Genomic DNA, 72,089 nt, shown 5'->3' with positions numbered 1-72,089 from the left:
CCTTATCGTTATCTAGTAGATGAGGACGGATTGCGTTTTAAATGACATGAATGAGTCGGAGTTAGATGGACGACGTAGCACAAGTTTCGTTTGCCATGTTAGCATTTTTCTCTTTGATTTTTTTGCAAGTGTTGTATCAACATTTTTCATCTGTTATATGATGATAATGATTCTTTTCTTAGGAATTTTAAAGGTGAAAGAGTTACTTTGAGAGTCTTAGTGATGGAATCATTAAGTCATAATCCGTTGAATAATTGTATCATCGATTGTTTACTTGTGTTGGTGTGATGAAGCTTATTATGAGTTCGTTGGATTTTTGTCACTTCTAATGTTGTTGTTAAGTTGTCCATTGGACTTGCTTCGATTGGACCCGTACCAATTTTTCCCTATGCGAATGAGAATCCATTGATTTTTGTCAACTTTTGTCGTTCCTTTCTCCCATTTCCTGTTTATTCATTTCCAATACTTTATACATATACATGAAATTTTTTCAAGTACTCATGGTATATTCTCATCTCACATGAATGGTGAATCCTACTAATTAAATTCATAATAAAGCCTATTATTCATACGAGATGTGTGAATATCACATCACTGTATTTTAGAAGTACCAAATATTTACTCTCCGTCCATTCCATTCAACAATGACATCTCAAGGCCTTGGCCTTAGGTCCCTGCATGTCCCAAATAATTTTTTTTTTAAAGGTTTCAACTTTCAAGGCCCTCTACTAAACAGACAAAAGGTCCCAAAACTATACCCAAGCAAATCCCAAAATGTAGAATCATAGCTAACTTAGATATATACATATGTATATATATATATGTGTGTGTGTGTGTGTGTGTGTGTGTGTGTGTGTGTGTGTGTGTTCTTTCCAAATCTTTAATAAGGTCCCCAAATTTTTGAGCCAATATTTAATACAAATGAAACCCTAAATTGATTTTTTAAAAATTTTGTTATGAGTCTAGCATCAGCTATGCTATGCCATATGCTAAAATAACACACAAAATCCTACTTTTGCTACTTTACTATAGTATTTGAAAATACACCCTACATCAAATGTTCCATTTTAACATTATAACATATTAAAATAATATAAGCAACTAATAAAAAATTCATTTAATTTCTCTAAAAACATCTATCTCTCTTATCTTTAACATGTCCCATAGCTCATCCAACAACACCAACAACCCACCACATTCACTTCTCAAAATCCATTCCTAAAAACAAACAAACACAAAAAACCCATAACTCGTCAATCAAGAGAGAGAGATCCAATGGCGTGGCATGGCGAGGTGGAAGCGTGGTAAGGCCGAGAATGTGAGTGAGAGAGGAAGATAATGAGAAAGGCTGAGAGTGAGAGTGAGAGAAGCACAAGAGAGAGATGGAAATATGTGAGAGGAGAGAGAAAGGAAAAAAAAAGAGTAAAAAGTTTTAGCATTTCTAAAATACAGTTCTACTAATAGAATTGTATAGTTCATCCATACTAAATTTTTTAGCATTTGGAATATTTGATGTGGGAGGTTTTTTTGGTGTTTGATGTGCTAAATGCATAGTTTTAAAAATTGGATTGGATCGTCCAGTTCAACCACGAACCGGGCACAAATTTAGTCCGGTAAAAACCCCTAAAATCGAGAGCAAAAGCAGTTCTTTAATCATACTAGATTTTAAAATCATGGGTAAATGCTAAAAATGAAGCATACATAATGCTAATGCTCATGGTTATCAAAATCGTGATTTGGATCGTAGGATCGCACAATTTTACGATCCCACCTCACCATAATGTTTAGAATCACACAAGGATCGTAAAAATTGTAGGATCGCATGTAGGATCATATACGATTGTAGGATTGTATGGGATCCTACCAAAACATAAAAATCAGTTTTTTTTTTTTTTTTTTTAAGTTCATCATTATAAGTTGTAATTTGTAACCTCAAGACTAAGACATTATACTTTATAAATGTATCAGCTGAGTGGTGGGACTCATATGGAGATGACTTTCTTGAATTGAAAATTTTTGCTATAAGAATATTGAGCTTAACATATAGCTCTTCAGGTTGTGGAAGTAATTGGAGTGCATTTGGAATAGTAAGACCAAATGACTTTGGTATATTATCCCTTAGTTGAGAATTCTCTTTTAAAGTTAGTACAACTTTAAGTACACTCAGAAAGGAGAAAATTGTTTAAACAAAAGAAAAAAAAGAAAAAAGAACGAGTTGGTATTTGTTATGTAAAACTTGAAGATAAAAGAGAAAATACCTAAACTATCAAGTGCAAAAGAAGAAATTGGTTCGAAAAACTTGTCTTCGGATGATGAGTCGTTAGCAAAGGGTGTCGACTAGAAGATGATGGTACAAATTTTGATGAAGATAATGAAGTAACAAATCTAATGCCTTCCTTTATAGATTAAAAAAAAAAAAAAATTAAAGTTACATGTGTATAGTGTGAATGAGTGATCACTATTATATCATTTGGTTATCAATGTTAGGTGATGATGAGGGTTCAAGAGCTGCTGTTGAAGGAAAAAATGTGCTAGTATTTTGCTACTTGGTTGGTTTCTAATTAAACATTCACTGAACTTTTTAAATACATTGCATTAAAACTTAAATTTATTTGTTTCATTAGTGTAAACGTAGTGATGTAGGACATGCAAATTACATCATATGATCAAAATCTTTATTTTTTATGGAAGATTCATAATTTACATGATTATTCAATATACAAAGTCACTATCAATGTGTTTTTTTGCTTCAAATATGAAAATAGGTAGGATTTTACGATCCACAATCCAGTCCTATGATCTACGATCTCACCTACCTCCTGCCATCCTATATAGGATCCCGATTTTGACGACCTTGCTAATGCTCTTATGATATGTCGAATAAGCATTAAAGATTGCCTGACAACTAGTAAAATAGATATTAACAAAAGCTAAATACAAAAAGTATATTAACAAATTTTATCTCATTAGGCCAGAAGAACAGTTGTTTGTATTGTTATTTTGATAGATAAAAAGAACAATTTTTGAATAAAATAAATATACAAACTTAAATTAACAAATATTTAAAAATTAAAAATTCGTTAAAAATTATCGTCTTAGACCCCAAAATATATTGAGTTGTCCATGTCATTCAATTCTTTTCCATTATAAGACATATAATATTTGTCTTTTTTTTTTTTTTTTTTTGAAAGCTTTATTAATTTGTGGACTTGTTATAGCCTTTATACTTTTATATGTGCGTTTGAATCATCTATGGAACAAAAATGTGAATCCTTAGCTGAATTCCAAAATAAAAATACTTTTTTTTTTTTTTTTTGTATTGAATGATAATTGAATTTAACTATATAATTCATTAGTTAATGCAAACACATAATTGAATTTAATTGGAGGAACCTAAGTCACATCATTTAAGAAATTATACTTAAATTGTGTATTTTAAAAATATAGGCATTAAAATTAAATATTTTAAAATCTAAGCATGATTTTGAAATTAGTCAATTATCTAATAATAATAGGAAAAAGTTTTTATTTTATTTTATGAAATAAGACAAAATTTGGCTACAAACTTGGTTGACTACGACTTCCAATAAAAAAATTAAAATAGCTACATATTTTGAAAATGTAACAATTGGATTGCATGTTCTTTATTTTCTTAACACGTATGTCAAATTTCATGCTAGTTGGATCTTATTTACTATTCAATCCACAAACCTATTTTTTATGCATACTTTTAGAGTATAAAAACTTAAAATTTAAATATTTGATTGATGGTATAGTTATAAATTTTCATCTTTTTAAAATTTTGCAAGTATGGAGGATATAAAAAGAAAATGCAATCCAACGGTGAATTTGTCTAAAGGACCATGCTTAAATGTCTAAGGAGGTGCAGCTGGAGTCCTTGGATCGTCTACCATGATTGGAAGCTTCAAATAAGGAAAGAAATCAAAGAGGCAGAATCTGAAAAGGAAAAATCGGATTTGAGCACTGATCAGTATTTTGGGCGTATCTCTCTCTTCAAAAATCCAATTGACACAAGGCCAGATGGATTGGAACCGTGACTTAAATATCTACAACTTTCCAGTTTTGAGTTTTTCGAAATTCTCAATTTTTGAAGGCCGAAATTAACTTACAAGTTACCGCTGTAAACCTGGACGGAAATTAAAAATAGTAAATGTTTTATTTTCTTTGGACATTTAGACATTAGGGTTTTGAGGGAGGCTGGGCAGAACGAATTTTGGAGAGCAAACCTTGTATTTTTCTTTCTCTAATGGCAGTCTAAACTCTTTGCTAGGGCTAAGGGTTATGTTTCTTTTATACGGTATGAATATTCAATGTGATTCTTTCTAGGATTTTATCTACAACATATTTGATTGTTCAATTAGATTTCTTTTGATGTATTAGTTCTTCCATGCTTTCAATAAGTTCAATCATGTTTTTCTTATTGTTTAGATGAATTTCTAATAGTTTCAAATAGAAATCAGGATTTAAAGTGAATGGGTTTTTCTGAAAACTTTTCTAACCACATTATCAATCGAAGTTATCATGCGTTCTTGAATTGTCTTAGTTTAACCGAATCATAAGTTTTTAATTGTATAAGAACAATCAATTATGAAATAGATATTTTCTTAGATCACAAAGAATTGCATATCGATATAGGGAAACACCCCGATGCTCTAGTATTTACATTATTGATTTAAATTAGTTTTTATTATTATTCTTGTTAACAATCACCAAGCAAAAATATTTTTCTTCTTCATCCAAATTGTTATTTAATTATATTGTCTTTGAATTTACCATGTTCCTTGTGGTTCGACCTCAGTACTCCGAGAATTATATTGCTATGATCTCCTGCACTTGGGAGTGAGCAAGCAATTTTGGCGCCGTTGCCGGGGAGCTGCTGTGGATTTAGAGGCAATTTTTTTTTTTTTTTTTGGGAGCAAAGCATAGCTAGTGGAAATTCTTCTATTGGTAACTTCGTTCCATTTTTTCCCTTATTTTGTTTTTATTTTTCTGTTTGTTTTTATTTTATTTTATTGTGCATTCATTGTTGCACGAGCATTTGGGTTAGAAACAAGAGAGGCAAATTAGAAAGAAGAGAGGCAGATTAGAAAGTTTTGGAACTTACTTTGGTAATCTTTTTGACACACCTTTGCCTTCACCTTCTTCATCAATCATGGGTGATGAAACATGAAATAATCATGAGGAGAATAGAAGAACTATGTATGAATTGTTGCATCCCACACAAAATTCTGTTCCTTCATGCATCATGTTTCCACCTAATGCACCACATGTAGAACTGAAACAAGGTCTATTAGCAATCCTTCCTGACTTTAAGGGACAAGAAAATGAAAATCCTTATGTCCATGTTAGAGCTTTTGAAGAGATAATTAGTAGTTTCTATGCACAAAATGTTATTGAGACTGCTAAGTTACGTTTCTTTCCTTTTTCTCTTAAGGATAAGGCAAGAAGTTGGCTTTACACCTTGAAACCTAGGTCTATAGGTAGTTGGGGGGAGATGGCCAAAGAGTTTTTTAAGAAACACTTTCCTCCCCACAAAGTCCAGCAAGTAAAAAGAAGGATAGCTAGTTTTGTCCAAGGAGAAAATGAGACCTTATACCAAGCTTGGGAAAGGTACAAAGATCTTTTCAATTTCTGCCCAACTCATGGGTATGAAAATTGGAGGTTGGTTAGCTATTTTTATGAAGGACTTACACCTAGGAATCGACAGTTTGTTCAACTCTCATGCAGAGGGGACTTTTTACAAAAAGAACCCGAAGATGCAATGGATTATCTTGATGAGATAGTTGAAAACTCTAACACATGGACTGGACCTAGCCCTATGGACTTCACTGATAGGACTAGAACTAACACTACCACTTCTAGTGGAAGTGTTTTCAAGTTGAGGGAAGATGATAACATGAGTGCAAAAATCAGCATGTTAACTAAAGAAATTGAGGCACTCAAAATGAAAGGAAATAGGAATGTTAGTGCTACCTTTAGAGAGGACCCAATGGAGGTTTGTAAAATTTGTCATGAGATAAACCATGCTACAAATGAATGTGCATCACTTTCATCATTCTTAAATGTGCCAGAAGAACAAGTACATGCATTTAATTCATATTGGCCAAATAATTCTTCATATTCTAATAATTATAACCCAAATATGCAAAACAATCCTTATTTGAGTTATAAGAGTGACAATGTGTTGAATCCTCCTACTCCAAGGAATTTTAATTCACCACATGCATCATCATCATCTAGACTTTCCTTGGAGGATGCACTTAGTACTTTCATTCAAAGGCAAAGTGAGCAAAATCAAAAGTTTGAATCCATGTTCACTAGGCTAGATGAAGAGGTGAGAGAGACCAAGAGTCATATAACAAGGCTTACAAATTCATTGAGTGGGACAGAGAGAGGGAAGTTTCCTTCCCAAACTCAACCCAATCCCATCAATCAAAATCTAAAAATTGGCTCTAAGGATAAACATGATGAAGTAAAAGCTATGACCACTTTGAGGAGTGGTAAAGAGATTGATAAAAGTGCCCCTTTAATAAAAAAGAAATCTAAGGAGACCATAGTTGAAAAAGAGAAGGATGAAATTGAGCCACTTGGGCTTGATGACATTGAACAATGCCCAATCCCTCCACCATTTCCCCAAGCCTTAAAATTACCTAGGAAATTGGACATTGCATCTGAGATATTAGAGCATTTGCATCAAGTCAAGATAAATTTGCCATTATTGCATGTTATCAAGCAAGTGCCTGCATATGCCAAGGTAATTAAGGACCTATGCACCATTAAGAGAAAGCATCATGTGAAAAAGACCGCATTCCTAACAGAACAGGTAAGTGCAGTTATCCAACATAAGACCCCACCAAAGTATAAGGATCCAGGTTGTCCTACGATCTCTTGTACTATTGGAGATTACATCATGGAGCATGCATTGCTAGATCTTGGGGCAAGTGTTAATTTGATCCCATTTAGTGTATATCAAAAACTTGGACTTGGTGAGTTAAGACCTACTTCAGTAACTTTACAGTTGGCTGACTGCTCTGTAAGGGAGCCGAGGGGGATGGTTGAGGATGTGTTGGTAAAAATTGAACACTTTTATTATCCAATTGATTTTATTGTTCTAGATTACCAACCTGTTTTACATCCTAGTACTCATACCCCTATTATTTTGGGTAGACCTTTCCTTACCACAGCTAATGCTTTAATTAATTGCAAGAATGGAAGGATGCAACTCACTTTTGGTTCCATGACTTTGGAGCTAAACATATTTCATGTGGCTAAACAACCACATGAGGATGAAGATTGTGCCTATTTGAACCTCATTGAAGCAGTGGTTCAAGAAATTGTTTTTCTGATCCTCTTGAAGCTTTTCTTAATAATTATGTTGATTCTTATGACTTAAAAAGTGATATTCATTTATCTGAAATTTGTTCTTTGTTGGATTCCTCACAGGTTTCGGAAGGACAACAGGTGATGGCAATTAATGAAGGATGGAGACCTCGCTTTGAGGAGCTACCAAAGAGTGACAAAAAGCCTATGCCTTCAAGTGAAGAGGCACCACAGCTAGAACTTAAGCCACTGCCCAATGGTCTTAAGTATGCATATTTGGGTCCAGGTGAAACTTTTCCTGTAGTCATTTCTTCTGCATTAAATGAGGAACAGGAAGGTAAATTGTTGAATGTTTTAAGAGACCACAAATCAGCCCTAGGATGGACCATAGCTGATATCAAGGGCATTAGCCCATTGATTTGCACACATAAAATTTACCTAGAGGATGATTGTAAGACTTCTAGAGAACCCCAACGTTGGCTTAACCCAACAATGAAAGATGTTGTTAAAAATGAGGTAATTAAATTGTTGGATGCAGGTATCATATACCCTATTTCTGATAGTAAGTGGGTAAGCCCAACGCAGGTGGTTCCTAAGAAGTCTGGAATGACTGTGGTCAAGAATGAAAACAATGACATGATCCCAACCCGATTAGTTACAGGTTGGAGAATGTGTGTAGACTATAGGAAGCTTAATGCTGTAACTAGGAAAGACCACTTCCCTTTACCTTTCATTGACCAAATATTGGAAAGGGTAGCTGGCCATATGTTCTATTGCTTCCTAGATGGCTATTCAGGCTATTACCAGATAGAGATTGCCTTAGAAGATCAGGGAAAGACCACTTTCACTTGCCCTTTTGGTACCTTCGCCTTTCAAAGAATGCCATTTGGGCTATGTAATGCACCAACCGCTTTTCGAAGATGCATGGTTAGTATTTTTAGTGACATGGTTGAAAATTTTTTGGAAGTGTTTATGGATGACTTGTCTGTCTTTGGTGACTCTTTTGATGACTGTCTTAATAACTTAAAATTGGTTTTAGCCCGTTGTGAAGAAAAAGGCTTAGTTCTTAATTGGGAAAAGTGTCATTTTATGGTCACTTTAGGAATTGTTCTTGGACATGTAGTGTCTTCTAGAGGCATAGAGGTGGACAAAGCTAAAATAGACTTAATTCTTAATCTACCAACCCCTAAGACAGTGAAAGATGTTAGATCCCTTTTAGGGCATGCTGGCTTCTATAGGAGATATATAAAGAATTTTAGTTCTATATCTAGACCTCTTTGTAATCTCCTACTTAAGGAGTCCAATTTTGAGTGGATGGAAGAGTGTGAAGTAGCCTTCAAAAAGCTAGTCCACATGCTTACGTCTACCCCTATAATGCAAGCCCCAGATTGGTCTCTACCATTTGAAATCATGTGTGATGCTAGTGATTATGCAATAGGGGCAGTCCTTGGACATAGAAAAGATAAAAAGCCTTATGTGATATACTATGCTAGTCGAACTCTAAATAGTGCACAAATGAACTACAGCACCACAGGAAAAGAGTTACTAGCTGTAGTATTTGCTCTAGATAAATTTCGCTCATATTTGATTGGTGCTCCCATTGTTGTTTTTACAGATCATGCCACCCTTAAATACCTTCTTTCTAAGAAGGATGCTAAGGCGCGATTAATACGTTGGATTTTACTCTTGCAGGAATTCAACATTGAGATTAAAGATAAGAAAGGAGTGGAGAATGTAGTGGCAGATCATTTATCCCGACTTACTTTTGATGAGGGTCTAAAAGAAATGCCTATTCAGGACTCATTCCTAGGTGAGCAACTTTATGCTATTACTGAGCTGCCATGGTATGCACATATAGTGAATTACCTAGTCATGAGTGTCATTCTTGAGCATTGGACTGCGCAAGATAGGCGAAAATTCTTTGTTGAGGTAAGAAACTTTTATTGGGATGATCCTATTTGTTTAAATATTGCCCTGATCAAATCTTGAGAAGATGCATTCCTAATAATGAGACCCATAATGTTATAAAATTTTGCCATTCAGAAGCTTGTGGTGGCCACTTTTCTGTGAGAAAAACTGTTGCAAAAATCTTGCAATGTGGATTTTATTGGCCTACTATGTTTAAGGACACTTACAACTTCTGTAAGAGGTGTATAGAGTGCCAAAAGTTAGGGTGTATTACACATAGGAACATGAAGCCGATGTCCCCTATCCTTGAGATAGACGTTTTTGATTGTTAGGGAATCGACTTCATGGGACCTTTTCCCCAATCTTTTGGTAATCTATATAATCTCTTGGCAATAGATTATGTATCTAGATGGGTTGAGGCCATAGCATGCAAGGTTAATGACCATAAAACGGTTTTGAAATTTTTGAGAGAACACATTCTCTCACGATTTGGAATGCCAAAGGCTATAATTAGTGATAATGGTAGCCATTTTTGCAACCGTTATTTTCAAGCATTGTTGAAAAAGTATGGAGTGGTGCACCGGTTGTCCACCCCGTACCACCCTCAAACTTGTGGGCAAGTTGAGCTTGCCAATAGGGAGATTAAGCAAATTTTAGAGAAAACGGTCAATCCAAACCGTAAAGATTGGTCTTTAAGGCTAGTTGATGCATTATGGGCTTACCAAACAGCCTATAAAGGACCCTTAGGAATGTCTCCCTATCGTCTTGTTTATGGGAAACCTTGTCATTTGCCCGTAGAGATGGAACATAAAGCTTATTGGGCTATTAAAGCCTTTAACTTTGATCTACAAGGGGCTGAAAAATTGAGGAAATTCCAATTGAATGAGCTAGAAGAGCTTAGGAATGAGGCTTATGTGAGCACTTGCAATTATAAAGAAAGGATGAAATTATTTCATGATAAAAGCATTGTGAGGAAAAATTTTGAGAAAAATCAGCAAGTCCTTCTCTATGATTCGAGGCTTCATAAATTTCCAGGTAAACTAAAAACTAGGTGGGATGGCCCTTTCATTGTAAGGGGAGTGTTTAACCATGGAGCTGTAGTAGTTGAGGACCCTAGGGATGGTAGGATTTTGAAAGTAAATGGACAAAGGTTAAAACCATTCTTAGGGGGAGTTATACCAGAGGAGGAGACTATGTCACTGGAGATCCTTGCCTATTGGGATGCCATGTGAACTCTGAAAGAGCCTTATGAAGTTGTACCATATTTGTTTTAATTTTCTTTTCTTTTTGTTTTTTTTTTCCTTTTGTTTTTGTTCTTTTTTGTTATTATTATTATTATTTTTTTTGTGAGCTAACACTTGCAGGTGTGAAAGAAATTTCAAAAAAAAAAAAAAAAATTTAAATGCTTAAGGTAACTTCTTCCCTTTATACTTGAATTTATTTTGGCTTTGATACATTGAGGACAATGCAATATTTTAGTTGGGGGGAGAGGTCTACACATTTTGCTGCACCTTGCATGATTTTTTTTTTTTTTTTGGTTGCAACTTTTCAATTCTGAAAAAAAAAAAAAAAAAAAAAAAAAAAAAAACCCTTGAGTTTGAATGCAGTAGAGTTATAAGCTTTTTTTTTATATCATGTGATGAAATGAATAATGCTGAGTTGGTTATACTATTTGCTATATTAAGACTCTTTCATGAAGAGCACAATTGGAAATTTTTTAGCACAATAGCCAGGTCAGCGGACGGTTGGATGTTGGATATGCATAAATCATGAACAAGCTAGATATAAGCTGAAACTCAACCCATATGGAGAGTTCTTGAGCCTTACTTTTCTTTGTGAGAGTATATCTTTGTTTGAACTCTTAAATTTCTCTCATATGCTTCAGTTTTTGTAAAAGATCTCTATATTTTTTGGTTGACTACTGGAAACATTATAGGGAGATATACCATGATCCTACTTATATTTGTCCTTAGGCATGCTGTTTTATGTGGAATTTTAGGAGATGAGAGCCTAAGACCACCAATTTTTTTGTCACCAGCTAAACAAATATTTAGCCTACCTTTATATCAGTGTAGTCAAAGGCGTTCCGAGCGCTCGCCTAGGCGCCCAGGCGAGGCGAGGCGCCAAAAGCGCCTCAAAGGCACTGAGGCGAGGCGCCTTTAGTGAGGCGCTTGCCTCTGGAGCCTAGGCGCTCGCCTATATGTATTTTGTTAGGCAAGAGGCGAGCACCTGAGTCAAATTTGTGTTTTTATGAGCTGTAATGGCATGTTTTGTAAATTTAAAGAGGTGTATGGTTGGTTTTAAACTATTGCCTCAGTGGGGATAAGCTGTCTCCCACTATATCAAATAAATTAATATAAAAAAAGCATAAAAAAAGATAAAACAAGAGATAAAACAAAGAACTTTCGGGAACACTTGACTTTAGCAAAACAGCAGTCATTCAGCAAAAATAAAAAAAGAGTAAAGCAATAGTCAACAAACATCAGAGCAAAGTGTTTCGTCTTCTTCTAGGTTTTGGAAGAGAGTGGGCCAGTGGTTGCCGGCAGTGAACCAACATCAGGTAATATTTTCCTATTCTTCTAGTTTTTTTTTTACACTTTTTCTTTCCCTGAGTTCTTTCTCACAGCGACACTGCTTTGGTAGTTTGTCGTTGTCCACACTTTCAAAGCATATAAAACTCTCCTCTTTATTTCTTTTCTATTTTTTCCCCCCTTTTCTCATCTCTGCTGGACTGTTTTTTTCTCCCGTTTCTCATCTCTGCTGGACTCTGTTTTTTTCCCCCTTTTCAGAGCATATAAAACTCTCTCCTCTCTGTTTTTCCTCTGTTTTTTCCCCCCGTTTCTCATCTCTGTTGGACTCTGTTTTTTTCCCCCTTTTCAGAGCATATAAAACTCTCTACTCTCTATTTTTTCTCTGTTTTTTTTTCCCGTTTCTCTTCTCTGTTGGACTCTGTTTTTTTCCCCCTTTTCAGAGCATATAAAAACTCTCTCCTTTCTGTTTTTTCTCTGTTTTTTCCCCCCTTTTCTCTTCTCTGTTGGACTCTGTTTTTTCCCCCCTTTTCAGAGCATATAAAACTCTCTCCTCTCTTTTTTTTTTCCCCCTTTTCTCTTCTCTGTTGGACTCTCCGTCTCCAGCAACTTTCTCCTCTCTGTCTCCAGCAACTTTCCCTTTTCTCGAACTCATTACTTCACTTAATTTTTAGAGCTTAAACCATAGTAAATGATACATAGCTTAATATAGAATCCTATTAAATGTATTGTATTGGGTTTTTTTTTTTTTTATATATGTAGAATGGCTTCAGATAATGGGAGGAGAAAAGATCCGGGATGGAAATATAATTATTTAGCTAATGTTGAAGATAAAAATGCAGTGACTTGCCTCTTTTGTAATAAAGTCACAAAGGGAGGGATACATAGAGCAAAACAGCATCAAGTAGGGAATTTTAAAAACAGTACAAAATGTTTAAAATGTCCTGATCATGTTAGAGAAGAGCTTGCACAATATATGGCAAAGAAGAAGAGTGACAAGGAGAACTATGACAAGATGCCTGATTTTGATGATATAGATAATATGATTGAAATTGAGGATGTAGATGATGATGAGGTAGAGGAAGTAGAAGTGATCCAAAAAAGGAAAAAATCATGCTCTAGTAAGAGAGGGGTTGGCAGTAGCACCCAATTGAGAACTATGAAATTAATGCCAAAGTCTAAGAAGTTGAAAGGTCCTATGGATTCTTTTGTAAGATTAAAGCCAGAAAAAGTGGTTGCACTTAGGAAACAGGGTAAGATGAAGCAAACTAACATCAATGATAAACTTGACAAAGAGAAAAGAGCACAAGCTTGTCAGTATATTGGCCGGCTATTTTATCTAGCTGGTATACCATTCAATGTTGCTCGCTTAGATGAATTTAAATGGGCAATTGAAGCTATTGGGCAGTATGGTCCAAATATGAAGCCTCCTAGTTACCATGAGTTAAGAGTTCCAATTCTCAAAAAGGAGGTGGCTTACACAAATGAGTTATTGAGTAATCACAAGCAAGATTGGAAGAAATATGGCTGTTCTGTTATGTCTGATGGGTGGACTAGTAGAACCAATAGGACCTTGATTAACTTTTTGGTGAATTGCCCATCTGGAACCATGTTTGTGAAGTCAATTGATGCATCATCTTTTATGAAAACTGGGGAAAAAACTTTTGAATTACTTGATACATTTGTAGAACAAATTGGGGAGGCTAATGTAGTCCAAGTAGTATCGGATAATGGATCTAATTATGTGTTGGCTGGGAAGTTGTTGGAAGCAAAAAGGCCAAATTTGTATTGGACTCCATGTGCTGCACACTGCATTGACCTTATATTAGAGGACATTGGGAAAATTCCTAGAATTGCAAAAACTTTAGAAAGGGCCATTCAATTGACTGGATATATCTACAACCATGGGGGTGTCTTAAATATGATGAGAGAATACACAAAACAGAGAGAGCTGATTAGGGCTGGAAAAACTAGGTTTTGCACTTCATATCTTACAATAAAATCCATTCATAAGCAAAAGCATAACCTAAGGGCCATGTTTACTTCTGAGGAGTGGGTTCGTAGTAGATGGGCAAAGGAAGCAAATGCTAAACGAGTAGTAGAAACGATTTTGATGCCTTCTTTTTGGAATACTATAGTTTACATTCTTAAAGTTATGGGCCCTCTTGTTCGGGTTCTTCGCCTTGTTGATAATGAGAGAAAACCAGCTATGGGTTACATTTATGAGGCAATGGATAGGGCTAAAGAAGCTATTATAAAAGCTTTTAATGAGAATGAAGAAAGGTATTCAAACATTTTTAAAATCATTGATGAGAGATGAGAATGTCAATTACATCGGCCTTTGCATGCAGCGGGTCATTTCTTGAATCCTGAGTACTTCTATTTTGATGACAACATAGCAACAAATCATGAAATTACAGCAGGATTGTATGCTTGCATACAAAGACTAGTTCCTACTGCTGAAATTCAGGACAAGATCATGGCTGAGCTACCCATCTATAGGAAAGCTGAAGGACTCTTTGGCATTGAATTGGCTAAAAGATCAAGAAAGACAAGGGCTCCAGGTAAGAAAGCATTTATATCTAACTTATAATGACTAGTACAGTGGCACTTTTTACCAAAAAAAAAAAAAAATCTAACTTCTATGATATATCATATATCATTACTCATACTTATTTTTTTAACATAGCTGAATGGTGGAGTTTGTATGGGAGCTCAACTCCGAATTTGCAACAGTTAGCTATAAGAATCTTGAGCTTGACTTGTAGTGCATGTGGTTGTGAGCGCAATTGGAGTGTGTTTGAGCAGGTGAGTTTTGAAGTATAATAAGTAGATCTTATCCTTTGATGAACTACTTTATTTCATAGAAAATTACAATGGTTTAATTATTCACTATAGTCTAATACTTAGTTTTCATAAATGGTTGTAGATTCACACCAAAAAAAGGAATAGACTTGCACAAAAACGACTAAATGATCTGGTCTTTGTGAAGTATAATCAAAAGATGAAGGCACGATATGATAAGCGTGATGTTATTGATCCCATCTCCTTAGATGATATAGATGAAAGTAATGAATGGTTGTTGGGGGAAATGGGTGCTGAACCATCTATGAATGTTGAAGATGAGTTGGTTTTTGATGATGATGATGATGGTTTGACATGGGGTGTAGTGGCAAGAGCTGCTGGTGTTGGAGAACCAAGGAAGAATACTAGATTCCAAAAAAAATCAAGGGCAAGCTCAAAGGCCTCAACATCACAACCAAATATTGAAGAGGAAGATGCTAATTCTGATTCAGATGAGACCGAGGAAGAGAATGTTGATGGTTACAAATCTGGTTCAAGTGGCTTTGAAAGTGATGGAAACTTGAGTGAAGACTCTGATGATGACCTTTAGATTAAAATAACACCACATTCAGGCTATTAAATAGGCTAATGGGCAGAATGTTCAATCTTCAAATGCTTTTGTTTTGTCATGGATAGTCATGAAGTTCAATCTTCAATGTTTTGTTAGGAGTTTTCTTCTTTCTAATATGAAGTTATGAACAATATTTTGGTTTAATATTCAAATTTAGTTGATATTTGGATGGAGACTAATTTTTAAATGGTGATTTATGTTTATATTTAGACTTAGTTGATATTTGATAATTATCTAGACTTAGTTGACTGTTTTGTCATGGATAGTCATGAAGTTCAATCTTCAATGTTTTGTTAGGAGTTTTCTTCTTTCTAATATGAAGTTATGAACAATATTTTGGTTTAATATTCAGATTTAGTTGATATTTGGATGGAGACTAATTTTTAAATGGTGACTTATGTTTATATTTAGACTTAGTTGATATTTGATAATTATCTAGACTTAGTTGGCTGTTGATATTTGGATGGAGACTAATTTTTTAGAATTTGGCGCCTCGCTTCACTCGGGCTAGCGCCTTTTTGGCGCCTCATCGCCTCGGGCGATATAAGGCCTTGGCGCCTTAAGGGCGCCTTTCGCCTTTGACTACCTTGCTTTATATTAACCATTGTCACCATCATTTGAGCCATGAGAAATACTTCTACAATACCGCAAAACATTTTTATTTATGGGTATTCTCTTGGGGGTTCAAGTTTTGAGCTATTGAAGCATTTAGATACCACCATTGTCTCTCTTTTCTTCTTCTTCTTCTTCTTCTTCTTCTTTTTTTTTTTTTTAAATCCAAAAGAAGAAGAAGAAGGAAAAAAAAAAAAAAGAGAAAAGAAAGAAAAAGAAAGAGAAGACATACATATAAACCATTGGTGTCTTACACATCTTTCATGTATTTCAGAAGGGTTATATGGTTGAGTAAAGGTTGTTTTGATTCAAGTTGGTTGTTACTGCTATGATTTGGGTTTGGCTTGAATTTTCTGCATTTAATTCATATACCTCATATTTGAAAGAGAGCAATTTTCCTTTACCTAGCCATAAGATTATACTACCACTGAGCTTAAAGTCCTACTTGATCCTAAAGGTACATGGCTGGTATGTGTTTGGGATAAAAACTAGGGATGAGAATGGTATTAACCTCATGTTTCCAGGATTTCAACATCCTTTCCAAGAGATCTTTTTCCGTTGCTTTAGCGGCTGTTTTTGTATGCACATGTGATATTCTTAAAACTTATTCTTTCCTTTTTGTTCACATGTGATTTAAAGAGAGAAACCATTACTTCGATGTGTGTTCTTTCAGAGTGTTGATGACTTAAGAGAGGTTTTGGAGTAGAGACTCTAATTTAGATTATTCTTGGTCTATGCATGTTTGGAAAAGTCGGTTTGATTGGATGGGCTATGCACACACACACTCCAAAAGTGAAGCTAGTGAAAGCTCTTTAATATAATGAATAGTATCCCAAGTCAAAACTTGAAAGTTCATCTGTATGATATAATGATAAAGCATACTAACATTTGTTGCAGGAATTTTCAAGAAACCTTTGACTTTTGTGGGTAGAGTCACTGCAAACCCTCACGAGAGTAAACTCGTCCACTAGGGTGACTTAGGGGTTCAAAGACTTGCTGCACATAGGAAGTGCAGTCGTGTAGCCTACGAAAGTGGCTTGTATTTTAGTTTTAATTTTTCACTTTAAGTAGACATGGGTGCTTTGTGGATTGCTAGGGACTAGCAAGATTTAAGTTGGGAGGTGTGATAACGCCTTAAAATGTATACTTGTTATATATTTATGTGGGCGTTATCTCCTTATTACTATGCTTAATTTGTATAATTAAGCCATGATTTGCATTAGTCCCTATTATTTATCTTTATATAATTTCTTGAATAAGATGCTATTCATTGTGTGTAATTTTTTTACTTTCAGGAAATCATGTGAGAAAGATGAGTTTACAGGAATTTGTGAGAGAATGGAGGCCAAACTAAAATTAAAGTGGAGTTAAAGGACCATGCTTAAATGTCTAAGGAGGTGCAGCTGGAGTGCTTGGATCGTCTACCATGATTGGAAGCTTCAAATAAGGAAAGAAATCAAAGAGGCAGAATCTGAAAAGGAAAATTTGGATTTGAGCACTGATCAGTATTTTAGGCGTATCTCTCTTCTCAAAAATCCAATTGACACAAGACCAGATGGGTTGGAACCGTGACTTAAATATCTACAACTTTTCAGTTTTGAGTTTTTCGAAATTCTCAATTTTTGAAGGCCGAAATTAACTCACAAGTTACCGCTGTAAACCTGGACGGAAATTAAAAATAGTAAATGTTTTATTTTCTTTGGACACTTAGACATTAGGGTTTTGAGGGAGGCTGGGCAGAACGAATTTTGGAGAGGAAACCTTATATTTTTCTTTCTCTAATGGCAGCCTAAAGTCTTTGCTAGGGCTAGGGGTTATGTTTCTTCTATACGGTATGAATATTCAATGTGATTCTTTCTAGGATTTTATCTACAACATATTTGATTGTTCAATTAGATTTCTTTTGATGTATTAGTTCTTCCATATTTTCAATAAGTTCAATCATGTTTTTTTTATTGTTTAGATGAATTTCTAATAGTTTCAAATAGAAATCAGGATTTTAAGTGAATGGGTTTTTCTGAAAACTTTTCTAACCGCATTATCAATCGAGGTTATCATGCGTTCTTGAATTGTCTTAGTTCAACCGAATCATAAGTTTTTAATTGTATAAGAACAATCAATTATGAAATAGATATTTTCTTAGATCACAAAGAGTTTAATATCGATATAGGGAAACACCCTGATGCCTTAGTATTTACATTATTGATTTAAATCAGTTATTATTATTATTCTTGTTAACAATCACCAAACAAAAGTATTTTTCTTATTCACCCAAATTGTTATTTAATTATATTGTCTTTGAATTTACCCTGTTCTTTATGGTTCGATCTCGGTACTCCGAGAATTATATTGCTACGATCTCCTGCACTTGGGAGTGAGCAAGCAACTCCACGGCATCTCGTAGCCGCCATGGCTCACTGCTGTGTCTAGATTCTCAAGCCCAAGCAATCCATGCCTCTCCCTATCAGATCTGTGCACATCAAGCCTTCGCCTAATGAAACCAACAAGACAGAAGTGCTCCACGGAATATCGTGAACAAAACCCAGACACCCGACCTCCAACAGCAGCCACACGCGCCACCACGCGCGAACAATGGCTCCTGGAACTCTCACACGCGCCGCCGAAGGTTCTTGACTCCCAGATTGGATCTTAGCCACACGCGCCACCAAGACGGCTTTGTCGTCCCCCGATCTACTTGGCTTGAGAATCTGGTGATCATACGAACTCACACGCGTCGCCCGGGTATTTGTCTCACCACCACGCGCCAGTAATGCCGTCATGCGCCTTCCATGCGCCGAAGAACTGCTGCTGATGCCATCTGACGTCACCTCTCCACGTCAGCATGCCACGCACGCCCTAGTTCACGTCATCAGACAAGTCATCTAGCCACGTCAGCAGTGTTGCCTCGTCAGCACCATGTCACCTAGCTAACCGTTGACCCAGCCAACCCGACCCGAACCACCCAGATTTGACCCGTGAGCACTGACTGTTGACTTGACCAGGATCCGTTGACTTTGACTTTTTGCGTTGACCTTTGACCAAAAGTCAAAATTTCCGATAGGGTCTATCTTGCTCAGTTTTTCGTGTAGATTCCAATTTCGACCTCCGTTTCTTCATTTGAAACTCCGAAATTGGTCAATTGGCATATTCTTCATTGTGGTTTCTTCAAAAGGCATTATTCATGGCATCTCCAAGTGATCTTCTCATGCTTATCCAACCTCAAGCCTTCATCGAGCTTCTGCCTTGAATTTGAGGGAGGGTGTTAGAGATATATATTAAAAATATTAGCCCAATGTAATAGGTCCAAGCCCATTCCTGCTTGTACTAGTAGTCTAGGGTTTAGTCGCCTATATATACTCATGTTAGGGTTCATTGTAACACAATATTTGTATTACACTATAATATATTATTGATGTAGTCCTTTAGGGTTTCCTCCGTGGATGTAGGCCGACAAGGCTGAACCACGTAAGCCTCATGTTCTCGGTGTTCCTATTCTATACTTTCTCTTCCACAACCACTTTAGCATATACAACATGGTATAACACATCGTGTTAATATTAATTATATATTTAACACTTGTCTCTAAATTTTCTCTCCTCTCTCCAAAAAAAAAAGTTTCACTTCTTCTTTTTCTTCTATCTCTTTTCTCTTTCTTAAGTGTAAGTTGGTCTTCTAAATATTTATACTACTACTAGCAAATGATGATTGCATGGTGTAGTTATGCAACTCTCTCTCTCTCTCTCTCGTAGTGGGCTTTACATTTACTGATCAGCAGTCGTAATTAATGAGCACAGATCCGTTAACATAATTTGGCCTCTTTTGTATGATCCAAAAAAGTACTTTATTTTGACACCTAAGAAGTTAAGAAAAAGTTATCTATTGTCACCATAGTGCACAAATATTACTAACAGTTCAGTTGGTGAGAGGCCATAACTAAATTTCATGTTGTTGGGTATTAGACTCATTAATTCCAGAAGATTTTCAAATAACTCATACAATGCCAAACTATCGAGTTTAACATTTTCAAATAATTCATACAAGCCCAATCAGTATGAAATAATGCATTTTTTTTGTTGATTTTATTAGAATGCAATTGAAGGAATTGAAGAATGCAATTGAAGACTGCAAGTGTATAGTTTAGTTTTTAGTTCTGCTTAAGTTACCTACAGTTTTAGCCTCTGTTTATATTAGTGTACAGAACGGCATGTCGTTTGTACATAGATTAGTTGATAGTTAGTTTTTTTTTTTTTTTTTTTTGAGAAATAGTTGATAGTTAGTTAGTTACACAATAGTGCCACCTGTCATGTTTGAATTGACTAGAGAGTTGGTTATTCTGTTTTGTAGTTTCAGCTCCTCTGTTTCTCTTATATAAAGAACAGAGGCAGATATTACACGAAATCATTCACACAAGCACAATGTTCTCTCTCTTTGATTCCATCTCCTCCATTGTTGAACCTTCGAGCTTGTATGTGATTTCAACAGATTTTTTGTTTTTGTTTTTATAGATTAAATAATAGGATATAATTACTAAGTTATTTTTAAAACCTTAACTGATATGATTCGTTGCTTTACATTACATGACATCACTTAAGTTTTCAAATTTAAAATATAAATTAAAAAAAAAAAAAAGTGTGTCCCACATATTAAATGAATCTTGGTGCAAATTGAGTAGTGCTTGGCCGAAGTCTCATAAATGATATGAATATGATAAAATTGAATTTTGCATGAAATATGGTCATAGTTCATGTGTTAACTACTAGCTAGTGCATGTAAATAGAAAGTCCCCTTGCGCTAATAGAAAATACCTTGTTTTAAGTGGAGTTAGTGAAATATGGGCAAACAGATCCAAGTGTGTGTATGACTTTGAGGGACTCAAGCATGAGTCCCTCTCGTGTGAAAAAGTAAAGTATACTCTATATTGAATATATATATATATATATATATATATATATTCTCTCTCACAGTAAATAGGCCCTACAAATATACATCCAATACAAGATATAGTTTTTCCTCCAATGTTGTGTACTCCTACATGTATTGTTAGGGATAAGATCAAAAAGGTACAACAAAAACAACACAATTTTTGTTCGTCATAGTTGAGAACGAGGATATTATGGGTTCTAATTACACAAATTTATATTTGAACATAAACCTTGAAGTGGAATATTGAATTGTGAAGTTACCAAGAAAAATAAAAGTATTAAAAACCCTTATACATAATTTTTCATGTAGAACTTGATTTTAGGGTCTTCTACAAGTGTAACACTTAGTAAAGATTACAATAAGTGCACATGAAGTTAGTTCCAAGAATGCAAGAAGAGGACGTTAGTTTAGATTGCTAGAAAAACCAATATATGGAGCCATATTAGTTTACAAGTTGTTAGTTGGTTACTTTGGACTTGCAAACAATTATCTTGCAAATAATTAACTCGTATATATACTTTGTAGTACATAGCATTTTTATGATCCTATCATTGAAGAAATAAGAAAGCATTTTTTTTTTACGAATAAGCACATTAGGGCCTTATCATAGTCCTTCACGCCAAACCTAAAAAGGAAGTAATCCTCGACCAACATCCAAATGTAGAGATTGATTAAATTCTAAGCTTGAAATACCACCATTATTTGTTTCTTAATAGAAAATAGAAAACTAAAATGACAAAGGCAAATAAGATGTTATTTATCATTCAATCCATAAACTTATTAATTTTTCACGCATAATTTAAGATTACAAAAATTTAAAATTTAAACATTTGATTGATGACATAAATATTGATGTTTGATCTACTTAAATTTTGTAAGCATAAAGGATATAGTAAGAAAATGCAATCTAATAATGAATTTGTCAAAATTCATATACAATAAAAAGTTATAAGAAGAGTTTGAAGTGGTTCTTTCTAAATTAGTTTAAAGAAAAACTTTGTTCAATAAATGTTAACATACACTACCACTCCCTCAAAAATACCAAATTTAATTTTTAAAAATAAACTAAACCCAAAATTTGAGGAAAAACACAGGAACTCCAAGTCCAAGAAGTTGTTGGAGATTTGTAAATGGGAACTCCAAGTAACTGAGACTTAGAAAAATGGCCAACATCAACAAGGAGAAGGATGGCTTAAGCATTAGCAGGGATAAAAAAAGAAAAACAAAGAAATAGAATGGCTTTTGTTTCACTTTCACACTAGCCATGCGAACCTACCAAACCCATCCTAGAGAATTTTTATTTTTATTTTAAAATAACATTTAAACATACTAAAAAAAAGCAACAAAAATCCAGAGATAACGGAAAGTGGGTTTGATGAAGAATTATATATTAGAAAATGTTTTGGTTGCCATTTGTTAAGGAGAAGAAAGTGGCAGACAACCAGAGGCGGAGGGAGGGGCTTTGGGTTTGTGCTTTCAGGTGAGGCATTGAACACAACCACCCGGTTTTGTCTGGTTTCTCGGTGGTACTTTCAGATTATGACGGTTATTTCTCTGTGATGATTTTATTTCTGAAGATTTGGGGCCTGTTTTAGTTGTGACATAATATGTATTTCCATGATATTTTTTAATTTATACATATTTTCACAACATTTAAATAATGTTACCATGAAGGATTTTAATTATAATTTTTTTTTATTCCTTGTAAGAGATGGATAATTTAATTAAGTAGAATAAAATTGTGTTAAGTTTTTTTTTTTTTTTTTTTTAATTGCTAAGGGGTTGGACTGCACGGTTCTCACCGGTTCGTGCGGTCCAACCCCGGTTTTAGCGGTTCATGGAATTAACAAAAAATCCGGTTCTTTATGCTTAAAAAACCGGTTTTCACCCCGGTTTCCGGTTTTCACGGTCCGACCTCTCAGTCCGGGTCCAGTTTTGAAAACTGTGAACCAAACTGCTCTTGGTTTGATATTTCATATTTGTGAGGGAGTGATTGTGTTTGTTAAGTTTATGGTTTTAATGTGTAAAATATGAGGTGGCATCATGTCATTGGAGGGTGATATATTACACCAAATAATAAATCAAAGAGAAATAGACTTGGCATCATGATAATAAATATTAAACCCAATAATGCAGGATGCATTAAAGGTATAAAACCCATCTACCTACGTACAATTTTACATGGAGAATGAAAGAAAAGATGAACAATCATATATAAATTGTACTGACTTATTTATCGATAGAAAATCAATATTATGAATGAACAATTCAATTTGTTGATTTAAAAAAGAAAAAAAAAATCTTTGTTTAAATAGTAATTTCATCATCAGCAGCTTTGAGAATTTTCTCGAAGGCATTTTCCATGCATGACTTGAATCTTTGGGGATCCAAGAATCCTTTCTCCATTACGGCGCTAATCCTCAGGTTTCCCATATAACTTACCATTGTTATAATAAGGTTCTGCAAATCCATTTAAAAAAAAAACATGTTACAGTGGGTCATAAAATATGATGAATCTAATTGAAAGCAAGGTGTTCTATAATTATTCATAAAGGTGATTGAATTTGAGGAATTTTTTCACATTAAATCATAAATTATGCTTGCTAATTTGTTCTATACTTTTCGCTGTAAAGACCAAAAAAAAAAAAAAAAAGTGAGCACCAAAGATCTGAGAATAAGTGTAACAAAACGTTATCTGATTGCTTCTAATAAGTAGAAAGTTACAAATATCATTTTGTGACTTCGAAAAATAGAATCATTTTTATGACTTGAAAAAAAAAAAAAAACCAATGAAAGAAAATCACATGCTCTCTCTGTTTTATGAGGCAAACATGTCACATCTATACTTCGATATCTACAAGATGGATTATAAAAATTAAATAAATAAATAAATAAAAAAAAACAAAAAAAAAACTACAAGAAGGTGGAATTTGGAATTTTATTTTTATCGAAAAATCTTTATAAAAGATATTTATTTGTTTAAGGCAAACTAGGTGGTATATATAATAGAGAAGTGCTATCTCCATAATATTTTTATAAAAAATCATAGGTGGTAAGCTGTAATTAGTTCTAATTTGAATCTACAACTTAAATTTTTTTTTCTCACTCATAACAACTAATAGCAACCCACTACCTAAAATTTATTGTGAAAATGTTATAGAAATAACATTTCTTTATATAATTACAATTTTAATTTTAAATTTTTACCTGAGGTACACCTAACACCATGAAGTATAGACCTTTAATCGGATGATTATCCAAAGACACCTGTTCCATTGGCCCGATCACATTTGAAATTGACAAACTGGAGTTCCTTAGTGTCCTATGGACAAATCTAGCGGTTGTCTGCAGTAGTACAAGAATGCCGAAAAGATCTTATAGAGTATGTATTCAAAGATAAATTTAACTACCACCGTGTACCCTTGGTGCGATGGTCACTCCAAATATACACTTAAATTAGGCTAGAGTAGAATTTCTATCTTATATTAAAAAAAAAAAAAAATTCAACTACTTTAGAATCGTGTATATACAAATGTACGATTAAAAAAAAAAAACACTTTCTCACACACACCACGTATATATATGACGGTCATTTATAATATTATGTAAAATGTTGATTAATTTTAATTATTTTTAACTAGACAAACAAATGAAATCGAAAAGCATAATTTTTCAAATTCTCTCTTTTTCTAATTTTAGATATGTGATTGAGTTTCTTAAAGTTCATTTATATTGAACTTATTGTATTCTACACTAAATAATTAACTTACTTGACATAAAAATTAAAAATTTTAGATGAGACACATAACACAAAATTAAATTCTAATTGAAATTCTAATTGGATTTTCTCTTAATTTTGGCTATATATATATATATATATAAGATTTTTTAAAATATTTTTTTAGGACAAAAACTGTTTAACATTAAAATAAAATTACACTTTACTAATATAAACTATACCCCTATTTACATTTACGACTCTAAACTTTCAAAATGCATGATCACCATCCTAAACGGTTAAATTTGAACCCTATCGTCTATTGGACTATTAAATTAGACCGAAAAACATGTCAAAGTGCGACTCATGTGAACTCTGCATACATGGCATCACATGAACATACCAAATTTCCACTCTTTAATCCTTTAAAATAAAATTATTTAACAAATTTAACTCTTATTTTGCCATGTAACTTTTGTTTTAAAGGGATTAAAGAGGGTCAATTCGATTTGTTCATGTGGTGCCACGTATGCAAGAGTTACATGAGTTGCACATGACATATTTATCAATTCAAGCTAATAGCCTAATTAATTAACGATAAAGTGCAAAGTGAAACACAAGTTATAGTTTAAGATATAATCATATATTCTGAAAGTTCATGGTGATAAATTGTAATTACCCTAATATTGATTAATATTAGGCGGCTTTGCAATGTGAAGAAATTGCTTCAAAAAAATTAAATAACTTTTGGATATCAAAATAGAGGCACCAATCCAAGATTATGTGGCTTGCTTATAAGGTATATACCATATACCGAATACAATCCCCTTTCACCCCTCCCACCCTTTTTCTACCCATTTTTATTCAAGAAAAGAAAACCTAATTGACATTTTTAGTAATGTGATAGAAAAGTATGATATTAATATCAAATGTTATTAGCAGCAAGTATTAACTATTAACTATTAAACTAAGTATGCCAAGAATTCTCTCTCTCTCTCTCTCTCTCTCTCTCTCTATGTATATATATAAGTAGGGTTTTAAAAAAAAAAAAAGAACCAACATAATTGTTTCGAAAATTATCAAATGATAGAAGGTAGAAATAGTGATTATTGGTGATGAATAAGATCATGAATATACCTCAGGACCTCTAAGTTTCTTCACAATCTCCAAAAACCTACCAGTGAGATAAACACCCAATGAGCTTTTCTTCTTCTTGATTATCTTGCTTGCTGCCAAAACAAAGTCAAGTGGGTTTTGAGATTTATGGTCCTTAAGCTCTGGCACTGGTACATGCAAGAAGGTGAATTGGTTCCCCCATGGCACCTTTGAGTTAGGTTTAAGCATCTCCTCAATTGACTTGTAGCCACTCATTACCAATGCTGTGGAATGTGATTTAGTTGATTTATTGCTAATCTCTTGCATGTACAACCGGCTGCCGAGGAAAATTATTCCAGTAATTACATCATTTACTGTCTGCACTCGAGAAAACAAAATTTGGTCGAACAATAATTTTACTATAATATTGAAAATTAATTGTACATTTTCGATTGATTTTTATAACAAATTAATCTTCATACTTATTAAAAAAAATATAATAAAAATTAACAAAATTCATTGTATCACAAAAAATAATTACATTAAAAAACTAAGTCTATAAATGTTTCAACAAACTATATGAAGATCAAGAATAATAAATTTGCACGTTATATACAAAATGATATCCGCATAAGGTTTTTTTTTTTTTTTTTTTTTTGAGTCAACTAAATTCATAAGGGAACAAAGTAATATCAAACTTTTGCGCCTAATGATGCAAATGATCACAAGGTTGACACCAATCTGCGGAGACCTAAGAAATAAAGTATAAAGACCTTGAAGACTACCAAAAGTAAACTGGTGAAAGACGTATATATTTTGATTAGGCTTACTAGTAGTTATTATACCTTTCTTTCATAGTTTGCCTTCTACTTAATCTCATCGTGTGAAGATTTTCTCCATGATTTACTTAGGATTTGAAATTTGAACATTGGCATGTTATTTGGCTTAATGGATGATATATCATTGTGATGATTTGATATGAGAATTTTGGCAATCATGATACCTATATCAGTTGCCTCTAATTCCTAGACCTAACACAACATAAATTCACAATGCCCTAATTTGTCCATGATCTCATAGTTGGCCCATTATAATCTGCAATTTTTTTTTTTTAATAACCCATGTGTGAGGTGGTAGGAAAATTTAAGACTGTTGTAATTAAAATTGTTGTGACCCTAGGACTCTTAAATTTATATTAAATTTTTTAATATATAATGAGAGGCTTTTAAATTGTGTTGTAGCATTGCCAAATAGAATAATGTTTCTCTTTTTAAGTTACGTCGCAGAATTTTAGATGGGCAGTTTTCCTATGTGGCAGCACGACCTTAATTTAAAAAAAAAAAAAAAAAACTTCTACTATTATATATAGTATATTAAATACTTTGTTAACAAATCAGGTCAAAACTGGGTACAAAGTTAGAATTAGATCTGACTAAAACAGTTTATTGTTCCTATTATCCATACCTATCTATTCTTTGTGTGTGGGTGAAGATGGATTAACAAGTCTAATTTTCCCAATCAACCCTTATCTTGCTTTCGATTTAAAGGCGTCATTGTCAACATATTGTCATGAAGGTGAAGATGGCATGGTGTCTAAGAGGGTAATTACCATTTTCAATATTTTGGATGCTAAAACTAGGGTTGTAGGAGAATTAAACCTAGGAATTTTGGATAAGTCTACTTTTGGGGCAATGCCACCTTCGAACTTTCTCCCTTGCTCACATAATTTATTAGACATGGAAAAATTGGACCCAACTCAAAGTCAAAATTTTTTGACCTAAAGTAAAAACAGGTGACTTATGACCCGACCTTTTTTATGGATTGGTTTGGGTCAACCCGTTTCACCTATGGCTCGACCCATTTTTAAAACAAATTTTTTATTTTATTTTATTTTAAATATCACGTGACCTCAAAACCATTGGCCCTTGAATACACATGCATGGTAAAACAAAAAGGGGTGCTTATTAGCTGATAATGTTTAATGCTACTGCAAGTGTGTGTGCATATAATATATGTTATATGTAGACTATAAATAGTGATATAGGGCAAGGTACATATATGAAATAAGAGGATTAGTGATGCTATCTTGATTGATAAATTTAGTACATATGAAAAAAGGAAAATTATTAAATATTCCAGAGTACCATAAATGCATACTCTCTTATCTCATATTAATTGTGGGTCTCACCATAAATTAAATTAGTGAGACCTATAGTTATGTGAGAGGAGGAGTACGCATTTATGGTACTTCAGGAATACTTAATAATTACCCATGAAAGAAGCAGAAAGGTAATGAATTTTTTTTCCAATTTTGTAATATCTAACTCATAACATGTGCGATCTTCCAAATGAGACATCATTTATTAGTAATGAGACACGCATCATGAAATAAGAGGATTAGTAATACTATCTTAATTGATAAATTTGGGGCATATTAAAGAAGCAGAAAAGTAATGAAAAATTTCTTCAATTTTGTAATATCTAACTCATAACATGTGCGATCTTCCAAATGAGACATCATTTATTAGTAATGAGAGATGCATCATGAAATTAATTGTTTAGTTTAATTTTTTATGATGATGACATCATGATATCATTAATGAATAGTGAACTTCGAATTGTTTAAATTCAAGAATCATTTTATTTTTTAAATGTTTTTTTAAGTATTTTATTATTTTTGTTCATTTATTTATTTTTTCTATGAAAAAAATAAGCGTCAACCCAACCCACTTACAACCCATTAAGGATAACCTGTTTTGACCTGAATCTAATTAACCTGACTCATTTGCCTTGACTATAATTTATTAGGGTGGACAATAAGGGGATTTTATTTAATGAAAGAGTACTATTGTTTTTGGACCAACAAATGAGAATAAGCTAGTGGGCCGAAATAATCTCTTTCTAAACCTTGGGCCACAGAGAGTGGAAGACTAAAGATGGGTACCGATCCAGTCAAATTAAAAAACAGACCAATGGGTCACAAGATGGGCAGGAACATCAAATTCTTTAATAAAAGGAAAAAGAGAAGTTATCAAAAGTATCAAAAGAGTTTAAGGTGAGTTCAATATTAGCAATTTAAGCTTTATGGGATGTTAAGATTTGGTAATTCTTGAATAAGTTTGAATTTTTTTTTTCTTTCAAATCTTTATACGCAAAAATGAGAATTACAATTAAAATTTTTTTACCTATTCATTTATATTCATACAAATGTTTAGTTATTAAGTTACATGTAAACCACTACGCACATTTAGCATAATAATCACTCTACAAGTACAAAGTTCCTGTGGGGTGGAGGGGCAAAGGCCGAGACTCATGTTTTATATGTAATTCATCACATATTATGTAATAAATCACATATGTGATTTTTTCCCTTAAAATAATCATATATGTGATTTGTTTTTAACTAAAGGAATAATATAAAAGCAGTGGGTTTAGTCACATATGTGATTTATTTTTAACTAGAGGAATAAAAAAAAAAAAAAAAACAAGTTTATCTATATTATTATCATGCTAACAAATTTAAATAAACATTTCTTTTATATATATATACTAGTTTCATCACACGCGCGTGAGGTTTTATTTTATTTTTTTTTTTTGGTTTAGTGTCATAATTTTCCATGTATAACCAAATTTTCTATAATCCCTTTCATATAGTTCACACATCATACAATGTCATAGAGTTACTAATTCACAATATATGTAGTTGATAAAGTACGATACATAATATAATTCAAATGCAAACGTAGTATATAAATTTTGTTTATAGGCTTACCAAATTTGAGAAAAACGTTTGACCATTGAGAAGAATTCAATATATTAAATAGAGAGTGCAAAACAAGATAGTGTCAATTAGAAATAGAATGAAAGAATAAAGAAGAAACTGAAGAAATATTGTGAGTTTTCAGTTAGAGGGATTTACCGTTATTAGAATTTTTCCTTGTGCATTCCACTATGTTGAGAGAGGGAAGAGAGGAACAAATGAAGTAGGAAGTTTTTTTAGGAAGTTGCAATTGGTTTCTCCGTGGGTTATTTATTTAGTTTTTGAAGTGATGCAGGTAGTTTTCTTTTTATAGAATGTGAGATAGTTGTTATTTTTGATAGGAGCATGGGGTCTTTTTTTAGTTTTTTTTTTTTTTTTTTTTTTTTTTTTTTTTTTTTTTTTCGATTGATAGGAGTGTGGGATTTATTTATTTATTTATGGAACATGGGGTAGCTTTTTTTTTTTTTTAGGAATTTGGGGTAGTTATCTAGTGGGGAGCTTTTACTCTGTAAGTTTTTTATTTTTAATTTTGAGTTTGGTTTACCTTTGGTACTTTTTTAATTGGACATGTTATTTTGTTTTAAATATATAATGGCAAGTGGTAGTGGGTTTTAATCTCCATATTTTATTTAGTTATTAGATGATGTGACAATCTCTTATTAAAACAAAATGAGACTCCTTTAAAAAAAATACTGAAGGTAAATCAAACCCTTTAATTTTGTCTATTTACAGTTTTAATCTCATTTCTTATGTTTTAGGAATAATGATAAATTAATTAAATTAAGGATTTTTTGGAAGTAAAAAATGTAATACATAACTTTCCAAATCCTCTTAATATATAGAGATATACACACATCAGTAGTAAAAAGAGAAAGCTTTTTTTAATTATTTAAATATTAAATAAAATTTCAGATGAAAAGTATAGGATACATTCAACAAACGTATCAATGATGTTTTAGCAAAAATGCTTTCATCCTATGATCACATTTAATAGGCATAATACGTCGTTAGTTACCAGAAAAACAATATGAAATTGAAATCATTAGCTAATTTGAAATAAAATATGCTGATCATACCACTCCAAGCTTGTCCTTAATGTGTTTGATACAATCCATAGAGAATATCATGTTTGATACCATGATTGGCTGATATTCGACTCCTTCAGCCCCAGACCTTATCGGTGTACGATCGTCTTCGACCAATGTACTCTTTAACATGCTCCAACCAAAATCAGATACAGAGTTAAAGATGAAGGAACAAAGTCGAGACACTCTTCCACAAACACTTTTTCTGCCACTTTCTGGCTCTGAGCTTTGGTGTGAAGGAAATGTTAGGGGAAGAGAAGGATTATCAGCCCTTTGAAGACAAGAAAGAAGTGCACCCATGAGAGAGTAGCCATCACCAAGCGCATGGTGAAGCTTGAATATGATAGTACCAGCTGCATTGCTTGTTGGATATTTAACCATGTGAATTTCCCATAGTGGTTTGTTTTGTGGAAAATGCTCCATTGCAATGTTTGATATATAATCTTCAAGATATTCATCATATGATGGGGGTAACAAGCCAGTAGGGAAAATAGGAAAATTAACGTGCTCTTCAAGCTTCACCTCAACCCTTTTCCATTGTTTCTCACCTTTTCTATCCTTAACCTGCTCACAAATTCTCACTACTTAGTGCCAGTTAAAGGGATTAATGTAAGAACCTTAAAAAGCAGCATCTGAATACCCATTTAACCTTCCATGCATTTATGTTTGTGTATTTCATAAAAGAGGAAAAAGAAGACAGAATCATATTATTTTCCAAGAAAAACAATATTGAGAAAGTAGATAACATCACCATGATGGAGGAGAAGCGTGTATTGATGGGCAGGAACACATCATTGAGCAATGATATGGCACGCGCTTCGTTGATTTCAATTGGTACCTCACTTTGCATGACACCAATAATAGATACCGACAGCACAGAGCTGTTGAAGTATTGTGCATTAGGACTCGCAGGCTCTAATCCTTCCGTTAGCTCCATTTTAATTTGACAACAGTTTAGTCGCAGATTTGTGGCGTTAAAAGATTAGCTAGAATGTTATATTTATATTAGAAATTTAGAGCACTGACGTTAAGTTCCTACAGAAAATAATTTGAAAAAGTGTTTGGCTAAATTACAATTTAATCCTTATATTTCAATAGTGATTTGAAATTAGGAAAATTCTTATTTTATATTGTGTATACTTATACAGTAAACCTATTACTTTTTCTGCACTACTTACAATTTGTCACGTGAACATCTATAATTATTAAAAGTTGTAATTTTTTATGTGGTACTATAATTTTTAAGAAATATAATGAAGAACAGAAGAAATTTATATTAAAGATACATCCAACCACCGGATAGGGTTATCGGTGATAATATTATTGAGGTGGGTTCCTTCCTATCATTAGACCCTCCGCCCTCCTTGTTGCTATAAGAAGCCAATAGATAGAAATTGTTCAGTACTCTTGAATGACAACATCATTAATGTTCAGCGGTGCTCCATTCCAATAATATTATGCCATGTGCCAAAATTAATTTACTAAGCATCCTAGTCACCTAAGAAAAAAAGAAACAAGTACTTGCTCGCAGTTCGCCTATAGCAAACCATTTCAGTTCTGAATTCTGATTGACAAAACATTGTCTTCACTCGCGATATTCCTTAAATCATTTTTTGATCAAGGCCTTCTGTTAACAGTAGCAGAGTCATCAAGAATGAACTGCCCTGATTAATTTTTTTCAGTAGGAATATCGCAGTCATCCAAGAGGGAAAAGTAGTACACAACAATGCTCAAAAGATTCATGAGAGAAAGCACTGGACCCAATTCAGATTTGTCATATCTGGGCATGACCGAGAAGGACCTGTTTAGAAGGTTGGATTTTTAGCAATTGGGATTTTTGGATTGAGTAGCATGGGTAAAACCACACTAGTGTAAAAGAAATTTCACAGCCAATGAGCGCAGAGGCGTTTCTGATACTGGTATGGATTTTCAATAGGAAGATAAAGATCTACTAGGTAAGATTAGGAGTTGCATCATTGATGAGTTTGGTCACACAGATGTGTTGCCCAATAATTTTAACATCTTAAAGTTTCTACAAAATCTTAAAAGTTTTATTTTAATCTTTACAGAGTACTTCATATTATTGGATCTGCCAGAATCACTAAGGTTCGAATAAAATTTCAGGCTTCAATGGACATCATCGGTGATGGAGTTATTGTGAGATTTTTTTTCCTCAAATGATTAGGATGCTTTGTCAATTAATTTTGGCACATAGGCAGAATATTAATTGGAATGGAGGACCACTGGATATTGATGATGTGGTTCTTCAAGAGGACTGAATAACACCGAAATTTCAGCTTTTATTTTATTTATTTATTTTTTTTGCTGAATACATTGAAATTTCAATTTGAAGAATAATAATGAAGATAAATGAGAAAAGAGAGAAATAGCTTTTAAATTATAGATGTGGTCTGATATAATGATTTAAGGAAAAGTGCTAATCAAATTTGTGTTTATAATCCAAAAGAACTAGTCAAATTGCAATTAGGGTTCCTTGTAATCATTCATAAATCCAAGATTCACCTAATAAATATTACCTATATAGAACTTAGAACTGTGGGAATATTAAATTGGAGTTGAACCATTACCTTGAAGATAATTTAATGCCAAGAACTGTGGATTTGGCATGGTAGAAATCTAATGGGCCAAAGTATCCTACTTTGTAATGTATTACAAGGGATATCCTTGCCATTCCAATGTCAACTGTTGCCTTAGAGTCATCATTTAGCACAAGTGGTCGATTGTTAAGTCCACATCGCAGTAAACTTCATTAAAAGACTATGGAAGCATTAATGTGTGCTCAAAATTGGTTATTGGCTGAAATTAATGGTAATTAAATTTACTAGTTTAATTATGCATTGATTTATGTTGCTGCATTCTTTATTGTATTTTTCAATTGTTTGATTGAATTTATTTTACCTTTTTTTAGGCTCTTCATCTACCGTAGATGGAATTGAAGATACATTCCAAAATATCCTAGATGATTATGACGATGAAGAAGAAAGTGGTGTCACAATGATGGAAGAAAGTGGAGATACTTTTTGAAGAACTAGGCAATTTTTATTTTGTTATGCATTAGGAGTTTGGATTATTTTATTGTGTCATACTATGAGATTTTGTTGTTATATTGTCTTGTTAAACATTTAGATAACATTATTTAGTTTTTGCTAAAAATTAGTTTGATTTGATAGGATAAATTTATTTATAATTTCAAGTATATTTTTATTATTGAAACATGTCATTTTATTTGAAAAAATGGTAATAGTTGTAGGGTAAATTAACAAGAAATAGAGTTTTATGTGGTGGAGCAAGACTTTGCGGGGCCTTAAGGGGCGGGATGGGGCAAGAAATTTTCCCCGTCATGTGGGGCGGGGTGGGGATGGAACAAGAACAATCCATGTGGGGCGAGGGCGAAGACCCTATCCTTTGGCCCCGCCCCGCCCCGCCCCATTGCCATCCCTATACAATATCAACCAAAACATTTGAAAAATCCTCAGTATAGTTGGTATAGGAATTGTATAGCCCTGTGTTTTATCTGGTTCATGGAGTATTGATATTGGCTTAATTGTTAGTATGGTATATACCATTGGTACATTATTGACTTCTTTGATACGATGATCACAACAATGAGTGGGAAGAACAAATAATCGAAATATCTGCTCTAATATATTTCAACCCATTAATCAACACACTTTAAAAATTATGGAGCCTCTCTCATTTTCAATATGTAAAACCCAAAAATATATAAACTCATAAAATTTTAAATTCATTTCCCATGTGGGACACAAGGATTTCACCCCTAAAATCATTTTTTTACTTGATATAGAATTCCTACTCTAATTTAATCTAAATGTATGTGTGTGAAACTTTCTCCTAAATACTTAAACCACGACCCTTGCTCCCCCTCACACACCATGAGTACTTATACTTGTGGAGTGCTTATTTACTACATAAAGGTCTTTGACAAATGACCATATAACATTAATCTCCTTAAAAAATAAAATAGGTTCCAACTTAGACCCATCACATTGGACATATAGGCCCTACTTTAAATTTGGCTAAAAAATAGCCACCCAAACACTTTATAACAACCATTTTTTTTAACTAGCCTTAATTAGGGCTGACCACAGATTGGTTCAGGTTGGGCTTATGCCTAACCCTCAACCGACCCGACTAGATTGGGTGGGGAGATCTCGAACCTTAGGTTGGGTAGTTCGAGTGAATATTGGGTGGTGGTTGGTTTTGGGTGAAGTTGAAAATCGTGAAAAATTGGCGAAATCTCTTCAAATTCGGTGAGTTCTCACTAGATCCATCCAAGATCCTATGAGATCTAGCCACATCTGGCGGAGATCTAGTCGAATTCGGAGAGATTTTTGACAAATCGTATAGAGAACTTGCCGGATCTAGTTGGAAAAGTTGCCGGATCTAGCCAGATAAGTCACTAGACTTGATGTTTTTCGGTCAGTTCAGGTTTCATGGGTTTTGGAATATGAGACCCATAACCAACCCGTTGGCATCGAGTTTTTGAATTTCAAGACTCACATTTGACTGCTAGAGGAGTTAGATCGGGTGGTTGCAAGTCATGTACGATCGGGTTGGGTGGGTTTGTCGGGTGGGTGGGTCGGTTGGACACCCCAAGCCTTAAGCATCACAACCATCATGCAACCTGGATTATTTCCACCATTCTTGACATTATTGTCACCATTGTCATCACCACCTTCAATGTTGTCACCATTGTGTCACAATAACTAATGACATCTTGATCAATATCATTTTTATATAAAAAAAAAGTTATATGAATGAACTAAAAAGTTAAAAAAAAAAAAAAATTGTGTGTTCGGCTAATATATTTGCATCTAACCTATTTGTTTAATTAATGTTGAGAGTTGAGATAAATAAATAAATAAATCTAAACAAATAAGTTAGTTTATTTTAAAAATGCTAATTTATTTATTTACAGTTGTTTTTTTATCCCTTAATAAAATAAATTAAAAACACAAAATTGCTGAACACACAAATTTGAGAGAATAATTCATTTTCTAAAAAAATATCAATGTAGGAATAAAACGAAGCATAAAATACAAAGGATAGAAATAGTGATTATATTTTCGACTATATAAGTTTTTTTTGAGTTCTTTTGTGGTTACTTAATTTGCTTTGGTAGAGACATGATGTAAGCAATTATTTTAAAATGCATATATTATAAAATATTATTTTTTCTTCTAGCATCCACTCAGCGAAAATTCTTTAATATTAATTTTGTTGTGAATAAATTATTGGTTTTATTTTTTCTTTTTATCAATCTTAATTTTAAATGATATATAGAAAATTAATTTTAAATTAAAGGAGGATGTAATATAGTCGTAATATTGTTTGTAATAAATTTTTTCGAATTATGATTTATATGTCTTGCACATACTTTAAAACCAATAATAATAAAAAGTTGAGAATTCATCCTAAAAAAGGTTGAGAAAGTAATGTGGTTTTTTTTTTTTGGTTACCAAGCAAAATTGATCATAGCATTAAAATAGGTGTGCTTATACCACAACCACAACTTTTTATTTTATAGAAAGGTGCCACAACCACAACTTGGTACATGGTATCTAAAATGTCTTTTATCATTCAATGGATATTGGGGAGACATCTCTTTAATGAGTAGGGACCCATGTTTTAAATTTTTAATCAAAGCATGATGGTACACATGGCCTAGGACTCACTTGTTAGGAACAAATAAGTTACCACATACCAAGGACAACCCGATAGGGACTCATCACTTCCAACCTCCCGAAAGGGATATTAGTTTAACAATATTACATATACTTTTGATGTTATAATTTTTTTTTTTTTTCACAATATCTTATGTAGTAAGTTGTGATTAATGCATCATAATATTTATATGAATTATGATTGATATGATTTATAAGTTTTACATAGTTCAACTAGTAAAATCTCTCATTGCCCTAAGTTGAATTTCATCATATCTATTAAAAAAACTAGTTGACATAAATTTTATTGGACAAAATTTAACTACAAAATTAATTGTAGTCTAAAATTACAACCTTCTTCAATATCTTTTTATTGAAGTTGAAATTTTGACAAATCTATCATTGGATTACATCTTCTTCTTATATCCTCCATACTTGCAAAATTTCTAGAAAATTAAAGATTAATAACTATGTTATCAATAAATTGTTTAAATTACTAGTTTTTGTAATTTAAAATTATGTATAAAATATAAATTTTTAAATCACATAGTAAATAGTATCTGATTGACACAAAATTTGACATATTTAATAAAAGTGTAAAAAAATATGTAATACAATGGTTAGATTTTCAAAATATATAGTAATATTTATTTTATTAAATAAAGTTGTAAGTTACAACAATTTTATAGTAAATTTTACCCATTTTTATTATGCGTAAATTATAAATTTTTGTATTAATAATTATAAAAAATTCTCTAAATCAATTTTGAAGAAAATTCAAATAATTCATTACATGACAATTGATACATTTACATACAATTTATAATTTAATGTACAGGGTTTTTTTTTTTTTTTTTCTTTACGAAAAGTAGTTAAGTATAATAGAAAAAAAAAAGTTTTTAATGTTAAAATATATAAGGATTTAAAAAGAAAAAGTTATGTAAATTAAACAAAAATTGACAAATTTTGGAAATGAAGTCAGCTTGGTGCCTGTGGCCAGCCGAAATCCCATTCGCCGAAGTCACATTTTCCTTAATCCTTAATAAAGTTTGGGAATGGCTTGACACAAGCTGCACCCATAAAGTTTATGCTGCCCTTTATTCCAGAATTAAATAACCGGTTGAAATGAATTGCCTTAGGTCAAATCATTTTAACTAAGCCTCTGATGTGTCACATGTGTAGCCTGATCTACGCCAAGGCCGGTGATTTCGTACAAACTTTAGCTTTCTTTCGTTCATATTGAAAGGGCAGGATCCTGTCAGCAAGTAAGTTACGGATAAGTGCCTATTTTTAAACATGTGTAAGTGTTTTAATGTGTTTAATCACATCTGTCAAAGGACACAAGCTACACCTATAAAGTCTATGCTGCCCTTTATTGCAGCATTAAATAACCGTTTGAAATGAATTGCCTTAGGGCAAATCATTTTAACTAAGCACATGTGTGGCCAGATCTACCAAGGCCGGTGACAATTTCAAACGGTTATTTAATGTTGTAATAAAGGACAGCATAGACTTTATAGGTGTAGCTTGTGTCCTTTCACAGATGTGATTAAACACATTAAAACACATACACATGATTAAAAATAGACACTTATCCGTATCTTACTTGCTGACAGGATCCTTTTCAATATGAGCGAAAGAAAGCTAAAGTTTGTACGAAATCACCGGCCTTGGCGTAAATCAGGCCACATATGTGACACATCATCCAAGATCCAACATGTCCAATAAAAACTTTTACTGGACACAAGTTGGATCCAAAGCTAGGGACAAAACTTTTACTGGACACAAGTTGGATCCAAAGCTAGGGACAAAATTTGTGTTTAGTGAAAATTTTTAGTGGACACGGCAAGATTAATACGTGTCCAAGATCCAACAGGTCTAGTAAAAACTTTCATTGGACATAAGCTGGACCCAAAAGCAGAGGCAAAGCTTGTGTTCAGTGAAAATTTTCACTAGATACAGCAAGATTTGGACACGTATCCAAGATTTGGACACTAACTTGTTCCTCTATCTCGTATCAAAAAAAAAAAAAAAAAAACTTTGTTCCTCTATTTTTTTTTCTAGGTAATGAGCATTAAATGCTTAACTTTTTATTTTTATTTATTTTTTTTAATGACATTTGTGGTAATAAGAGTAATAGTATTAGCCTATTATTAGGTGTTGTAAACAAATGCTATTTTGTCATGATAAAAAGTTACTCTCTTTTTATGTTGATGATGTTGAAAATTGTCAGTGGATCACACAGTTCTTACGTGCTTCAAAACTTCTCACAACTCTAAAGTGTCAGAGCTTAGATCAATTATGCGTATCTTGAATTATGAGGGTTTTGGAGCTTTTGTAGTAGTGTAGAACCGACTTTCTTTCTTGGGGAAGGGAAATTTTTCTTTATAAGGAAGATCCTCATAAAAGCATTTAATTTTTGGGATTCTTTCCATATAGGGTCCGTTTGGATTGAGCTTATTGTTGCTGAAACTGAAAACTGAAAACTGAAAACACTGTAGTAAAATAATTTTTAAATGTGCAAATAGTACCGTAGGACCTATTTTTAATATTTTTTAATACGTGAACAGTGTCAGCACAGTGCGTAAACAGTGCATACACTGTTCATAACAATAAAATTTGTCTCCCAAAGTCAACAAATGCGGGCCCAAAAAAAAAAAAAGGAGAATACGCGCTTTGGAGAAAACACAGACATGAGACGCAGAGCCCAAACGCCCTCATAATGATTTTGTTGATCAAGGTTAATTATGAGACGCAAGATATTTCCTTTTGAAGTTTCTTAAGGACTACTTAAACTACGTGGATGTCACGTGACCTTACTGCTGTCCACATTGTATCTGTCCACTTCCTCATTCGTCTCTTTATGTACATGCTCCCCGTCTTCTTCCATTACCTTGATCACAAGTTAAAGGTACCGTCACTCGTGATTGATTCAGTAGAATGAGATCGTCTACGTCTATTTCTCCCTCTTTAGTTGCCCCTTTACTCTATGGATTCGTCCACTAATGTTAGGATGAATTTGTGGAGTGACGGTCTAATTTTAATTTCGGGAGATGCGTTCTGATTGACAGGCTAGCCTAGGGTCATAAATGCCATAGGTACACGTGGCGCATTTTTAATGGTTAATTGCTTGAACCGAAGTGTCCCTTCGTCTTTCATGCCGTTACCTCTATATATACATGCTCCTTTATCTTTCATTTTCACTTTCTTCAAAAAATTTACAACTAGAGCGCTATTGTCTTCTTCACCAAACCGGCATACCGTCTTCTTGGTGCTACCATTTATTTTGTGTTACCGTCTACTTGGTGCTCCGTCACCCATTCCTTTATTGCCTTCTCTGTTTTGCTCACTCGGTAAGTGTCCTTCACCTTAAGTTGAATTTACTTGTCATTTATTTAAATTTCGCCAATCCGTCGTCTATGTAGACCGTCAAAGTCTTAGGGTTTGTCCATCACGTGTAGGTGATAGATGTCTAGTGCGTCGAGTGAATAGTCATGTGTCAGTGAGGGACAGGCTATGATGAGGTGTATCCGTTAGGTCAGCACGACCTTGGCACCTTTTCTGAAGAAAGGGTCTTGTCCGCCAACTCACCTTCCACGGAGGATGATGATTTGAACGGAGACTGATTAGAAAGTGATTCAAATAAAGACATAGGAAATGATGAGCCTCCCGTCTAGTCTGTCTTAGGCCCTGATGGATTCAGGGAGTTCATTATGCTCCCATTGTGGACGATAAATGATTTCAACTCATCTATCAAAGAACGTCACTTCAATACACTTAGGGAGAAGTACCAAATATCTGTCAACATTCCAATGCGTCTTCCATTTAAACAGGAAAAATGTTATTCCAATGCGTCTTCCATTTAAGTGTTCTTCACCGTTGTCTTTTCTAGTATCTCAGATTGTCCGTCACCCAAATCTCTTCGAATGCCTGGAAAGTATTTCTGGGAGTTGAAATGCTCTACAGGATGATGTCCGACGAGGCACGTAGGATGACGGTGTAGGAGTTCTACCATTGCTACCGTCCATCTGAAATCATACAGTCAAGAGGCATGTACAGTTTTGTGCTGAGGAGCCTGTTGCTTAGGCTTGTGTGCGACACCCCTGATTCCAATAGGAATTGGAAGGGTCGCTATTTCTTTATCCAAGGTGACAAATGGATGTGTCACCCTGGTGACCAAAAATATATGCTCGTGGACAAAACATGGGGCATTATGCCCCCGTTCGGTATGTATCCGTCTGTATCAAGTTTTTACTTTTTTTTACTTTTGTGATATTCTAATCGTCTGCTATTGCAACTCGGAATCGTCTAGAAGTCACACTTGAGCAGTAGAGCTTCTTGGAGAAGATTTTCACAAAAACCAAGCTATGCGAGAGGTCGTGGGCTAAGCTTGTTACCTTGGACACCCTTTATTGGCACTGTGATGGTCCCGAACCCACTGTGGCTGCCCGTCGTTACGATTCACAAATCCATCAACATAAGTCCATTGCCTAAGCAATTTGATTTCCTTGTTTCAAGTTATCTAACTCCTTTTATCCGTCCACTTTTGTGTAGAAATGGAAGAGAGCAAGAAAAGAGCTTACATTAAGCAACAAGCTACGAAGAAGAAGCAGGAGGGGAAACTACCTCCTAAAGCGACGGGCCAGGCTGATCAGTCAACTAAAAGGAAACCGTCAGAGAAGGTTGACCATCCACCTAAGAAGACAAAGGTGATGACCGGGCCTAATGCTGGTGAGACTCCAGCAAAGTTGCCCGCTAAGCCTGGCCCAGGAGTTAGGAAGGGCCTGATGAAGGGCCTTGTCCCTGTCACCAAGGAACGCCCCGTCCTCCTTCGTGAGGACTCTAGCTACATGCTCAAGTAGATCTTGTCGATCATCAAAGACGACGATTGCTTTGACTTGGGAAATCATGCTACAGAGGCCATCGGGGAGTCGGGTCTCTTTAGCCTAACACAGGTATGTATACCTGTCGCTTTTCTTTGTCTCATCATATTGTTTTTCTCTAATCATTCTGTTTCATGCAGGGGGTGGTTATGATGAAAGGGCTAATGGATCATTGTGTATCCTATGAGACGGTGCTGTGCCGTATGAGAGAAAAATTGGGTGCAAAGGAGACGGAGGTGCAGGAGTTGTTGGCCTGGAAAAACGTCTAGATAGGGAAGCAAGACTTGACCAAGCAGCTCTTAAAGGAATTGAAGGCACAAGTTGAAGCTCTGAAAAAAATTCCTAAGGACAAAGAGGTGGAGATCTTAGAGGCCAAGAGTCAACTCCGTCATGCTAAGGATGTCGCGATAAAGGAGTATCGTGACTCTGACGACCTCCTTTGGGAGCTCAGTGGCTCCTTTGCTAACGACTTTATTGATTGCATCCGTCAGGTCAAAGCCTCGTTCCTAGGCCTCGACCTTTCTCACATCAACATCGATGCCTAGCCCCAGACTCTAGCTCAACTCATCTCTTCTGTGGGTACCGATAATCTATTCGCTGATGACCCAGTGACGGAACCTTTTGGCGACGGAGAGACTCCTGTGGATCAGGCCAAATCTATTGGGGATAAGTTTGTACACTTGAGGGGGATTCGACCGATGGATGGAAGGACGGAGAGGACCCTACGCCTTAGGACTAGTGTTTACTTTTTCTTTCAGTTTACTTATTTAAATGTAAATATCTTTTTGTCAGAACAGTATTTAGTTTAATTTAACCGTTACTTTTTGTATCTAAACTTCTCCCTTTATGGGCTTTTATAATCTTTTGTTTATTTGTTTCACAAAATATCCATCTACTTTGAATTTGTAGATTTAATTATTTGGATGAAACCGTCCAATTTCTGATGTGAATATAGGCATTGGTCAGGATGGGGCTGTACATTTTGTAAGCATAAGTTAATAATGTAGACCGAACCCGTCCACTTCTTGAATCTATCTACTATTTCCTGAATCCGTCAACTATGTGGACTCGGCATGAACCCATCCTCATGATTTATTATTTTTTTAAGATGAATCCGTCCATTATGTGGAATATAATTTTAGATTCTTAGGCCATCTCATAGGGTGACTCCGTCCACTTATGGACTGATTTTTGCCCTGCCCTTAGGATGAACCCATCTTGTGGAATTTATAATATTAAATCATCGCAAAGGATGAATTCTTCTACTTATGAACCAATTTTAGTTCACCCCTTAGGATGAGTCCATCCATTTATGGACTTGATAGATCACCCCTTAAGGTGGACCCGTCCACTTATGGACTAATTTCAGCTCACTTTCTAGTGAACCCATCCACTTGTGGACTAATTTTTATGGTGAACCCGTCCATTTATGGACTAATTTTTAGCTCACCCTTTGGGAATCTGTCCAGTTAAGGACTGGATATATAATGTTGATCACCCCTTAGGATGAACTCGTCCTCTTATGGATTAATTTCGCCTCACACTTTGGTGAACCCGTCCACTTGTGTGATTTTTAGTTCACTTCTTGGTGAACCTGTCCACTATTCTGGACTCAAGATAAGTCATCCTATTTTTTACAGGATGAATCCCGTCCACATTTTGGACTTGAGAACTATAAATCCCTTTAGGATGAACCCGTCCACTATTCTGGACTTAATAATTATAATGTAGAAATGCAAATAACATACACATGGAATTTTTGAATAACTCCTCTTATTGTGAAAAAGTCGTGGATAAAAATTGTCTTTAGAGAAACAAAAAAACTACCCCTTGAGCTTAAAAGAAACTGTAGATAATAAAAATTAAACTAAAAGGAAATAAATTGGAAATAAGAAGTGTTGTCGCCCTTGCCACTGTCTACTGGTAGTACTTTTTTAGGTGTCCACTGCATTCTACGGGTGATGCAACTTTTGCCCGTCCAGTGTCTCCAGGTGGTAGGTTCCCTTCCTATGCCATGATGCAACTCTATATGGTCCTTCCCAGTTAGGTCCTAGCTTCCCCCGGGAGGCGTCTTTTGTAGCGCTCATCACTTTTCTTAAGACAAGATCTCCAACCTGGAAGTCCCTATGTTTGACCCTAGAGTTGTAGTGCTTGGCCATGAGGTCTTAGTATCGTGCTAACCTTTGCTCTGCTGTTGCTCTAACCTTATCCACTAGATCAAGCTGCAGGAGTAGTGCTTTGTCATTTCTCCCCTTGTCATGGTTTCCTACTCGGTAGCTGGTGAGCCCTACTTCAGCTGGAATGACCACGTCGCTTCCATATGCTAGTCGAAATGGTGTTTCTCCTGTAGGTGTCCTTACCGTCGTCCTGTATGCTCATAAGACGTTTAGCAGCTTCTTCGGCCATATACCCTTTTCTCCCTCGAGCCGGGTTTTGATGATCTTGAGCAAGGACATGTTTGTGACCTCAACTTGCCCACTGGCTTGAGGATGAGCAGGAGATGAGTAGTGATTCTTGATCCCCAATTGTGAGCAAAAGTCTCTGAATGCGTTGTTGTCGAACTGTTTCCCGTTGTCTAAGACCAGCACTCTGGGTATACCGTACTTGTAGACAATGTTCCTCCATAAGAAGCTTCACACATATTTCTCCGTGATTGTGGCCAATGCTTCTGCTTCTTCCCACTTGGTGAAGTAGTCTATACCGACCACCAAGAACTTTAGCTACTGAATTGCGGTTAGGAATGGACCTATGATGTCCAACCCCAATTGCGTGAAAGGCCATGGGGTCGTCATCGGAGTGAGTTCTTTTGACGGCTGTCGGATGAGGTTGGCAAACTTCTGGCACTTGTCACACGCTTTAACATAAGCAGTGGCATCCTTCTGTATGGTAGACCAATAGTATCCTGCCCGGATGAGTTTATGCACTAATGATCGTGAGCCGGAATGGTTCCCGCAAACTCCTTCATGGACTTCTCGCATGACATAGTCTGCCTCCTTGGGTATGAGACATCTTAGATACGGTCGAGAGAAGACCCTTTTGTATAGAATGTCTTTAATCAGAACGAAGTGTGCTGCTTGAACCTTTAACTTCCTTGCTGCTTCCTTTCCGTCAGGCAACTCGTCGTCCTTCAGGTAAGAGATTATTGGTGTTGTCTAGTAGCTCCTGGGACCTATTTCTTGCACACTGATGCCGTTTATTACTGGCGAGATTTGAACAAAGGATAGTACCTGATTGGGGATGAGCATGTGTTTCGCTGAGGCGGCTTTAGCAAGATGGTTGGCGTACTCGTTCTCTTCCCTTGGGATTTGAACAAACTTCACTTGGAGGTCGTTAACTTGATCCTTTACTTGCTCAAGGTAATTCTTCATCCGTTCGTTCTTGCATTTATAGTCACTGTTAACCTGGTTGATTACTACTTGGGAATCATAGTATATGACCATACTTTCAGCTCCTGCCGCCTTGGTGAGATCCAGCCCTACTATTACTCTGCCTCGTTGTTGGTCGTAGGGAAGTCAAGACAGATCATGCATTCGACCTTATCCCCTTCCGGGCTGCAAAGTACCACACTGGCGCTGCATACTTGTCTGTTGGAAGATCCGTCCATGTGGATGCTCCATTGGGGGCTTTTTTCTGCCCCCTGGTCTTCCGAAAGAGTGAATTTTGTGATAAAGTTAGCAATGACTTGTCCCTTTATAGTTGTACGTGGTAGGTATTGTATGTCGAATTTGCTTAACTTAATTGCCCATAGCGCCATCCATCCAGCGGCTTCAAGGCTGCTTATTGCTCTTCGGAGGGGCTTATCTATTAGGACGATCACTGTATGTGCCTGGAAGTATGGCTTGAGTTTACCAGCGATAGTCACTAGTGTGAAGGCGAGCTTATCCATTGGTAGGTACCTTTCTTCTGTGCCTCGGAATGCCCTGCTAGTGTAGTACACAGTCTTCTGTACCTTGTTTTCTTCCCTGACTAGGGCTGCACTGACAACTATCGAGGAGATGGCCAGATGGGGGAATAATTCCTCCCCGAGTTTGGAGGGACTCAGCAATGAAGGGGAGGAGAAGTATGCTTTCAGGTCTTCGAACGCTTGCTGGCACTCAGTCGTCCATTCAAATGATTTTTGTAATGTACAGAAGAAAGGTAGACACTTATCTGTTGCTCTTGAGATGAACTTGTTCAGTGCAACAACCTTGCCATTCAGGCTTTGCACTTCCTTGATGTTTGTTGGCGGCGTCATCTCCATTATTGCCCGTATCATGTTTAGGTTGACCTTGATGCCTCTTTGGGACACCATGAACCCCAGGAATTTCCCTGACATTACCCCGAATGTACACTTGCTAGGATTCAGCTTCATGTTATAAGACCGAAGGGTGTCAAAGGTCTCTTGGAGGGTCGTTCAAATGATCGTCCTCCTGTAGGCTCTTTACTAGCATGTTGTCCATGTAAACTTGCACATTCCTCCCAATCTGATGTGCGAACATTTTGTTCATCAGTCTCTGATATGTGGCTCTTGCGTTCTTGAGCCCGAATGACATCACATTGCAGCAAAAGAGACCCTGAATGGTGACAAATGAAGTCTTCTTTTGATCAGCCTTATCTAGCTTGATCTAGTTATACCCAGAGAATGCGTCCATGAAGCTCAGCAACCAGTGTCTTGCAATGGAATCCACCAAAACGTCCCGTGGAAGGGGGTAGCTATCTTTGGGGCATGCCCTGTTCAAGTCCATGAAGTCTATGCACATCCTCCACTTTTTGTTGGCCTTTTTAACCACCACTACGTTGGCCAACCAGTCGGGGTAGTATACTTCTCGAATGAAGTCTGCTTCTTATAGCTTACGAACTTTTTCAGCTATGGCCTTTTCCTATTCCTACGCGAACACCTGCTACTTCTAACGGACTAGAGAGAAGGAAGGCAATACATTTAACTTGTGGACTATAATCTAAGGATCAATTTCGGGCATGTCCTTATGGCTCTAGGCGAATTCGTCCTAGTTCTCCCTCAGAAATGTTGTGAGCGCCTGACGAATTGGCGGGCTAGCCAGAGTTTCGACCCTAGTTGTTCGTTCGGGCTTGGCATCATCCAAGATTACCTTTTCCAACTCCTCTACCGGTTCCGCCACCGTCCGCTGTTCCTCTATACACATTGTAAGGTTGATTTTAATCAACCATCTTGTTGGCTTTATTCCGTGCCAAATTTGTTTGTATTTCAGCAATTAGTAACCTTGTATTTAGGTGGGTTTGTTGTAAGGGTAGTGAGTGAGATAGAGTGTTGAATGCTCAAGAGTGTGCAGGAAAACAGAGTCTCGCGGCTGGATCACGCGGGTGACTCGCGGCTTCAAGCCGCCAGAAGCAGCATACGTGCCAAGCATGCCAGAAGTTGAAGCGTCATGCTAGCTGGAGCATTACAGGACAAAATAGGACAACTGGCTGTTCTGTTATCGCGTGGCTGGATCTCATGACTCAGTCAAGCCGCGAGGCCAAGGCACGAGCCACCCTTGTTTTGAAAAACCTGACTCTTCACATTCCATTCTCACCCCAGTATAAATACCCCTTATACCCACAAAAGAAAGAGAGCTTCTAGAGAGAATTTTGAGAGAGAAACCCTAGAGTAAAACAAGATTGATTCATCAACAATCTTTACATAAGAGACTCTTCAAATTCCTCAACTCTCTTCCTCTCCATTGTTAAACCTTTGAGAGGTCTTTTACCAAAACCTGTTCTCACCATATCCATTATTGTGAGAGAGCTGTTTGGTGTTTTGGGAAGCAGTTAGGAAGAAACTAATCTACATTGGTTGATGCTATGGTCAAGTAGCGGAATCCGGGAAGTTAGAAAAGAAATAGGTTCGGCGTAATCTCGTTGGAGTAAGAAGTTTGGATGGCTTAGGTACACTGGGTAGATTAGGCTTGGAGGGTTTATTACTGTTCATGTATCCCAACTACATTTTCTAGTGGATTGTTTACCGCTTGGAGGGCGGTGGAGAGGTTTTACACCGAGGGTTTCGGTTTCCTCTTCGATAACACATCGTGTGTTGTCCTTGTATTTGCATCTCTCTTTCCTTTATCTTTGCCTTTTATTTTCTGCTGTGGATGTGATTTTAATTGGCATAGATTTTTTACCAATTCTGTATTAAGCTTTTGTTCATGTTCCGCACATTAATTGTTTGATATAAAGCTTGAATTGGTAATTTGTAAATTGGGGGTCTAAACGTTCAAGGGTGTTTTTACACTATTTGAACTTTCACACATAGTCTGCAAATGGTCATCCATTTCCAACATGGCAATGTAGCACTTGTGCGTCGCCAGTTGATCTCCCCGTACTTCTCCCACTCCATACTTGGTTGGGAATTTTATCATTAGGTGGTAAGTCAGGTTACGGCCTTCCATAAGTTAAGGGTAGGACAACCCAATATGGCATTGTAAGCGGATGAACAGTTGACAACAAGGAACGTGACATCTCTAGTGATCTACTGCGGGTAATCTCCAATTGTTATGGACAAAGTGACTGCTCCTAGTGGGTGTACCTTTATTCCTCCGAATCCAACGAGCGGCGCATTAACTGGAATCAATCGTTCCCTATCAATCCTTATCTGCTGGAATGTTGGGTAGTAGAGGATGTCGATAGAGCTCCCATTATCCACCAGGACTCGGTGGGTGTTGTAGTCCCTTACTTGAATGCTAACCACAAGCACATCATTGTGAGGGTGGTGGAGGCGCCTACCATCTTCTTTTGTAAACCCAATGACATGGTTATTGATCTGTGCCATCTTCGGGATGAATCCCATCAACTGGACATTCTAGACCATCCATAGATAAGTTTTGCGTGACTTCTTGGACGAGCCAGATGCCGTGGTTCCTCCTATGATCATCCTTATGGCTCCTAGTGGGGGTCTAGGATGCTTATTTTCTCTTCGTGCAGGTGCTTCTTGGGGTTGGTCTGTCCTTTCCTTACCAATGAACTTTTACAACTTCCCTTGCCTGATAAGAGCTTCTATCTGCTGCTTTAAGTCATAGTAATTAGAGGTGTCATGACCGTGGTCGTAGTGGAAGCAACAGCATTTGTCTCTGTGCCTCTTGCTAGGGTCTTCCTTCAGCTTGCCAGGGAATGTCAGGGCTCCTTCATCCTTGATTTGCATCAGGACTTGATCAATCGGGGTGTTCAACGGGGTGAAGCTTACGAACCTTCCGGTGGGAGGCTTAGAGCGCCTATCATCCTTTCTATCTCCTGTCCTTGCTATCTTTCACCCCCTATCTTGTTTGGATTCCTCCTGTCTTTCCTTCTTCCTAGGCTTCTCTTTGCGAGCTAGCAGTGCATCTTCTGTGTTCATGTACTTAGTAGCTCTGCAAAGTACATCCAACATATTTTTTGGGTCATTCTTGTATAAAGAGAATAGAAACTTACCCTTCCGTAACCCATTCGTGAATGCGGCCACGAGTATCTTGCCGTCAGCTTCATTGATGGAGAGGCCCTCTTTGTTAAAGCGGGCTATGTAAAACCTCAGCGTCTCATCTTGTCTCATCTTCTTGTTACTTAATGCTCATCAGGCATGCAGTTGACTTCTTATACTTGTATCCCCCGATGAAGTGTGAGGCAAACTGGGTGCTTAATTCCTTAAAAGAACCAATGGAATTGAGCGTCAACCTGCTAAACCAAATCCTTATAGGGTCCTTTAGTATAGTGGGGAAGACCCTGCATATGATCTCGTCTGCTACTCCTTGCAAGTGCATTAAGGTCTTGAAAGATTCCAGGTGATCCAAGGGATCCTTGGGCCCATCGTAAGTTTCTACCTGTGGCATGCGAAACTTTGGTGGAAGGAGGAATGAGGTAACTGGTGTTGTAAAGGGCGAGTCCGTCCGATGGACCAACTCGTTAAGGTCTCTTAACACCTATCCTCTGAGGGCGTTCATCATGACGTCCATCCTCTCTTTCATCATCTGCATCTCCGCTACTATGTGAGGTGGAACAGTATTGGCAGCGGATGGATAGCTTGTATCCAGTCGCTCTTGTTTGCTTGGGGGTGTTGCTTCCTTCCGGCCCTTCTTGATTCCTTCTTTCAGCGCTGGTTCCTTCCTGGTCCTCCTCCTGAGTGTTAAGTGCTCGTTCTTTTGGCACAGTTGCTCCTCTAGGTCATGAATTTTTTGGTGAGGCGTTCTACTGCCGCTACGAGAGTCTGGACCTGCTTCTCGAGGATGGTGGTACGCGGTTCATCTCCTTAAGTGTTGTTGGTGGTTGCCATCGAATGAGTAAGTACCATGCAACTCTTCGTCTGGGAAACGATAGTATGGCTTGCAAAACTTCTTTCCCATAGACGATGCCAATTGATGATGTCAAAAATCGTCAATGAGTCACACAGTTCTTATGTGCTTCAAGACAACATCTGCGCAACACAGAGCAAGAAGACCTTAGGAAAGTACTGGTGTAGTACCAGCCAAAAACCCTCCGAAGGTTAAGTCAAAAAGCTTCTCACAACTTTAGAGTGTCAGAACTGGAATCAATTATGCGTACCTTGATTTATGAGGGCTTTGGGGCTTTTATAGTAGTGTAGAACCGACTTTCTTTCTTGGGGAAGGGGAATTTTTCCTTATAAGGAAGATCCTCATAAAAGCATTTATTTTTCGGGATCCTTTCCATAAAATGATTTTGTTGATCAGGGTTAATTGTGAGGCGCAAGATATTTCCTTTTGAAGTTTCTTGAGGACTACTTAAACTACGTGGATGTCACGTGACCTTACCGCCATCCACATTGTATCCATCAACTTCCTCATTCGTCTCCTTATGTACACGCTCTCCATCTTCTTCCATTACCTTGATCACAAACTAAAGGTACTGTCACTCGTGACTGATTCAGTAGAATGAGATCGTCTACGTCTATTTCTCCCTCTTCATATATAAACATATTATTTTATAATACACTTTGTATCATATGTTTTATTCTTTTACTACTTTATTAAATTTTTTTATTCTTTTAAATTTTAATTTTATTCTTTCATTATAATTTGTTCCCAATGCAGTCATATTTTTAAATATTCATTTTATTCTAACAATCACATTTTAAAATAATCGTCTTATTCTAAAGGTTAAAATTTTAAAAATATGAATTTTCTTAACAAGCATTTTTTCTTTTAAAAAGATTATTCTTATAGTCGTATTTTTGGAAATTCATTTTTTGTAACAACCATATTTTTGGATTTTTTCCCCTTAACAATCACATAGAGTTTTTGAAGAATATGATAGATAAAACGGAAACTAATATCCACTTTAATTGAACTAAACAATCAATCTGTCAAAAACTATATACATAAAACATAAACTAAATTATGAACCTATCGAAACTCATATCAAAAGCTAGGAGGTAAAGAAGAAAACTTAAACTTCTTTAAGTACTTTTATGTTGCTTTCATAATAAAACCAGCAAGGAGCAAATTAAGAGGCAAACTATAGCACCCCACATAAACAAAAGCCAAAAAACAAGGAGCTAAAAGCAAAACTTCTTAAGTACTTTTTATGTTGCTTTAAGAGAAAATTTATATGAATTTTGAACGTAATGTTAGAATCACTGAATTTAATTATGTGGCTTGCTTAACTATTTATAAACCATCCTCAAGGTTTAAAAGTGTTGAGGATGAGGATAAAGGGACTTAACCTACTTAAGGTAGTCCTCAAACCCTTCACCATAGTATCCGCCACAGAAATCTATGAATGAGTGCGAGGCCAGAAGAACAATACAATTCTACTAACAGAATTGTATAGTTCATCCATACTAAATTTTTTAGTATATGGAACATTTGATGTGGGATGTTTTTTTGGTGTGCTAAATGCATAGTTTTAAAATCGGATCGGACCGTTTAGTTCAACCACGAATCAGGCACAAATTCAGTCTGGTAAAAACCCCTAAAATTGGGAGCAAAAGCAATTCTTTAATCGTACTAGATTTTAAAATCATGGCTAAATGCTAAAAATGTAGCATACCTAATGCTAATGCTCTTATAATATGTCGAATAAGCATTGAAGATTGCCTAACAACTAGTAAAATAGATATTAACAAAAGCTAAATACAAAAAGTATATTAACAACTTTTATCTCATTAGGCCAGAAGAACAGTTGTTTTTATTGATATTTTGATAGATAAGAAGAATGATTTTTAAATAAAATAAGTATACAAACTTAAATTAACAAATATTTAAAAATTAAAAGTTCATTAAAACTTATCGTCTTAGACCCCAAAATGTATTGAGTTGTCCATGTCATTCAACTCTTTTCCATTGTAAGACATATAATATTTGACTCTTTTTTTTTGAAAGCTTTATTAATTTATGGACTTGTTATAGCCTTTATACTTTTATATGTGCATTTAAATCTTCTATTGAACAAAAATGTGAATCCTTAGTTGAATTCCAAAATAAAAATACATATATATATATATATATATATATTTTTTTTGTATTGAATGATAATTGAATTTAACTATATAATTCATTAGTTAATGCAAACACATAATTGAATTTAATTGGAGGAACTTAAGCTACATCATTTAAGAAATTATACTTAAATTGTGTATTTTAAAAATGTAGGTATTAAAATTAAATATTTTAAAATCTAAGCATGATTTCAAAATTAGTCAATTATCTAATAATAATAGGACAATTTTTTTATTTTTTATTTTATGAAATAGGACAAAGTTTGGCTACAAACTTGGTTGACTACAACTTCCACTAAAAAAAAAATTAAAATGGCTACATATTTTTTTGAAAATATAACAATTGGATTCTAGTTCTTTATGTTCTTAACACGTAAGTCAAATTTCATGTTAGTTGGATTTTATTTACTATTCAATCCACAAACTTATTTTTTTATGCATAATTTTAGGGTATAAAAACTTAAAAAATAAATATTTGATTGATGGTATAATTATAAAATTTTCATCTTTTTGAAATTTTGCAAGTATGGAGGATATAAAAAGAAAATGCAATCCAACAGTGAATTTGTCTAAATTCATATTTAATAAAGAAAATATCAAGTATTTTTTTTCGAGGGTTTTAATCTATGACATTCACTCCTGATAATAGTTCTTTATCATTAGACTAAGACACCAATCGTTTTTTGGTGTAAGTGGGGATTGAACCCCAGATCTCTTATTCAACCATTAGAAACTTCACCAATTGAGCTAACAGGAACCCACAAATATTGAGTAGAGTTGTAATTAAACTTTGTCCTTAATAATATAACATTTTTTCCTTGTCAGCTTTGGTTGGTGCACAGAGATTCCTTGCAGCTTAGGTTAGCAAACATGTTTTGTTTGTGGAGGTAGATAATAGATCGGTGAACTTGTCCAAAGATATGTCAAGGTAACACAATGGTGATATTGTTAAGGGAAATAATTAGTTCGAGCTGCCTCGATTAGATTGACATTGATATATGATTTTTTTTTTTTTTATATAATAATTTTTAGAAGGAGATTTATTTTAAATCATACCATGAGATGTTGAAGTAATGATTTGTTTTTTTAGAAAAAAAAAAAAAAAAAAAAAAACGCATTTACGTTACATTAAACATTTGTCTGACCATTCATTGTTTATTAAGAAAATATTACTTACATCCACAAAGTGGTAGATTGTTATTCACAACAAATCTTAATGGGAGATTGTTATTGACTGTTACTGATAAGCAACAAGTTAATTTTAGTAGTGGTTCAAATTAGAACTAATAATAATTTACCAATTATAATTTGTTGAGAAAATATTATAAAATTATTATAAATATAGCACTTCTCTTATTTATTATAGAGATTAGATAATACTACTGAGTGAATCATATTCATTTTCTCTTGTCACCTGTACAATTTATCAAATTTGAATTATAGAACAAAAAAACAATGTTTATTTTTATTTATTTATTTATAAGAATAATTGTAATCACAAAATTTCAATCAGAGAATCTAATATACTCTCAATATCCATATTATATATATATATATATATATATATATGAGAATTTGGACTCCCAAGGTTATAAATATGTTCATGTTTAGCTTATTTTCTGAAAATCCTAAGAGAATTATTTGTTCTTCCTCAAATATCCTTACGTTCATGAACATAATTTCAAGCATATTAGCTGTCACTTGATGTGAATTCCTACAAAAAAATAATAAAAATTAACAAAACAAAGTTTTAATCCAAACTAGTTTGAAGGAATTTCCTCTAACACATTAATGAAGATTTATAAAAATATCCACATGTATTGTTTAAATAAATCATATGACTTATTAAATAAATCACGTGACTTATGTGATCAAAAATACACATACATGATTTTATTAATTGCCATGTCATGGTTTAGAAGAATTCTCATTCAAGTTAGTTTATAGGCAAACTTTTTTTTTTTTTTTTTTAATTATGTAAAAAGTCAAATTTCCTAAATCAACAGTTTAACATTTTCAAATAACTTATATAACACCAAAATAATGGTTTTTTTTTTTTTTTTTTTTTTTTTTTTTTTTATGGTTTGACAGAACATCAGGAATAAAAATAAAAAATTAAAGTCAACAATAATATTTAAAGATGAAGATGATTGTTTAGCAGGGACAAAAAATAATTTGTTAAAGTTTAGGGAAAATATATGAATTTCATGCAAATTTTAGAAATGTAAACAATATTTTAGCCACTAACAAAAATACAATAGTACTACCCAAAGAGTAGTGGCACTATCCATCATCTCTCTCATTAGAAGAATATTAATTTGAACCCTCATAAGTAACAAATTAAACCTTGAGGATTTTAAAAGTAACATAGTAAAACATATAGTTTAAAAGGTAACAAATTAAATCTTGATGTTTAGGAAAGCAAGAAATTAAAACTTAACTCATTTAGGTAAAATTACATTGTGTTTGAGGTTTAGTATAGTTACTTTTAAAAATATTAAGTTTAATTTGTAACTTTTGAAGTACATAATAGGTTTTTTTTACTATAAAAGAATAGAGTTTAACCTTTTTTTTTTTTTTTTTTGAGACAGAAGTTATCTATTTTATTAATCAAAGTTGGCTAAATCAGCCTGAACACAATGGTGGATGTCTGGTGGTACATCTTCCATCCAGACAGTTAAATCAACTTCCCTAGCAGCCCTTCTAGCCAAAGCATGCGCTACACTGTTCCCTTGGCGATGTACATGAGAAAAGCCAATAAATGGAAGAGTACTTGACAGAAACTTAATGTCCTGAAGGATATTCCCGTGTAAAGCTAGAGACAGGTTTGGTTCGTTTAGCTCCTTGCAAATCACTTCTGAGTCCCCCTCCAAAATTACTTTAGTAAAGCCAAGGTCCAGTGCAAAGTCCAGAGCTCTCCTCGCAGCCAATGCTTCAACTTGGGCCACCGTCGTTGGGAGTGGCAGTTACTGTGCCATCGACGCCATAACAGCGCCGTCTTCATTCCTGATGACAACGCCAATACCAGCTCTTGCTTGCTGGGCAAAGATTGCTTCGTCGTAGTTGATTTTGTAGAGGCCTTGGTCTGGTGGCTTCCATCTGACGTGATTCCTGTGCTGAGGCGTTCCACCCGATTTATGGATGAGTTGAAATTCGTTCTTCCTGTCTTTGGATAAGGCGTGAATCTGCTCCAGAGGACATGCCTTTTCATTGAGGCGAACCTGGTTTCTTCTGTTCCACACAGCCCAGCTCGTGAATGCCAACAGCGCCACGTCCGTCTCCTCTTCAAAGGCTCGTATAAAGATTTCTTTTACACTTCTTCCTGACATCTCTGAGAGCCACCGCCATTGAGAATCTGCATTCCACATTACCTGCACATCAACATAGAAGAAAATAGCATGTGAACAAAACTCCTCCCCTGTTCTGCAAATTTCACATCGACCCTCAGGGATGATTCGTCGACGGCATAAATTTGCTTTCACCGGTAATGCTTCTCTACAAGCTCGCCAAACAAAGTTTTTTATCTTGCTTGGGACCTCCAATCTCCAGATTTTCTTCCATAAACCATCGGCTTGCTCTGTTCTCTGAGGTTGTGTAGAATTCTCAAAAAGGAACCTGTAGCCTGACTTGACCGAGTAGTTGCCAGATGGTGTAAAAGGCCAAACCAGCACATCCGATTGGCTTGTGGTACACAGGGGAATATTTTTGATGGTTTCAGCTTCTTGTTCATTGAAAACATGGTCAATGATCTCAGTTCTCCACCTTTTTGTTACCGAATTTATAAGCACCTCCACATTCGAATTTTCCTGTCCATAAAGAACCGGTGTAGTAATCTTGGGTGAAGATTTTGATGGCAACCAATTGTCCCCCCAAATCCTTATCTTCTTCCCGTCTCCCACTCTCCAAATAGCCCCTTTTTGAATAACTTCCCTTCCTTTTAGAATGCTTTTCCAAGCATAAGAAGCGGAAGGGGAGTCCTTGGCTTCTAGGATGGAACATCTTGGAAAGAACCTAGCCTTAAAGACTCGGTAAAATAGGGATTTATCATCATGGAGAAGGCGCCAAGCTAACTTGGCAAGCATCGCCTCGTTGAACATTGTCAAATCTTTAAAACCTACTCCCCCTTGATCTTTATGCAAGCACAAATCCTCCCATTTAATCCAATGTATCTTCCTCCTATCTCCCCTTTGCCCCCACCAAAACTTCCTGATGAGAGTCTCAATTTCGTGGCACAAAGTAATGGGTAGTTTAAAGCAACTCATCGTATAGGTGGGGATAGCTTGGATAACTGATTTGATGAGTACTTCCCTTCCAGCTTGTGATAAAAGCTTACCCTCCCAACCTTGTAATCTCTTCCAAATCCTCTGCTTCAAATGGTCAAAACTAGCTCTTTTATTTCTCCCTACCAAGGCCGGCAATCCCAAGTAGTCTTCATATTGCTTCAACTCATGAACCCCAAGAGTTTCCATTATTTGCCTTTGCGTGTCGGTAGGGGTAGACTTGCTAAAAAGAGTGCAGTTTTGTCTCTGTTCAATTTTTGCCCCGACACTTTTTCATAAGAGGAGAGAATAGCCATCACCTTTTCACACTCCTGGGTGGTAGCCCTACAAAATAAGAGGCTATCGTCTGCAAAGAACAGGTGAGTTAATTTAGGGCCATTACGACAGATAGATACCCCCTGAATGTCACCCATATCTGTTGCTTGTTGAATCAATCGATGTAGTCCTTCCGAGCAAAGCAGAAATAAGTAGGGTGATAGGGGATCACCTTGGCGAATACCCCTACTTGGCCTGATATCGCCACTAGGTTCTCCATTAATCAAGATTGAGTATGTGACTGAGGTGATACACTCCATGACCAAATCTATCCACCGATCATTAAACCCCATCTGAGACATCACCGCCTTCAGGAAAGACCACTCCACTCGATCATATGCTTTGCTCATATCAAGTTTGAGCGCCATGTACCCTGAACTTCCGGAGTTGTGATTTTTCATATAATGCAATGTTTCGAAGGCTACTAGGATATTATCTGTGATCAAGCGCCCTTTGAGAAAAGCGCTTTGATGTTCTGAGATAATGTTGGGGAGGACTCTTTTCAACCTGTTGGCAAGAACTTTTGAAAAAAATCTTGTAAAGCATGTTACACAAGCTAATAGGTCTAAACTGAGTAACATACTCTGGATTCTTAATTTTAGGAATTAAAGTGATGAATGTATGGTTTAGAGAGTTAGGAAGGGAACCTGAATTCAAAAAACCAAGCACATCATGGGTTACATCACCTCTTACCAACTCCCAAAAATTCTGATAAAATAGTGGCGGCATCCCGTCCGGTCTAGGTGCTTTAAGTGGTGCCATTTGCTTCAAAGCCAACTCAACTTCCCAAGGTTGAAAATTTTCAGTCAAACTATCATTCATTTCAGCTGTAACTACCCGAGGAATGGAGTTCAAATCAGACACTTCAATATCTGGATTGGTGGATGAGAATAGTTGCTGAAAATAGTTCATGAATATGCCGGAAACTTCCTCTGGTTTTGTACACCAGATGTTTGACTGGTTTTTAATTCCTGTGATGAGATTCTTACGCCTTCTTTGAGTTGCCCGACAATGGAAATATCGGGTGTTTCGATCACCATCTTTGATGTGCAAGGTGCGTGACCTCTGTCGCCACATTCTTTCCTCTTTACCCATTAAAGAATTGATCTCTTTCTTTAGCTCAATTAATTTGCTTGAATTTCCACCCTGGAGGACCACTTTTTCTGCCTTCATTAGTTCTCTTCTTCTTTTTTTCCAGTTGCTTTCTTACATTACCGAAGCTATCCTTGCTCCAATTTGTCAATGCCGTCCCACATTTCTCAACCTTTCAGATCACCCTAGTGTTTCCTGCCTCTTCATAGTTAATCTGCCATACCCCTTCCACTGTTTCGCCACACCCCTTATCACCCAGCCACATTTCCTCGAATCGGAAGAGCTTTTTCCTCGGTGAGCAATCCAAGACTGACTGCTCAATCCAAAGAATTTTATGGTCTGAAGTTGTGCTGTCAATATGATGAACTTGAGTACCTGGGTGTTTGGAGAACCATTCATAAGACACCACAGCTCTATCTAACCTCTCCCAAATCGAAATTCCATTGTTGCAAAATTTACTCCATGTAAAGGGAGAACCCTTGAAGCCAATGTCCATCAGTCCGCATTCATCTAGTGTGTCACGGAAGAGCTGCATCTGTCCTGGTGGTCTAATCCGCCCCCCTAACTTCTCACTCTGCTTTAGGATCTCATTGAAATCCCCGGCGCACAGCCAAGGCAGTGAGTTTTGGCTATGAAGATTGCGAAGCAACACCCATGTTTCCTGCCGTTTGTGAGTTTCCGGTTCGCCATAGAATCCAGTAAAATGCCATGCTTCCTCTGTGTCCTTGTTGATGATAACGTCTATATGATTCAAAGAAGAAGAAACAACATCAATTAACAAGTCATTCTTCCAATAAAGAACCAAACCTCCACCTCTGTTAACCCTCTGAACAACAAACTTTTTGTCAAAACGGATCCGGTCTTTTACGAAATCAAGCCTAGCTTCATCTGCCAGTGTTTCGGCCAAGAACACGACAGTGGGAGCTTTTGCGGTCACTACCTCCGCAAGTTCTTGAACTGCCAGTTGGTTCCCGAGCCCCTTGCAGTTCCACACGATGCAATTCATTGCGCTTGGCGGGGCTGAAAATCACCCTCCGCCATAACCGGGTAATTTTCTGCAACTCCATAAGCGACCAAGATTTTCTTGCGAAGTGACTCACTGAGATCAATGGCCATGTCAATGGGGCGTTTGGAGCCAATCGGATCTTCTGTAGTGGCAGGATTACCAGAAAATTCACGGACCAGTCGCTTCCATTTTGTCTGAGATGGTTTCTCCACGAACAGGGGAGCTTGGCTGTAATTAGTGACATCTTGGAGTGGACGTGCATGGGCCCTGTGACGTGGCATGTCTCTTGGTGGGGTCTCAGCATGCCCCTGGTTGAGTGCCAGCTCAGACTTAAGATTTTCAGAGTTAAAAGGCTGGGTGTGTATGTGAATAGGTGCAACATTCTCGGTGTAACCCGAATTATTTTGCTGCTCGTAAATCCCCAGTTCTGCATCAATCTCATTTAATTGCTCCTCAAAATCATTCCCCTGATTTCCGTGGGCCTGGGCAACAGGAATGGAAGTTTCCGTTACTGACCCATGATTATGGGGATTTTTATCTCTGGTTTCCACAAAATTCGCGCCACTGTCTGGTGTTTCCTTATCCGTATGGGCAGTGGAGTTTGACTTTGGGATCGGTCCTGTCGCCATCGGAGTGGATTTCATCTCCCTCCGCCGTCGTGTAGACATGTTCTCCACCCTATCTTCATAGAAACCGGAAACCCGAACCACCGTTTTCTTTGGCGGACCTGTCTGCAACGCACGTACCCACGGTCCAAATTGTTGATCCTCTGCCCTCAGTGTACCTTTGCTTTGGATCCAACTATCACAGTCCCTGTCACCATGGTCAAAACAACCACACCAGTAGCAAAAGTTAGGCAAACGTTCATACCTGAAGCTTACCCATGTTTTTCCGCCTTCTTCGAAAGTAACTACCCTTCCTCGGCAAAGTGGTTGATATATATCTAGTGAGACTCGCACTCTAACATAGCTGCCTCCCTCACTGGCAGAGACACTAGTTGATCTATCAACCTGGCCTATCGCTTCACAAATATCTTCAGCGACAGATTTGTTTCCATAGCCAATTGGAATATTATGCACTTGAACCCAGAATGATGCCTTGTCAAATTTCAGTTCTTCCAGAGGAGTTTGTCTCTCATATCTCTCCAAGACCACCAAATATTTATCGAAACTCCATGGTTCACTAGAGAGAACCCTATCCACATCTTCCTTGTTATAAAAAATAAATAGCGCCGTGTGAGACCCTTCCTTACTCACCGTGAAACCACTGTCCGCCTTCCATAGTGGCTTAAAAGTCCTTGCCACTGCATCCATATTCAAAGCCCGTTTTGTGAAAAATTGTGCTGCTATGATGTATTCCTTTGAGCATCTATCTTTTTTGAAACAAACATCATCTCCCTCCTTTTCGGAAAGAGATAGTCGATTCCACTGCCATGTGAGATCTTCCATGGAATACTGGATAGAAAAAACTGTCCTTTGAGGAATGAAAGGAAAGAAGAGAACTGTTTCCCAGCCCCCAGAAAAAAGTTAACCCACAAGCCCTATACGTAACACTGTCACGCAAGGGGAAGAAAAAACCTTACAAGAAGGTAAAACAATTCTACTGCCTGAGGAAAGGGAGAAAGCACCCTCTCTTAGAGACAGAGAAACTTTGACGAAGAATTGGTCTAGTTTTTTATTTGTAAGAATAAACAATTTTATTTTTTTTATTTTTATTAGAGTTTAACCTGTTACTTTATAAAACTTTCTAAGGTAATAGTTTGCTTTTTTTTTTTTTTTTGATTTATTACATCACTCATATTATAGAATTTAAATTATGATATATACGATTCTAGGAGAGGGAATATATATATATATATATATATATATATATATATATATAAGCACAATGGATCTAGGTGAGGTTTGAGTAACCGTTGAATGTTGTCATGGTGGAGACATAGCAGGAAATAAGGAGAGTTGTCTACTTGTCTTTTGCTGGAAACAAACATACGTTACGGTCATGCATGGCTCTACCATATTTTGTATACGTGGGACATGCCTAACCTGCGCCACCGAATACAGTTTTGTACTGCCTTCAGAATTTTTGACCAATTGGCTCAAAAGCATCACTGGCCCACTCTTTTTTTTTCCCCTTATCTCCATTTTTATTTTTATTTTTATAAATCGATAATTGAGAGTGATTTGAATTGAATGTGGACGTGAACTTTTTTGAATAAAATATCAAAAGAGACAATTAAGCTTCTCGGAGGCTTCTACCCCGGTTATCTCTCTTGAAATCATTCCACTTAAATCTTTGAAAAGTGTATTCGACGAATTTCTTCCTAATATAGTGTCCGTTATGGTCGCAGTGAATGTTGCCTCCACATCAAACTTTCTTCCTCTACTTTTATATAACTTCCTTGTTAATTTTAGGATAAATTGCAAATTACACTTTTAAAATTTGAATGTGTTTGAATTATACACCTTGAAATTTTAGAATTTAGATTTTACTCATGAAATTTGAGGGTTTTTTAAATTTTACAATTTATCATTTTAGAATTTGGAATTTACCCCCTAAAGTTTGGAGTATTTGGATTTTACTCCCTATTTTTTGGTAGGTACTTGAATTTTATATCCTGAAGTTTTAGAAGTTTGGAGTATAAAATCTAAATTCTGAAACTTAAGGGTATAAAATTCAAACACCCCCAAATTTTAGAGGGTAAGATCCAAATTCTGAAATTTCAGGGTATAAAATCCAAATATCCCTAAACTGTAAGGAGGTAATTTATAATTTACCCTTAGTTTTAATAGCAAGAGTGTTTTGTTTTTTATTTTTGAGAAAATTTTGGACATTCAATACGTTATGTCAATGGGTTCTAACAATGAAATCAATTGATATAATCTAATATGAAATAAATGCTGCATTGATATATCGAGTAATTTCAAGTATCTCTTACTCAAATCCAGAAATAGACATGAAAATATGAGGAAAAAAAAAAGATGCTAGTTAAGGTTATGCCTAGATAATAATATCAATCAAAATGCATCGTTGTATTTTTCAACAGATAAATCAGATAAATTGATGTGATTGTAATAAAATGACGTTAGTCAATCATGTAATCGTATGGATGAAAATGATGCATGATTAATTACAATCCCATTCGGCTGCCACATCTCATATTATAGCTCTTTCTTTTTCCTCAAACAATTTGGCCAAACTTCACTGGTGGGCATGATCTGACCAACCAATCTTCTCATATTAACTACAACAGTTTCTCTTACCATTGTGGTTGTGAGGCGCCCTAAGTTTTAATTCAAATTGATCTCCCAAAAACACAAATTAGGAACAAAATTTTTTTTTTTTTTTTGTTGAGAAGATCATTATGCCATCTAGAGGATGGTAGCTAGGAGGGCAATTCTTTTGGCAGCAGAGCTGGGTTTTCAGTAGTTTGTTATCGAAGGAGATTCAGAAATAGTGTTTAAAGCTTTAACAAGAGAGGCTTTGATTGCTCGAGTTTTGGTCACATTTTAAAAGACTGTAAGTCTATAATGGGTTTGCTACAAACCTGTTCTTTCTCTCAAGTTAGACGGTAGGGTAATGGGATTGCCCATGCCTTAGCTAAGAAAGCTAAGAAATCTTTTCCTCTTTTGGTGTGGATGGAATCTGTTCCACTAGACATTTCTTTTTTAATTCATGTTGATGTAATCCCTTAAGCTTGTGTTTCAATAAAATCGCATGGATTTACTTTTTCTCCAAAAAAAAAAAAAAGAACAAAAAATTATTTTGACAAACAATTAACTATCTCTCAATTGGTGTCTTGGTCCAAATGATAAAAAGCTTCTATCAGAAGTGGACATCATAAGTTGAAATTATTTCTCTAAAAAAATTGGTACACAAAAAGGAGAGCAAATAATCAAACTAGGAAAAAAAAATCAATATATCGAACTAAATAATTCATGCTTCATACATAGTTGTAATTATTAATAATTTATATTTTTGATATATATATATATACACTAAATTTTTCAATATTTTTCCCTAAACAATTAGAATATTAGTAAAACTAAGATGTATTTCTTAATTAAGTGTTGTATCTTAGGAGTTTGGATCCTTAATTAATAAATTCAACCTGGTTTCATTCACCGATCAATATATTGTGAAATTTAATTGTCCTTGAAAAGATAATTTATAATATTATCTTTATTATTCTTAAAATTAATAGTTTTTTTAGAAAAATTCATTACTAAAATACTTTGTTCAATAACTAAAGTCCAACATTGCCAAGAGAGACAGTGACCATCTAAAATATTATATTTATTTTGATACTCATTGTTTCGATATTTTTAAAATTAATTTTTAAAAATACATTTTATAAATATGTGAAAATAGTCTAATTAATGTATTAAATTATATAAAAAGTTTGGATTCTTTTTTTTTCTCTCTAATTCATGTATCGCTCATAAAAATATTACGTAACAGTACATTTACATTTGCATTTTTGACCCCAAATGTGTTGAATTCACCCTAAACTAGGCCATATTTTTGCAAATTATGAATTTGAGCAAGGTTTAAAGAGAATCGATTTAAAACTGAATTGATGTATTAAATAGAAACGACACCATTTAGAATTTGCAAGTTTTTAACTTTTAAAAATTTTATATTTAAAGTACTTTACAAATATATTTATAGAAATGTAGTCATATTTGCATGAAATGCATTTAACATAGTTAATATTTCATGATTTTGACATGATCATGGTAGTATTAGTATAAAAAAACCAATTCAATTGAGATTAAAGTTATAAAAAAAAAAAAAAATTAAATATTGCTTTGCAGAGAAGTGTCCAACGAGTAGTGAGATATTGAAAAAAACTAATCATTTTTCAATAAGGTCAAAGCTGGCCCTTTCCCACTTAGCAGTTCAAACCTCACAATATAATCTCCACTTTTATTGAACATCTTAACAGATATGACATTCTGGAAAGGCCAATGGGAGGAGCATGGAACATGTAGTGGCAGAGATGCAAAGGAGTTACAGAATATAGATTTTACCTAATGAAATTTGAGGGTGTTTAGATTTTACATCCTGACATTTTAGAATTTGGAATTTACCCTTTAAATTTTAAAGGTGTTTGAATTTTACTTCCTAAAATTTAGGGGTGTTTGAATTTTACATCTTGAAATTTCAGAAGATTAGAATGTAAGATTTAAATTCTAAAACTTAAGGATGTAAAATTCAAACGCCCTAAATTTCATGGGGTAAAATTCAAACTTTGAAACTTCAAGGTGTAAAATTTAAGTACCTCTAAACTTTAAGGGTGTAATTTACAATTTACCCTTAATTTTAATAGTAAAAATGTTTTTTTTTTTTTTTTTTTGAGAAATTTTTGGACATTCAATACATTATGTCAATGGGTTCTAGCAATGAAATCAACTGATAGAATCAACATTCTAAAAAACAAAACTGATAGAATCTAATATGAAATAAATGCTATATTAGATGCATCGAGTAATTGCACGTGTCTCTTACTCAAATCTAGAAATAGACATAAAAATATGAGAAAAAAAAGGATGCTATAGTGAAGGTTATGCCTAGAAAATAATACCAATCAAAATGCATCATTGTATTTTTCAACAGATAAATTGATGTGATTGTAATAAAATGACATTAGTCAATTATGTAATTGTTGTATATATAGGTATATACAAGGATAGGTTGTAATAATGATGGTTGGGTTTAGAGAATATGGTTTCATAAAGTGAAAATTCAAGTTCTTGAATTTTCTAAGTGAAAATTTGAAATATGAATTTTCTAAAATTTTCTGCAGAATTTTCTAGTGACTATTTAGAAAGGTTGAAGAGGTTTCAATCTTTGATAACCGTATTAACTATTATGAAAAAATAACTAACTCTCCATAAGTGCCTTTCCATGAAATAGGCTTATGTTCACTTAAAAAATAACTAACTCTCCATACGTGTCTTTTCATGAAATATAATCCTATGGGTATAAATAGAGGCTTATGTTCTCTTGAAAAACTAACTTCACAAAATCAAAAGTTGGAGAGAAACACAAGAAATCTTGTGGTCATTCTCCAGAATTGCTATCTGTAGAACCCAACATCTTGGTTGTATCCTGGGGACAAATTTGCGATAACCCTTTAGCAATAAAAGTGTGAGGGGCAAATATTGTCTAAGGAAAACGATATTGTACCTCCAAGTTATCTATTTTCTGTTTGCCTTTTGTGTTAATCTTGTTCTTCCATTATTACTTTGTGTAATATCCCCAACAGTAATCATATGAATGAAAATGATGCATGATTAAAGTAAGAAACTTTCAGAGACGTATAAGTATTGTGTATTCAACATAAATACTGATGTGTATTCATTCATTTTATTTATTTATTTATAAAAGTGTTTTTTTTTTAATAAGATTTATTTATAAAAGTGTATCTTATATTGGACTGTAATTATACAAATGATGATAAAGGTATTGGATATAAAATAAGTTGAACACTTTGTTCTTTATTACAATCTCATTTGGCTGCCACATCTCATAATATTATGGCTCTTTCTTTTTCCTCTAAAAGAATTTGGCCAAACTTTACTGGTGGACATGATCTGACCAACCAAACTTCCCATATTAACTACAATAGTTCCTCTTACAATAATTGTGGTTGTGGGGAGCCCTATGTTTTAATTCAAATTGATCTCCCAAAAACACAAATTAAGAACAAAAAAATTATTTTGACAAAGGTCAACAACTAAATTGGAAAACAAAAAGGAGAGCAAATAATCAAACTGTAAAAAAAAAATCAATATTTCTAATTAAATAATTCTTTTTTCATATTTCATACATAGTTGTAATTGTTAATAATTTAGATTTTTAAATATATATATATATATATATATATATATAACTACTGAATTTTTTCAAAACTTTTCCACATCTAAACATGTGGAAAAGTTCTTAATTAGGTGTTGCCCCTTAGGAGTTAGAATCCTTAACTAAATTTAATTATGTTGTTGCATTCACCAATCAAACATTCGGTAGAATTAAATTATTCTTAAAATAGATAATATTATCTTTATTTTATTGGTCAATTCAACCATGAAGTTAATTTCAATCGAAAGATTTAAGGAATTATATCTAAAATTTTCCCTTAAAATATTAAATGAATGATATACATATAAAGATTTTAAGCAAATGCTTGCAACGAGGTTAGTTTATCATTATCATCTTCAACTTAATTATCACAATTCACACACACAAAGAGGGGAAAATCATTACCATGGGAATGATCTTTTGCTATTTCTAGGATCAAAAGCCCAACCCAAATCTTTTTAACTGGGCTAGTCTAAAACTCAAAACTTTTCATACACTTGCTTGTCGAGCCAGTAGCACCTAACCATGTAATGCTACAATCTTGATATCAATGCAAATATATAACTCAACAGGAGCTATATAGAAACACAAATTTTCACAACTTTGCTAAGATAGGAAGTTGCAATTGGAGCAATATCTATATAATATGGGCCTATTATAGACACAACTTTTATTATGCACTAATTATATCGCGAGTAAGCCGCAAGTAAGACATCTCATAGCCTAGCAGCAAAAATGAGGAAGCTAATTTTTATTTCTTCCAAAATTTTACATAGAGAGTTTCGCGTTTCCCTCGTGACTCCTTTGCGAGAAATAGCTTCCTATGAAACTAGCCCTGTGCATTTGAGGCATTTCGCGAGTACTTCTGGAGCATCCATCTCGCGAAATGAGCGTATTTTTAGTTCTTAAAGGCCATACAGTGATAGTTTTTCAAAAACTAAATTTTGCCTCCTCCACGCCTTTCTCAACCCAAAACACCATTTTCTCTCAAATCTCAACCAAAACTCAAGGGGATTCAACTCTAAGACTTATCTAAGGTATGTTTTAACACTTTTTAATCTTTGAATCTTTAGATTAAGCCTTAGATTCTAGGATTTCTAGGGTTGGGGTTATTTTGAAAGGGGTTGGGAAAATTTCAAATGACTTGTCAAATTTTTTTATTTTTCTTGATTGGTCTGTATCCCATTGTGTTTGTTTGCATTTGTGTTGGCCCTAAGTGGCATTTTAACATGTATTTAGGCAAAATTTTCATATGTTCATGCATTGTTTCTTATATAAGTGTCATGTGTGCATTCTAAAGGCCATACAGTGATAGTTTTTCAAAAACTAAACTTTGCCTCCTCCACGCCTTTCTCAACCCAAAACACCATTTTCTCTCAAATCTCAACCAAAACTCAAGGGGATTCAACTCTAAGACTTATCTAAGGTATGTTTTAACACTTTTTAATTTTTGAATCTAGGGTTGGGGTTATTTTGAAAGGGGTTGGGAAAATTTCAATGACTTGTTAATTTTTTTCATTTTTCTTGATTGGTCTGTATCCCATTGTGTTTGTGTTGGCCCTAAGTGGCATTTTAACATGTATTTAGGCAAAATTTTTGTATGTTCATGCATTGTTTCGTATATAACTGTCATGTGTGCATTCTAAGTGTTTGATAAAATACCTATAATTTTTTTTTTTTGTTTTGGACTCCGTTGAGTAAAATTTTTTTGGGATTACCATGTTTATGCATGCTTAACATGTTTTGATAATTGGTTGTGTGTTTTACACACTTTGCCCCATAAGTGCTTTGTCATGCATTGCTCATGTATCTCACATGTACACCACAAGCACACGATGCACACACTATATCACTTGACATGTTTTGCATTCACTCAAGCTAAGTAAGTCCTTTTAGACCTTAAGCACTTATAACATGATCTTGTAACTTGTTTGCTTGTCTATTTCCATTTTTAGGACTATTTGTTCATTTTTATGGACTAACTTGTATCTAATCAAGTTTGTTACCATGTTTGTATATGGTTTGTGTGTTTGTTCATTTTGTAGATGTCTCCTCGTAAGTCAACAGCAAAGAAGACAACAAAGCATCCTTGCTACTCCCCAGTTTCCTTTAGAAGCAATGATGCTAACATGGCCTACATCAATCATTACAAGAATGCTTCGATCGTCTTGGAAAGGAGTGTGGACATCGAGTCCTCAAAGGACACATTCATTCCGGAAGTGTTCAAGGAAAGGACATGGACCAAATTGCTGAATCCTATGTGTGATGTCTTTGAGTGCATCATCAAGGAGTTCTTTGCTAAAGCATTTGTGGAAGGCGACCACATCAACTGTTGGGTAAGGGGGAGAGAGTTCATAGTTTCAAGGGAGTCAATCCAAGAGCTCCTGGAGATTTGACCAATGACTCCAGACATCTCTCTACACTATGATGAGAGGAAAGAGAAACTTGAGCCTCTCGTGCAAGTTATTGGAGGTCAACTCAAGAAGAAGGCCTTGCACATGATTGAGTTCTCTTCAGAGATGAGAGCATTGGCCTACATCATGATCTTCAACTTCTATCCGGTGAAGAATTTGACAACTTTGTCAGCACCAAGGACCGTCTTCCTACATGATCTCTTTACTCAAAAAGAGGTTGATATTTGTGGTCACATCTACCATCTCTTTGTCAAGTGCATCAAGAAGAGAAAGTCAAGGCTAACTCTACCATTCCCAAGTCTTGTCATGTCTCTACAAGGCCGGCCCAAGGCCTAGGCCTAAGGCCCCCACCACAAAAAAATTTTACCCTTTACAAAAAAGGCTTCATATCATTGTAAAAAGCCCAAAATTTTATAAAAAATATGAATTTGTACAAATTATTGTGCACTTTTTATTATTAGCGATGTTAGGGATATCACAAATTTTATTATAGATTTACAAACTGACATGTTACCAATCACAAAAAGGTATTTTAAACATTCATTAATTACATTATTGAAGCTCATCTTTCACTATTACTGTCACATTATATTGTGAACATTTTGTAGTACCTTTAGTATTTTCCTTTTTTATTTCTAACAAGGCTTTAAAATTTTTTTTGCAAATGTGTTAGATCATCAATGACGATTAATCTCCCTTAATAGTTTGAAACTTTAATATTAGTAAACTAATCTAGTACAAAGCCACACATCAATTAATATCATAGATTATAAATGTAATTAACTATGTATTGTTATATATACAAGATAAATTAATTTTCTTTTTTAAAAAAATTCTTTTTGTTAAATTAATTTTTCAACTATGATATTCAATTCTCCATATGAAATTAACCTTAATTTTAGTTAGTATTATTCATTAAATTATGTATTTAATACATCAAATTAACCTCAATTTAATTAATATTAAATAATTTTATTTAATTAATATTTATACACTACAAAAAACGCGGGCTATAGTCGTGTTTTTTTTTTCGCTGCGTTTTTTAAAAACACGGCTATAGCTGACCTATAGCCGCGTTTTCTAAAAACGCCGCTATAACTAACTTATAGCTGCGTTTTTAAAGCGTGGCTATAGGTCCAGTAGAAAAAAATTTTTAAAGGGCGGACTATAGCCGCGTTTTAAAAAAACGCAGCTATAGCTTACCTTAAAACGCAGCTAAAGGTTTCCTATAGCCGGGTTTTTTGAAAACGCGGCTATAGATCCATCGTATAATGCTTTGAGGGGGATCTATAAAAACGCGGCTATAGGTCACCCATAAAACGTAGCTAAAGGTATCCTATAGGCGTGTTTTCGAAAAATGCGGCTATAGGTCCACCGCATAATTTTTAAGGTGGACCTATAGCCGCATTATCTTAAAAACGCTGCTATAGGCAACCATTAGCTGCATTTTAAAACACAAAAAACGCAGCTATAGGTAACGCCAAAAAAAGGAAAAAAAAAAAGTTTTCTTCAACTTCCCACATACACCTCATTTCACACCTACATCCCCACTTTCACCTACCCACACTTAGACATTTCTTTTGGCTTTCTTTCTTCATTCTTCATTCTTCACTCAGTACTCCACTATAACTCTTCATCAGGTTCTTCGTTTTTTTTTTTTTTTTTTTTTTTTTTTTTTTTTCACATCTAGGTAACTCTTTTCACTCTTTTTTTCCCCCCCTTCTTCACATCTAGGTAACTTTTTTTTTTCCTTTTTCTTTCTTTCTTTCTTCTTCACATCTGGGTAACTCTTTTTTTTTCTTTGTTTCTTTGCAGCTACTTCTTCTTTATTTATTTATTTTTCTTTCTTTCTTTTTTTCTTCATCTCAAGCATGTACTGATTTGCCTATAGATCTAGTTTTTTTTTAATTTTTTTTAATGTTTAGTTAGTAAGAAAATGGAGGAGATGCTGAAAATTTTGAATGAAGTGGATATTCTAGCAATATTTGTGTCTATGTCTTGATTTGGATTTGAGTTTTGATTTTGAATTTGTTGGATTTGTGCTTGAATTTGTGCTTTTGTGTTGCTGATATTATTCTTTTGTGTTTCTAAGTTTGTGCTTTTGTTTTACTTGAATGGAATTAGTGTTAGATTTGGGTTGGTTTTGTTGAATGAGAGGAAATTCATGGGTTTGTGTTCTTATATTTTGGAGTACTTTGTGTTTGATTTTGAATTTTCTGGGTGTGTTTTTATTGTGAGTATGTTGTATTTGATTTTGAATTTTTTGGGTTTGTGTTTGATTTTTAATTTTCTGGGTGTGTTTGTATTGTGAGTATGTTGTGTTTGATTTTGAATTTTCTGGGTTTGTGATTGATTTTGAATTTTTTGGGTTTATGTTTAATTTTGAATTTTTTTATATTTCAATTTTGAATTTTTTGAGGGGAAAAAAAAACCTAGAATTTTTTTTTTTTTGTTTTTTAAAAAACCTATAGCCGCATTTTAAACGCGGCTTAAAACTGGTCTTTAGCCGCGTTTTTAAAAAACGCGGCTATAGGTCTCAGCATATAGCTGCGTTTTCAGGCCCGCATCCTATAGCCATGGTTAAGAAATGCGGCTATAGGGCAAACCTTTAGCCGTGGTTTAAAAAACGCGGCTATAGGCCTATTGCTGCACTGTTTAGGCCGTGTTTACAAATGCGGCTCTACCCTATAGCCGCATTTTTAAAACGTGGCTATGGACCCTTTTTTTTGTAGTGATATATAAAAGGCCCCATATATATATTCGCCTTAGGCTCTAAATTAGGTTGGGCTGGCCCTATGTCTCTAATATCGAGGGTAAGGGTGAAGATTCTAAGTGGTCTTCCGGTTATGCAAAGGGAAGAGCCTATCAGTGAGCAAACCATTATTTGAAGTAAAGCTTGCATTCCCGGTCCAAGCACTGATGCATCTCAAATTGCAAGAGATGAAGTTGCAGAAGAAGGAGGCAACACCGATGATGAAATTAAGCGATTTACTTCCGTAACAGAGGATACTCCACAGCCTTCTTCTTAAGCACAAGCTAGAGCACCCAATCGCTTTGATTATATACTTGGAAGGGTAGAAGAAATGCATGCCATGCTAACTTCACATATCGACTACTCCACGAGGCAGTTCACATATTTTCAAGACCAAATCACTGCCCTCTCTTCTTAGATCCAAGACTTGGAGGAGAAATCAGATTCAGAGTTTGATTCATTTTAGGATCTTTTGCCATTTCGGTCCAAAAGTGAGAGTAGATTAGCTTGAGGGGGACTACAACCTAAGGAAGAGTAGTAACACTGTTGGTTTATTTTGGTGGTTTGTGTTTTATGCTTTTCTAGTTTATGTTTATTTACAATGATTTATTTAAAGCTTTCAAGTACTTTAGTTTAAAACATAGTTTTCTTTAGTACTTTGTGTACCTTGGTTTCTCTGTTTCTTGATGCTTATAGTTATCTATTGCTTCTTGCCTTAGTTTATTTAATGCATCATGTGGTATGTTGGAGATGCAATTGATTATAGCATTGCTCTTAATTGCATTGCGTGTTTGGATGATTATTTACTAGATAAATGTTCATTGTGGTCATTTCCTAATGACTGTTCATATTTGATCAAGTTATGTTTTATGTCTTATATCTCAATTGGTATCTTGATTGCATTTTACTTGTTTTTTATACATGCCTTGTGTTCTACTTATCTAGTGCTTAATAAAGTTTATTTGTTATGTGCAGGTGTTTCAGGGTACAGGTGTATATGGTTCAAGTGCTTCACAGCTTTTAGATTTAGGTGTGAGTGAGTTTTGCCTATGTTCCCAAACTCACGTTTAAGTCTAGAGTCTATTTAGGGGTTTTGTCATGGAATAGCCAAAGGAGAAGATTGTAAAGTTGTGATTTCCAACTAGCTTATGTTGGCTTTAATTCCATGTCAAATTTGATTGTAATTTCTTTAATAATTTCCTTGTATGTATATGGGTTTATTTGTAAGCGATGAGTGTGAGAGATCGATGAAGAATCAAGCTTCAAAAGATGAATTAGTGCAATTCGCGACTAGCTCGCGAGAAGCAACCAGCAAAAAGTCCACGTTTGAAGCGCATGACTGGAAGCTAAAGAGTCACGCAAGGCTGTCAAGTTTATGAGTGTTTCACAAGAAAAGCCATCTTGCGAAGTACCCTCGAAACATTCTATTTGGCAAAAAGTTAAGTTACTTTACCAAATTCTTTACCCACATTATAAATACCCTCATTACCTAGGAATTGTAAGGAGTGCTTTTTAGAGAGAAAACCCTAGTAAATACACTTCAGAGTTAGAGATTGTTATACCCACAATCATCTACACATTTCCTTGTGGTTTTCCTCAACTTTTACCTCTCCATCTCTAGATCCTTGAGAAGTTGTTAGCCCAAACATTTACCACACCAGATTTAAGTGTTAAGTGAGATTTTGATGGTGTTGGGAAGCATTGGAAGGAGCCATTTAGTGGCGAATGTAATCGGGCTGAATTGTGGGATCTGGAAAGCTAGAGAAGGCAAGACTCCAAAAAGTCCGTTAGTAGCAGGACCTTAAATGGCTCAAGTATATGGCTTACGAATCGCAGTTCCCACAGATGGCGCCAGCTGATGATGCCAAAAAAATCACCAGTAAGCCATATGGTCCACTCGTACTCTAAACAACACCTACACAATACAAAAGAAAAGACCTCACAGAGAGCATCAGTGTGGTGTCGGCCAAGTACCCTCC

The 72,089-nt window shown here is 35.1% G+C and overlaps 4 protein-coding genes and 1 pseudogene across 5 annotated transcripts; 2 read left to right on the top strand and 3 right to left on the bottom strand.

The window, feature by feature from the left end:
* Nucleotides 1–5,218: 5,218 nt before the first annotated feature.
* Nucleotides 5,219–10,481, top strand: LOC115964212 (annotated as a pseudogene).
* A 2,059-nt stretch (nucleotides 10,482–12,540) lies between these two features.
* Nucleotides 12,541–15,171, top strand: LOC115964211. Its single transcript, XM_031083569.1, has 4 exons — nucleotides 12,541–14,060; nucleotides 14,223–14,341; nucleotides 14,467–14,585; nucleotides 14,707–15,171. Exons 1-4 carry the CDS (start codon nucleotides 12,541–12,543, stop codon nucleotides 15,169–15,171), a joined length of 2,223 nt encoding a protein of 740 aa, XP_030939429.1.
* Nucleotides 15,172–22,804: 7,633 nt separating this feature from the next.
* Nucleotides 22,805–31,351, bottom strand: LOC115962594 (O-acyltransferase WSD1-like). 2 transcript variants are annotated; one of them, XM_031081454.1, is made up of 5 exons: nucleotides 31,137–31,351; nucleotides 30,377–30,949; nucleotides 25,583–25,918; nucleotides 23,935–24,072; nucleotides 22,805–23,187 (listed from the first exon to the last, which is right to left on the bottom strand). In XM_031081454.1, the coding sequence occupies exons 1-5, from the start codon at nucleotides 31,320–31,322 to the stop codon at nucleotides 23,035–23,037; spliced, it is 1,386 nt and encodes a 461-aa protein (XP_030937314.1). In that variant the 5' UTR covers nucleotides 31,323–31,351; the 3' UTR covers nucleotides 22,805–23,034. The 2 variants fall into 2 exon arrangements, with proteins under 2 accessions (XP_030937314.1, XP_030937315.1); XM_031081455.1 differs by lacking the exon at nucleotides 23,935–24,072.
* Nucleotides 31,352–45,343: 13,992 nt separating this feature from the next.
* On the bottom strand, nucleotides 45,344–47,736 carry LOC115963586. The gene is made up of 2 exons (XM_031082650.1): nucleotides 47,494–47,736; nucleotides 45,344–45,577 (listed from the first exon to the last, which is right to left on the bottom strand). The coding sequence occupies exons 1-2, from the start codon at nucleotides 47,734–47,736 to the stop codon at nucleotides 45,344–45,346; spliced, it is 477 nt and encodes a 158-aa protein (XP_030938510.1).
* Nucleotides 47,737–57,249: 9,513 nt separating this feature from the next.
* LOC115963580 lies at nucleotides 57,250–58,080 on the bottom strand. The gene has a single exon (XM_031082638.1). The coding sequence runs from the start codon at nucleotides 58,078–58,080 to the stop codon at nucleotides 57,250–57,252; it is 831 nt and encodes a 276-aa protein (XP_030938498.1).
* Nucleotides 58,081–72,089: the final 14,009 nt, after the last annotated feature.

The sequence above is a fragment of the Quercus lobata genome, chromosome 10, assembly GCF_001633185.2.
Source record: "Quercus lobata isolate SW786 chromosome 10, ValleyOak3.0 Primary Assembly, whole genome shotgun sequence".
Lineage (NCBI taxonomy): Eukaryota > Viridiplantae > Streptophyta > Magnoliopsida > Fagales > Fagaceae > Quercus > Quercus lobata.
The sequence above is the reverse complement of the archived record's forward strand: the minus strand, read 5'-3'. Positions and strand labels throughout refer to the sequence as shown.

What these genes read in the sequence shown, in the direction of transcription:
- LOC115964211 (XM_031083569.1), top strand. Translation starts at nt 12,541, where the DNA reads ATGGCTTCAGATAATGGGAGGAGAAAAGATCCGGGATGGAAATATAAT. An exon ending in TTTAATGAGAATGAAGAAAG is followed by an intron (nt 14,061 to 14,222) that starts GTATTCAAACAT and finishes TTGCATACAAAG; the next exon opens with ACTAGTTCCTACTGCTGAAA. An exon ending in ATTGGAGTGTGTTTGAGCAG is followed by an intron (nt 14,586 to 14,706) that starts GTGAGTTTTGAA and finishes AAATGGTTGTAG; the next exon opens with ATTCACACCAAAAAAAGGAA.
- LOC115962594 (XM_031081454.1), bottom strand. Translation starts at nt 31,322, where the DNA reads ATGGAGCTAACGGAAGGATTAGAGCCTGCGAGTCCTAATGCACAATAC. An exon ending in AGAAACTTAGAGGTCCTGAG is followed by an intron (nt 24,073 to 25,582) that starts GTATATTCATGA and finishes GTACTACTGCAG; the next exon opens with ACAACCGCTAGATTTGTCCA. An exon ending in TGGTGTTAGGTGTACCTCAG is followed by an intron (nt 23,188 to 23,934) that starts GTAAAAATTTAA and finishes ATGGATTTGCAG; the next exon opens with AACCTTATTATAACAATGGT.
- LOC115963586 (XM_031082650.1), bottom strand. Translation starts at nt 47,736, where the DNA reads ATGGCACAGATCAATAACCATGTCATTGGGTTTACAAAAGAAGATGGT. An exon ending in TTGGATTCGGAGGAATAAAG is followed by an intron (nt 45,578 to 47,493) that starts GTACACCCACTA and finishes GGGTATAACTAG; the next exon opens with ATCAAGCTAGATAAGGCTGA.
- LOC115963580 (XM_031082638.1), bottom strand. Translation starts at nt 58,080, where the DNA reads ATGAATTGCATCGTGTGGAACTGCAAGGGGCTCGGGAACCAACTGGCA.